The sequence below is a fragment of the Ceratotherium simum genome, chromosome 16 (assembly GCF_057802395.1).
Source record: "Ceratotherium simum simum isolate JZ-2026a chromosome 16, ASM5780239v1, whole genome shotgun sequence".
Taxonomy (NCBI): Eukaryota; Metazoa; Chordata; class Mammalia; order Perissodactyla; family Rhinocerotidae; genus Ceratotherium; species Ceratotherium simum.
The window spans coordinates 55120077-55188651 of NC_141915.1; the positions used below are offsets into that span (position 1 = coordinate 55120077).

The following is a 68575-nucleotide window of genomic DNA, read 5'->3' on the forward strand; positions in this document are numbered from 1 at the left end:
ACGCACGCAGCGCCCATGGAAACACAAGGCAGCCAGCCGCCGCCCTGGGGCGCTGGGGGTCAGACAGACGGACAGGCATCAGATGTGCGGGGCCTTAGGGGCAGGGAGCGCTTCGGTCCATCGAGTCGCGCGGCCGGCCGGGCGCCCCCTAGAGGGCAGCGGGAGAGGGGCCCAGGCCGCGAGCCGGGGGCGCGGGGAGGCGCCGAGAACCACCAAACGGACGCGGCGGCCCCGGGCGGACGCAGGGCCGCGCCGAGAGCCGGAGGTTTGCGCTAGCGGGCACTCGCCTGGAAAGCGGCGCAGGCTCGGGCGCCTTCTCGGCGGAGGCGGCCAACTGTTGGCCGCGGCGCGGGCGGGGCGGGGGCCCAGGAGGCGGGAGGCGCCGTCGGGGCCCTCCCCTGGCCCCGCCTCCCGGTCAGCGCCCTTGGCCGCCGGCGCGTTGTTGGTTTCGGGTTGTCAGGCAGCAGCGGCGCAGGAGAGGCTGCGGAGGACCCCGGCGGCGGTGGGGGTGCGGCTCGGCCGCCGGCTGTCGCGGCCTGAGCCCCTCCACCCGCCGCAAGCATGAAGGACAGCGGAGACTCCAAGGACCAGCAACTTATGGTGAGACCCCGTCAACCTCCTCGCCCCCATCCGTGGCCCCCGGAACCCAGACTCTCTGTCGGCTTCCCTCACCCGCCACAAAGTGGACACTCGGCGTCAGGGGCTGGGACTGTCCAAAGCGGCTTTCCCCAAGTCCTGGAAGGCAGGCATCACGAGGCCTTTAAAGTTAGCCTGGCTTCAACCCCACTCCCCCGGTACACCTTCCCGCCAGGGGACCCCCCATCCCCAAAGCCTGTGCAGATAGACGGTCTCTGGGGCAAGCCACTGCTCTCTGACCCGGAAAAGCCAGGGGCAGGGCCGGCTTGACCTACCTGCGGGGAGGAGGAAGGTGGGAGTTTCCTGCTGAACCAGAGGGTCCCGGGGCTGGTGGGGTCAGGAGTTTAAAGGGAGTGGGATCACAGGAGGGCAGACAGGAGCCCCCAGGTGTCAGAGGAGCTGGCATGGGTTGGGAGTGGCTGGTTATTGGGTTGCAATGCAGATGCTGTCCAAGTCAGAACTCTAAATTTTCGGGGAAGTGTCAGAAGCAATCAAGATGGCCCCCAGAACCCTGGGGTCTGGGGCAGATGAAGAGGTGTGAGTGGGGGCCGTGGGAGGCAGGTAGAGACTGAAGACACATTCCTGATTATCAGTGGTGCCGGGTCAGAGTGATGACGGGGAAGACTCAGTGACCCCAAGGCCACCACCCCCTCCCAGCCCCGTTCCCATCCCCTAACTTCCGAGATCTGGGAATGGGCCTTCATCACCAGCAGGTGGGTGGCGATGTAACTGGAGGATAATGCAAGCCCCAGACACAGCCGCCTCTGCAGGGCCAGCTCCCTCCAAAGATGAGCCTCAGGCCCAGCCCCCAAGCAAGCCCCTGACTCCGGAGCATCCTCTCAGGCAGTTTAGAATGTGTCTCTTTGAAAATGGCTTGCCTTGGCATGCGTGGTGTGCCCCCAGCCCCTCTCCCAGGCCAGGGACAGAGGGCCCTCCCCTTCCACCAGTGGAGTTTGGCTGAGGAGGCCGGTACAGATGGGAGTCCCTCTGAGAGTGAAGTGCTCCTACTCCGCTGAGGGCCCGTCACTTATACCCACACACCCAGCGGGTCTTTCCCTTTGATCAGCAGAAGAAACACTCCCCTCCTCGCCCCCTGTTCTTTCAGGGAGACCCATTCACAGGACAAAGAGCCAGCATCTCTCTGGCTGGAGAATAGAGTGAGGATGGAGCCCCAATGGCCTGTCCTCAGGCGGAATGTGGTCATAGGTTGTTAGGACGAGGAGGAGAGGCTCCCAGGGCCCCCAGCCCCGTCTGCCGCCCACTGTGCCTGCACCTTCAGGTGCAGAGCATCGTTCACAGACGCACAGACAGGCTGCTCGGGTGCCGAGGGATTCAAGTTCAGAGCCCACGGGAGCTGCCGTGCTTAATTTGGGTGTCACTGATGCAGCCTGGGAGAGCAGACAGCTCTCTCCCGTGGGGCTCAATCTGAGACACAGGCTCCTGGGAAATTCATAGGCTCAGACACAGTCGTTCTGTGGACCTGCTGCCCTCGAGCCAGGTGGGGGCCTTGAATCACTGAGTTTTCCTTAAAACAAAGGAGGGCTGGGATGGCTGGACAGAGAACCCATGGGGCTTGCCCAGGGGGAATCCTGGGGACCTCTCATCCTCTCTGTGGCCCAGCACAGCCCTCTCCATCTAATCGCTGGGTCCTGGCCTTCCCTCCCAGGTGGCGCTCCGGGTCCGGCCTATCAGTGTGGCCGAGCTGGAGGAAGGAGCCACTCTCATCGCCCATAAAGTGGATGAGCAGGTACGCGGGGCTGTGGCCGGGAGCTGCAGGGCAGGGCAGAAGTCTGCTCACACCTGGTGTGGCTTGCAGCACCATCCTTCCTCTACCCACGGAACTCTTGGCTCTGCCATTGGCGACATCGTCAAGGAAACTGGGGTCCTTCTTCCAAGAAGCCTTCCTAGATTGATCCAAGGATAGCTGAAAGCTTCCCTAGCCTGGATGGGCCCTGATCCCCTCTGTCTAGCCCTTCCATGTGCCCATGACATCACTTCCCCACCTTAATATGTCTGCCACCCATTGAGCGCAGATTTATGTGGTCTAGACCTAAAGCCCTCCTCCAGAGTATTCGTGTTTTGCAAAGTCTTTGGGTGTCTGTCTGCTCTCTTGGTCCTCACGTCACCATGATGAGGTGGGCAGGGCAACTCCCACCTCCATTGACACAGGAGGCAATAAATATTTATCAAATACCCACAACACACTGGGGACAGTGTTAGGAGCTGGGAAACTACGGTGCACAGAAGAGACCGTATCCTCCCTCAGTTACCTTACAGTCCAATGCGGACAGACAAGACATTAATCAAAGAACTGAATCACAAACAGATGTGCGTAGTGCTCTACGAGTAGGAGGGGACTTGACCTAGCCCCGGAAGTCAGGGCTCCCTTAGGAAATGGTGCTTGAGCTGAAACAGGAGGGATGAAGAAGAGGTAATTAGGAGTGTGCATGAAGGGAGAAATTTCAACCAGAGGGACTTGCATGTGCAACGGCCCTGTGGTGAGAGGGATTGTGATGCACTTGAGTAACTGAGAAAAAGCTAGTGTGGCTCAAGCAGGAGAGAGAAGGGGTGAGAGGTGTGAGAAGAGGCTGCAGATGTGGGCAGGGCCAGATCACACACTGTAGACCACAGCCAGGATGTCTGTCTGGGTGGGGACTTGAGGACTCAGGTGCTGGGGTGGGGATAGACACAGTGGCATGGCCTATGGGGAGCCCAAGGCGTCTTGCCTCAGCTCAGTGGCCACTGCTGCCACCTTCTCTGAGAGCCAGGGCTCATCACGGTGGCAGGATGTGTTGGTGAGTGAGAGAAGTTGGGATGACACTGAGCAATACAAAGACAGGCACAACTGGGCACCTGCTGGCCCTGGTCCTGGGCCTGGCAGGCTGGACTCAGGAAGCCCAAGAGCCAAGAGAAGCAAACCGGAGGTGGACAGCACAGCCTGTGATGCCTCCCTGCCCTGGGCTCCCCGGGGGCAGGTGCCCACTCGAGTCTCTTCCTCAGCCCTGAGCTGTGGGCACTGCAGAGCCGGGTGGTACCAGCCTCCTGATTTCTCTTCCTCTGTTCCCTCTCATTTCCAAGACCTCAGGGAAAGCAGGGCATGCCTGGGAGACCCCGTCTAAGCTGATTAGGCCAAGCAGGAGCAGGATGAATGCACATAACAGTTGTGTAGACGGTTCTGCCAGCGGAGTGGCCTCGGGCGGGTTCTTCCGGGAGCCTCAGCTGCCTCCTCTGTAAGTGGGGACAGTAACCACCATGCCTTCTCCAGAGGGTCTTTGTGGACTAACGTATGCACAGTGCTTCCCCAGTGCCTGGCATACAGTAGGAGTTTAATAGCTGTGAGTTATCATTGTCTGTTACCAACTGACAGTCCCAGGGCTGCCGGACTGGCTGATGAGAGGGGCCAGCCGTGAAGAGCCAGAGAACTCAGGAGGAGAGACCTTCTTACAGGCAAGGCCGCTCGCTATTTGTCCAACTTGTCCCCAAAGATATCAGGTCCTCAGGGTTGGGACAATGATGGCTCTCTCTTGGCTGCTCCTGGCTCACAGCCTGAGTGGGGGCTGATAGATATTAACTGATGCTGATGGAAACACTCTGGTCTGGGGTACAGCCTGTTGTGTGCCCACACATGGCAAACACTGGCTCCTTTCTGTCCCTGCCAGTGGTGGGGGAGGGTCCGGCCTGATTCAGCCGAGCTGCACCTCCGAGAAGGTCCCGGGCTGGGCAGTCCCAACAGGACTGTTCCTTTGTCAGCTTAGAGATGCAGAGGGTTGTCCGAGCAGCATGGGCTCCAGGCTGTCAACACAGACTCTGGGCCCTGCAGAGAGCACCAGTCTTCTGGCCCCGAGCTCCTTCTGTCCCCACTGGGTTCAAAGATGTGCTTGCCTGGCCACAGCAAGTGGCAGGCTGGGACACTCCGAAAAACCAGCCGTCCTTCAGTTGCTACCTCCCTCTAACACAGAAGGCCCTGGCAAGCAGGAGGTGAAGACACAGGAGTCCAAGAAGCAAAATGGATGGCCGACTTCTCTTACCTCCCACTCTGACCAGTCCCCGCCCCCAGACCTCCGGCCCTCTCCAGTGACCCCCCTGGCTTATCTGTGGCCCTGGCCCTCCAGGCTTGCCTCACTGGCCCTGAGGGAGGCTCGGAGGTACAGGCTTGGTCAGCTTCACGGACGGGCCAGCCGGTCGGTTGTAGCTCTGCTCCTTCCTCCTGAGGTCTGGAGCCCGGTGGGCCAGTAGGGTGAGTTTGGGAGTGTCCCCAGGACAACATGGCCATGGAGTCTCTTTCCAGCAAAGGTGCCACTAGGCCCAAGGGGCCTATGCAGCGCCCTGCCTCCTCTAAGGAAGATGTCTGGTTGGAGTGCGGAATTGCTCTGTACCTATCTGCTTTCCATTGCTCCCTTGGTTGTGGCTGTTATGGCCCACGTGGCCCAGCCCCACAGAGGGGCTCCCCAGCCCAGCTTCTTCTGCCCTGGGGTTCTGGGCTCTGCCTGTCCTCTGTGATTGATGGGTTCCTTCACCCCTGCTGGTGCTGTCTCGGGCCTGGCGGTGGGGAGCCGCTGAGCAGAGCAGTCCAGAAGTCACTATTGAGGGCCCAGCCCCTTGGTGGTCAGCAGGGAGGTGGATGCTGCCAAAGCCCACCAGTTGGTGGGTCCTGAGTGGGGAGAGGTGGACCGGGGACTCAGTCACTGGCTTCGGCCACTGTGTGGGCTCCTAGGACAGCCTTCCTTAGAGCTAGGCATTGTTCTCCTGGAGACGCGGGAGACGGCAGCAACAAGCTTTGCAGAGGTGGACCCTCCCATAGGCAAAGTGTGCTCCAGGGAGAAGAGGCCAGGGTGCCTGCATTCTGGGGAAGCTGGAGTTAGCGTCCGGATTTGTAAAGGGGATGCTTCGGGTGCCTTGGCAGGCTTGTGGTCTCAGGGCCTCCTTTCAATTCAGGACTGTAATCATGATGCCTTCTTTAGGGGGCTCCATGGGCTAATGTTTGCACAGTGCTTACCCCAGTGCCTGCACACGGGAGGGGTTTAATAGTTGTTAGTTTATCTCAAGTGCTGAAATATGGGATGGTTTCAGGCCCCAGAGGCAAGAGAAACCCGGCCCACTGCCTTCCCACTTCCTGGGTCAGAGCTCTGAGTCCCGTGGTCCCCAAATGGTCACCTCCACATGTATGTGTTCCTGGGAGAGCGTGGTAGGAGCTCAGTCTCCTAGTAGCATCTGGAGTGGGACTAGACCCTGACGTCACACCTCTCAGGGGTGCCATCGGGGACCACAAAGTTGGGGGGCCGCCTGAGAGGCTAGGGGAGCCCAGAAGTTCCAGGTGGGAGAAGAAGCTCCAGAACAGACAGCTGCCTTCTCCTTCCCGCTCACTCCCCCCTACAAAGACCACAGCCTGCCGACCCTCCTCCCAGCTTCCAGACCGTGTTTATCTACAGGACTTAAGTCACCGGACAATGTGTATAATCCCATAACCAGCCTTTATCTGCTCAAAGTCCAACTGTCACCCACTGTGCTCGTGGGGTCCTGTCTGAGAAGCCATGACAAGGCCTCCATGTCCGGGTTCCTCATCAGAAGACAGGACATTAGGAACGTGCTCCACCCAGCCCATGAGCTCTTGAGCGGATTACAGGAGATCCTGTGAGGGAGGGCTGCAGCCACACCAATGTGAGGCTGTTGTGAAAGATAAAGTCTAAGGTGGCAGATGCTGAGTGAGAGACAGTGAGTGCTGGGGGGGCAGCCGTCTTTAGCCCACTTGCCTACCCGGGTGAGGGGGGCAACCTACACACCCACCATCTCAGTGCTTCTTGGCCCTGTTGCCCCAAAGAGCCGAGCCTGGTGGAGAGTGACTGGGAGAGGATCCAAGCTTCCTTTACCTGGCACCCCTCAGCCAGCACCGCCCCCCACCCCGATCTCCCAGCCCCCTCCCAGCCCACCACTAATCTCCCTTCTGTCTGCATAGATTCACCTGTTCTGGACCTGTCATAGGTATGGAATCATACAATATTTGGTCCTTTGCATATTGCTTCTCTCACTGAGCCCGTTTTCCAGGTTCATCCACATGGTACCATGTGTCAGACCTTCCTTTTTGTGGCTGAGTAGTAGTCCACAGTGTGGATACCCCACATTTTGTTATCCATTCCTCAGTTGATGGGCGTTTGGGTTGTTTCCCACTTTTTGGCTCCCGTGAATAATGCTGTGAGGATGCAAGGATTCTTACACTTAGCATCCGGATGGGTATGAGGCAAGAGTGCTAGTTAAAAAGGCAGATTTAGGGCCCACTTCCCCAGGTTCTGACTCAGTGAATCTGGGTAGGACTGGGAATCTGCGTTTTACAGCTCCTTGGGGGACTCTGACGAATGCGTGTGTGTACCCGTGAGAGACGCAGCCCTGGACTCTCTTCTAGGTCACGCCTCCCGTCACTACAGGCCTCGGGGTCCTCAGAGTCCTGTAGGCAGGTGGGGACCTGGCCAGGCCATCAGCCAGGTGTAGCTCTTTCCTAAGCAGCCAGCTGGGCCTTGGTGGTTTTACAAGCTCAGCACGTTCCATTCTGGTCTTTTCTATCTAGTCTGAAGGGAGGCAGGACCCAGAGACACCCTTCTCAGGACCAAAGTCTCCTTTCTTGAGCGCTCACAGGATGGTACATTTACACCTAGAAATGTGACCAGCAACAAATTCTCCTTTTTTTTGCTCCAGAAAAGGCTGTGAGCTCACATCTGTTGCCAATCTCCCTCTTTTTGCTTAAGGAAGATTGTCCCTGAGCTGACATCTGTGCCCATCTTCCTCTGTTTTGTATTATGGGACGCCGCCACAGCATGGCTTGAAGAGTGGAGTAGGTCCTTGCCCAGGGTCCAAACTTGCAAACCCTGGGCCGCCAAATGGAGCACATGAACTTAACCACTGTGCCACCGGGCCGGCCCCCACATTCTCCTTCTTAAAGAAAAAACAAACAAAAATCCAGAAACAGCCTTATAGGGGTGACATCCACCTGGAATCAGGCTTTTGTTTTCTGTGTTTTGTTTGCACCCTGAGACTAAAGGGGCTATGGGCCTGGCTCCCTGGACTGCAGATGACATCTTGTAGGCAGGGGCCTTCCCAGATTCTGATTCTCTGCCGGGGCTTCCTGAGGAGGCTTGGGTGTTGGAATGATTTCTTCTCTCAAGGCTGTGGCCCTGTGGATCTTCCCTGACTTCCAACCAGGACAAACTTGAGGCCCAGAGAGGTGATGCAGTTTCCTCAAGGTCACACAGGAGTGCTGAACCTGAACCCTCTTTGTGGCACCCCTCCCTCGAGGATCTTCGCTGCCAGTCCTGGAGGCTTGAGGAGGAATAGTCTAAATCAGAGGTTTTCAACTGGGGGCGATTTTGCTTCCCAGGGAACGTTCGGCAATGTCACAGCTGGGAGGAGGTTGCGCTCCCGGCATCGAGTGGGTAAAAGCCAAGGATGCTGCCAAACATCCTACAATGCCCAGGACAATTCCCGAAAACAATGATCCAGCCCAAAGTGTCAGTGGTGCCAAGCCTGAGCAACCCTGGTCTCGGGTTAGCCGTCTGGAGGCCAGAGGGAAGCCGGTTAAGACTGCGAAGCTATCAGAGCACTGGCGGCTTAGAGGTCTGCGCAGGGAGCACTCCTGACGGGCCTTGTTCACACTGTTTCTCACCTGGGAGATGCCGGGGAGGAGTCTGGGCCCTGATGGGGACACAGTGTGCAGATTAGACACCCTCTCCCTGGCCTGAGGCCCCCCACCTCCCTAGCGGATCTTGGGTTTCTGGACTCAAAGTCTGAAACTGTGGAAAGGGCAAAATCTACACTGAATTAAGAACAGGTCTGGGGCCGGCCCCGTGGCTTAGCGGTTAAGTGCACGCGCTCCGCTGCTGGCGGCCCGGGTTTGGATCCCGGGCACGCACCGACGCACAGCTTCTCTGGCCATGCTGAGGCCGCGTCCCACATACAGCAACTAGAAGGATGTGCAGCCATGACATACAACTATCTACTGGGGCTTTGGGGGAAAAATAAATAAATAAAATTATAAAAAGAACAGGTCTGGGAGTGGAGGCAGTGGGGCCTCTGCCTGGAACTGTGGGGACAGCCCTGCAGTGAAGCTGCCCACCTTCCCCGCTCCTGGCCCTGCCTCCAGCCCTCTCACCAGAGGCCCCTGTGAGCCCTGTGTGAGCAGCGTCCCCACTGAACCCTCCAGAGGCAGGTGCTCAGCGGCCCACGGGCATAAACATTTATGACCTGGGGATTGTGAAAGAGACCCCGTGCTGAGCCCACCACCTTAGGGCTGAGGGAGGGGCCAGCCCAGGGCCCACCGTGGGCCATGGCAACCCACACCCGCCTCCCTGCAGCTGCCTCGGGTGGTGCAGCGGTGTGCAAGGCTGCTGTAATGAAGTACCATAGACTGGGCTTAAACAACAGAAACCTGTTCTTTCATGGTTCTGGAGGCCCCGCGTCCAAAGGGTTGGCTCCTTCTGAGGCTGTGAGGGAGAATCTGTCCCAGGCTCTCTCCTTTGTTTGCAGACGGCCGTCTTCTCCACGTGTCTCTTCACATCGTCTTCCTTCAATGTGTGTCTGTGTCCAAATTTCCCCTTTTTATATACACCAGTCATGTAGGCTTAGGGCCCACCCTACTCAGTATGACCTCACCTTAACTAATTACATCTGCAACGTCCCTATTTCCAAATAAGGTCGCACTCTGAGGTGCTGGGGGTTAGGACTTCAATGTATGAATTTTGGAGATTCAGCCCATAACAGGTGGGCACTCACCCAGCCGGGCAGCCGTTGGTCCATTCCTTCCCGTGAGTGGCAGGGGCAGGCAGCCTGGTGGTTAGGAGCCTGGATTCTGGAACCAAACAGCCCTGAATCAGACCAGCTCTGTCTTTGGCAGTGCAGCTTGGGGTGCGTTACCAATCTGACTCCTCATTAGGATCCAGCGATAATCAGAGGGCCTACACGTAAGTCGTCAGAGAAAAGGCGTGCATAGCGCTCTGTTAGCACTGCGCCTGGCACACTCGAAGCTCCCCCAAAGGCACCTTTATTCAGCGAACGCTCCTCGGTCATATGCCAGGTGCCAGCCAGGGTGACGTTGGGGGGAGCCCCAGAGGATGTATGGGAGCCTCGTAGAGCGGGGACAGCATGTGCTCACAGAGGGGGCCCGGACGTCTCGCCTCTGTGGCCGTCTTGGGTCTGTGCTCTGGAGATTCCTGGCAGTGAGGACAGGAGGGAAAATCCTGAGCTGTCTCCCCAACCCTGCATTTCTCACAAGACCCCCGTGATTCTGAACTGAGAACCGCTGCCCACGGCCTCCCTCTCACCTCATGGCCTTGCTCATGCTTTTCTCTAGAAGGCTCTCCTCACCTCACATCTCTCGGCCAGCTCCTGCTCATCCTTTAAGACCCGGTGCAGGCACCACCTCTTCCAGGAAGCCTTCCTTTAGTGGTAAGGCTGGATCAGGTGCCCCTCCTCTGTGCTCTGATTGCCTCCTGTAGCCCGGCACGTGTTACTAGAATGATCTGTTCCCCACTGGACCGTGAGTGTCAGAGGCAGGACGCCACACCTCTCTTTTTCTCTCCCCCTAGGGTCTCGCTTAATGCCTGGTACATCGCAGGTGCAGCAAATGTGTTCACCTGGCCTGAACTCCCTGTGCTGCTCTCCGGGGCAACCCAAAGAACCCCTCTCCAGCCCTCCGGGGCTCAGCTCCAGTTCGCCTGGCCGAGGGGCACAAGGCTCCATTGTATGCCAGAGTGGACAGGGATGGGGTGATGCTCTGGAGGGTGGGGCCCAGGCTGGGGCACAGACAGATGGAGACCCAGACAAAGCCCTCTTTAAGAGGGGAGCATGGCAGCCGTGCTCACAATGTACTGATTCAGGAGCCTGGATATCAAAAAAACTGAATGCCCAGGGTCCCATGAACTTGGCAGTGCCCGGAGGTCGTTTGAAGGTGATCAGTGGGTGATGGGCATCAGTGCATGCTGCTCACCCTCCCCTGCACCGAAGGCCCTTAGAGGGCACCCCTTAGGCCGCCGGCCCTGCCCACGTCCACAGGAGCACTGGCATCCGAGGGGTGACAGCTGGTACGGCTGGTCAGGTTCCTGTTGCCTCCCACTGGGACCCGTGCCAGGGGACTCTGAAGCGGGTTTATCTTCACTGGGGTCTGAAACCTGGTCAGGGCTCGTGCTGCTGGCTTTAGGGCCTGAGACGGGAACTGGGTCCTGGAAGAGGCACACAGGGCATTGGGGCTGACGCCCTGAGGACGTGGCTGGGCCCCCTGGTAACAGCACAGGCCCAGACACCCTGCACTCACCTCACTGCGGCCCCTGGCGTTTGGCAAGCTGTGAGGGGCCTGAGTCAGGGGCCTCGTTCTTTGCCGGCACAAAGCCCCAGCCCAGCCTGTCTGGACCTGTCCCCTCTAACTGGCTTCCCTGGAGTCCCATCTGATTGGATGAGACTTCTGGGTGAGGCTCCTGGGGTAAAGGGTTCCTGGGAGCTGCTTACCCCTTCCCTCCTCCCTCCTCCACTGAGAATCCCAGAAGGGGGCCCTGCTGGGACCCCGAGGGTCTTAGACCAGTTTAGATGCAGTGAGCACAGGTGTGGACCTGCTGCAGGAGTCCAGGTGGTGAAGGAGGGGGCGTTGATATCAGGGCGTGCGTAGAGTGCTGAGATGGATCTGGTGGGAGTCCCAAGGCTGTGGCCCTCCCCGCTCCTGGGACCAGGACTCCTAAATCCTGGTGCTCGATCTGGGTGTACCCAGAGGGACCCACTGTCGATGTCCTGAATCTGCGGAGCTGGGCCAGGCTCCCAGGTTGGCCTCCTGCTGTCTCCCCATCAGCCCCTTCTGCCCCTCAGAGCGGCTGCCCCCACGCCTTATCTGTTCTTAAGCCCTTTTCAGAGTTGTCACTGGCCCTAGCTCCCCTGCTGACCTAGGAAAGGAGCACAGCCACTGTCTCTGTGACTTTGGGTGGCCCTGGGACAGCCCCTCCTCCTCAGTGCCATGTCCTCTGTTAGGACTCAATTTACCTCCGTGGCCAGCATCTCATCCCCGGGTCACATTAGGTAGGGCTAATGTGCACAGTGGGTGCTGGGGCCTCCCTGGGATGGGGGTCACCACCAAGGGCCTCGGCAGGAAACCCTCCCACCACCCCCCTCCCCGTGAGGCCCCCATGGGAGCGGAGGGAGTAGAGGGGGAGTGTGAGAGCTGCTTCAGGATGGTGGGCAGGGCACCAGCCTGGGAGCCAGACTGCCAGGGCCCTGGTCCTGCCCTACCATTTCGTAGCTGTGCGACTTTGTGCCTCGATTTCCCCGTCTGAGAATAACAATCATGAATTCATGTGAAAGGGCTGAGTGAAGATGAGATATTGTTATCACATACCAGGAGGAGGGGGCGGGGAGTGAAGGCTGCCCACGCCCTCCCTCTTTACCACCTTCCCTGCCACTGGGAGAGGAGGGGGCCGGTGAGGCTCCCATGCTGCCTGAGACCACCGTCCAGCCCTGGAGCACAGCCCCGGCTCATCTCCCCTGGCTGTCTGGCGTAAGCCTAGGTGTTCAGGGAGCTGAGGCATGAGCCCAGGTGTTCAAGGAGCTCAGGTGCTCTCTGGCACAGAGCAGCACTTAAAGGTGCCAGCTGCTCCCAGGGGACACCTTGACGGGGCAGCCGGGGTGGACGACAGTGATCCAACCTGGAGGCTCCGCTCCTAAGGGGCCTTGGGCAGGCGCAGAGCCTATGGCACTGTGGTGGCCTTCTCCATGGTGAGGGTGGGGTCGCCGTCCTCGACTCGGTGGCAGAGTCATGGGTGCAGGTCCCGTCACCTGCCTCACCCAGCTCTCCCTCTTAACAGCCCCTTGAACGGAAACCCTTGAGCACTTAGTGTATGTGCTCAGGTGCCCTGTGCCCAGGCCTGGTGCGTGTAATCTCATGGGCTCCTCACAGCCCCGTGGGTAGACATATTCCTCTCCCACCTGACGGAGGAGGAGACCCAGGCTCAGGCAGGCTAAGGTGCTCGCATGAGGCCACTCTGCTAATAAGAGGTAGGACGGGCATGCAGACCTTGCCCCGACTTACCCCTCCTGCCCATTACCCTCATCCTAAATCCCCCGAACTCCAGCCCTCCCACGCACCTTTGAATGTCTTCTGGCACTTCTATGAGTCCGGGTGCTATCTCTCTCCCCATCCCTACCCTAGGCCAGGACCCCCAGTCAGGATCCGGCTCCTGCCTCTGCATCTCCCCACGGAGCCCAGGACCAGGCTTAGCACGCCCAGGACACCCGGGCCAAGAGAGGGGCAGAGTGGAGCTGGGTGCGGAGCAGGCTTGGAGATTGGTCTGGAAAATGGGTCCCTTGGTCACCCATGGAGCAGAGGAAGAGTCCAGTCAGGTCCCTTGTATATCTCACCATACACATACACACAGCACAGACACCCCTTCCCTGCAGGGAGGGGAACCCACGCTGGGACAGGCCCACCTGTACTACTGTCCTAGCTTCCAGCCCTGGGCGCCCTCCTTCTACCCCCAGCTCAGGCACAAGGCTGCAGAGGGCCATTGCTAGGTCACCCCCAAACCCCACCCCCAGTCCCACTTTCTTCCCTCCTGTCACCCAGCAGCCAGTGGCTCTTTGCCCCGCCCCTGGGTCTACCTGCTGGGTGAGGGCAGGGCGTGGAGCGGTGGAGAGGGGTGAGGCAGGACAGGCAGTGTAGGGTCCCAGGTGCTACAGGGCTGCAGTGAGGCGGTGAAGGGTCTGTGGGCCTTGGTCCTGGATTTTGAGTCCTGTTCCTCCATTCGCTAGTGTGTGAGGCTGGGCAAGTCACTTCTTTGGGCCTCGATTTCCTCATCTGTAAAGTGGGAATAATGATGGGGCCCACCATCTGGCCTTGTGGTGGGGATTAATATGTCTGTGTATGTAAAGTGCTTAAAGCAGGTCCTGACACAAAATAAATGCAGGTCCTGACACAAAATAAATGCTTAACAAATGCAGGCCGTTGTTACTGCGGCTCCTCCTTTGGTGGAGGCACATGGGTCGTGGTGTTGCAATTAGAGGAAGGGGACCCAGATCTGGGGCCCACATGGCCTGGGGCACCATGGTGCTCTTGGCTCCTTTGAGGCGTTGTCAGCTTCCCCTCTGGGCATCCAGGCAAGTGCCCAGACCGACACCAGAGAGCTGATGGGGGCAGGGCTGGGCCCGGGGCTCAGGGGCCTGGAGCTGCCCAGCAGGACCCCGTGTGGATGCCTGGCTTCCAGCCCCTCCCTCCTTGCCCAGTGTCCTGAGTGAGGAGGAGTGAGGTCAGTGTTGACATTGGTGTGGGCCTGGGGTTCCCAGATGACCACTGGCCCCATCGGGGACCTTTGCAGATGGTGGTTCTCATGGACCCAATGGAGGACCCTGATGACATCCTGCGGGCACACCGCTCCCGGGAGAAGTCCTACTTGTTCGATGTGGCCTTTGACTTCACTGCCACCCAGGTGAGGGAGGGCCTGGGCCTGGGGACACACAGGAGCCCCTCTCCACCCTTTGCCCCACTCAGGAGGGAGCCCTCAGGGGACCTGCCACTGACCCTCAGCCTCCTCTCCACCACGTCCCCATCCACACAAGTGTGTGTGTGCCTGCGTGGCGCGTACACAGCCTCCTGCACGGACACATCCGGGTCAGCGTGCACACACGGGTACCCACACGGAACATCCCACAGTTGGCCCCTATGGGAGCTGCAGGAAGCCACTTGAAGCCCATCTGGTGCTGGGAAGAGAGTCTCGGGGAAGCTGACACCCTCCCAGGGACCCCTATCTTGCCCATCTGCGGGATGCTCCCAGGAGCAGATGTAATGCGTCCTCAGGCCTGGGGGCCAAGAGCCAGCTGTGGGGGGAGGTGTCTCAGGTGTCCTGAGCTCTCTTTCAGGCTGGCATCCCCCCACGGGGTGAAAGCAGAGACATCCATCCCCCACTCCCCACCCCCATTTCTCTAGGGCCGAGGGCTCCAGGGACAGAAACCACTTCTGTTGGGAGCCAGGATGTGCCACTGGGCATGTGTGCTCTGCTCTGCCTCTGCCCCAGGCCCCTGATGGGTCTCCTCTTCACTGCAGGAGACGGTGTATCAGTCCACCACCAAGAGCCTCATTGAGGGCGTCATCTCAGGCTACAATGCCACTGTCTTTGCCTATGGGCCCACAGGTGAGGGGGACCCCAGCCCGTGGGAGAGGACTGTATGCCCTGGTTGTCCCCTTGAGGAACAAGCGCCCTGGCCCTCCATCACAGAACTGGTCTGGCCCCAGCTGAGGCAGGAATCAAGGATGTGGCTGAGCCAAACCCCCCACAGGGCCCTCCAACCCCAGAGCCCCATCCCCAGCTAAAGATGTCATCTTCCCCACCCCCTACCTCCCTGGCCATCTGGGAGGGCCCAGCCTTGAGGACAGACCCAGGTTTGCCAGGAGTCCCTGCCCAGCAAGGCTGAGCTCCTGGCCCCGCCCCTGCTCACCGGCCACCCTGTTCTGCGCCAGGCTGCGGGAAAACCTACACCATGCTGGGCACAGACCACGAGCCCGGCATCTACGTTCGGACCCTCAATGACCTCTTCCGTGCCATTGAGGAGACCAGCAACGATATGGAATATGAGGTGTCCATGTCCTACCTGGAGGTGAGCCTTCCCCCAACCCCAGCTTGGACAAGAGGCCCATAGGATGGGGCTGGCTTCCTTGGGGCCAGGTCACTGGGCAGTTTCCTGGGGTGCTCATCACTGCCGCTCTCCTATACGCATATTGTTGGCTTCACTTTACAAAAACCTGAGGCTCAGAGAGGTTAGGCAACTAGGTCAATGTCACACAGTAAGTGAGGGAGCAGGGATTCAAACTGAGGACCCTGGGGCTTTGAAGCCGAGCCCTGCCTACGGTGCTACACCCCAAGGTAGCCTTGTTACTGAGCACAGACCTCAGCCACCCTCCCGGCTGGCTCACCACCTCACTATGCTCATGGGCCCATTCCTTAAAGCCGACCCTGTCTGCCCTGCCAGCTACCTCCAGGCGCTCGGTGTACGTGGGCACAGGTGAGAACTGCATACACGGACAGGCTTGAACCTGCCGGCCTTCACTACCTAGCTACAGCCCCCAGCGCCCACCTTGTGGGAGTGCTACCACCAGGCAGCGATGGGCAGCGGGGGTGGGAGCACACAGAGGCCAGAAGAGGTAGGAGAGCCAGTGGGCTGGACTCCTTCTGGCTCCTGGCCACACCAGCTCCCTCCAGGAGCTGATAATCTCCTGGGTGACAGTTCAGGAAGGGCAGTGAGGCATTGCTGCCAGCAGCCGCTCCAGCCAGCACGGTGTTGACTCAGCCAGCAAGACACACTTTGGGGTGAGGGGGAGAAGTAGCGCAAGGGTTGCCTAGCAACAAGCATGGCTGGCCATCAGGTCCCCATCCTCTGCCCAGTGTCCAGCCCCCTGCAAAGGGAGTCCCACTTAGTTCTGATGGCTTCTCTACCCTTAGCTCTGGCAGCTCGATGTTTCCTTGTGGATGCTGAAGCCCCTTACTCCCACCCCACAGAAAGGAAGGGATCTTTCTCCTTAACCAGTGTTTCCCTGAGAGGAGGCTGGAGCTCCGGAGCTGGGGCTCAGAACGTCCCCTTCCTGCTCGGGAGGGATAAGGAACGTGGCCCTTGCCTGAACCTCCTCCCTTAGTCTCCCGTTAAGGCCTGTCCCCGACCCGTCCCATCAGATCTACAACGAGATGATCCGGGACCTGCTGAACCCTGCCCTGGGGTACCTGGAGCTGAGGGAGGACTCCAAAGGGGTGATCCAGGTGGCTGGAATCACCGAGGTCTCCACCATCAATGCCAAAGAGGCGAGTCTTGTGCAGCCAGCTGGGGTACAAATGGAGAGGGACACACCCCTGAGGGGCGGGGGGAGCAGGGAACTTCTGCTGCCCACTCAGCTGGGCTGGGGCTGGGGCCTGGGGCTGGGCAGACAGAGACTCCTGTATCGCCCCTGGCCGCGCTGACCCTGGAGGACAGACCAGGCAACCAGCCTCCCTGTTTACACACAGACCCTGACCTCCCCAGACCCCTCAGCACACCAGGGCCGGCCCACCCCCGTCTGGGCCTTTTCCTAACCTCTCAGAAAGGACATGGGAGCATCCCCACAGGTCCCCAAGAGCCGCCTCCCTCCCGCCCGCCCGCCCAGGTCATGCACCTGCTGGTGAAGGGGAACCGGCAGAGGACCCAGGAGCCCACGGCCGCCAACCAGACGTCCTCCCGCTCCCACGCCGTGCTCCAGGTGACCGTGCGCCAGCGCAGCCGGGTCAAGGACATCCTGCAGGAGGTGCGGCAGGGCCGCCTGTTCATGATTGACCTGGCTGGCTCTGAGCGCGCGTCTCAGGTGAGGCCGGCCCCCCGGGGCTGGGGGGACTGGCTGCCAGGGTGGGGTGGGGAGAGGGCCCTGCCGACCACATCGGGGAGAGAAGAAGGTCCGTCACCTGCTTCTCACAGCTCTTGTCCCCCACCACTAAGCCCTACTTGCCTGGCTCTAGCCTTGGCCCTGGCCCCCTCCTGCAGGCAAATTGGGAGGTTTCATGGTCACCTGAGCGATGAGGCTGGGTGATGTCACTGTTAGCACTGAAGCAAATGCACAGGACAGGACAGTGGCCAAGGGGATTAACAGAGTTTCCTGTTTGAACATGGGGGGCTGGGTTTGAACAGGGTGGCGGTCGAGAAACACACCCTGCTCTTCTAGTAAGGCCGGAGGGCTCCCTGGAGGGGCACCGGGGAGAGCTGGAGGGGGAGAGGGTGAGCAAGCGAGTCCCAGCTTTGGAAGGCCGGGCAGAGACGCCTCCCGTGGGCAGCTGTGGGCAGAGCCTCCTCGGCCTTGACACTCTCCTGCAGGCCTAAGGAAAGGGGAGGAACCACGCACACATACACACGCGCACACACATACGTACACATACTCTCACACTCACATACACACACTGACACCCCACACATGTATTCATTCTCCCCACTCTCTCACACACACTCGCATATACTCATTTTTTCACCTGTGCACATATAAACATTCCCTCACGCACACACTCACACTCATTTCCTCTCGCACACACACAGGCACATACAGACACTCATTTCCTCACACTCTGGCTCTCACACGCATACACACATTCTCTCATTCTCCCACACGCATACAAATACACTCATTTCTTTACGCACACATTCTCACACACGCATTTCCTCACATATTCTCTCCCTCACACACACTTCCCTCCTTCCTGCCTGAAGCCTGGGGCGCCCTCTAGAGCCGTGTGCTGGACACCCTCTCTCCATGCTCTCAGCCCTGCTCGGAAGCCTTCAGTCCTTCAGTCATCACTCTGTTCAGGGGCCTTCCCGTTCTCTCACCTTCTCGAATGCCCTGGTCACCCCTGGGAGGAGGGCGGGACAAGGCCCTCTCTAGTCACCTCTACATTTCAGAGCCCTGAAGGAGAGGGAAGGGTTATAACCCAGGATCACCCTGGGCGTTGGTGGTGAAACCCGTCCCCTGCCCCGTAAGGCCACAGTTCTGCCCACTGCTTGCCCCCAGACACAGAACCGTGGGCAGCGCATGAAAGAGGGGGCCCACATCAACCGCTCCCTGTTGGCCCTGGGCAACTGCATCAACGCGCTGAGCGACAAAAGCAGCAACAAGTACATCAACTATCGCGACAGCAAGCTCACCCGGCTCCTGAAGGTACCAGCTGCAGCCGGGCTGGGCGCTGGGCCCCCAGGGTGGGGCTGCCAGGTTTAGCAAATAAAAATACCTCCGAATTTCAGATAAACAACAAAATTTGTCTTAGTATAAGTATGTCCCATGCGGTATTTGGGCCATAGTTATACTAAAAAAATCACTTATTCTTTATCTGAAATTCAGATTTATCTGGGTGTCCTGTATTTCACCTGTGACCCTCACCAGAGAGTGGGCTGCAGGGAGGGAAAGGAGCTGTGGGTCTGAGGGAACCAAGAGCCGTCTGGGTTTGGGGGGTCAGGTGGACAGTCAGCCTCATGGCTCAGATTCCGCTGTTTGGGGGCCCACTCCTGGCTGGGGTCTGTGTTCACTGCTTCACACCACTAGCTCCTTTCAGCAACTCTGTGGATGAGGGGGATGACTATTTCCCTTTGCAGATGAGGAAACTGAGGCACCGAGAGGCTAAGTAACCTTCCTGGGGGCTCACACTAGTAACTGCTGGAAGTAGGGTTTAAACAGAGGTCTGTCTGGTCTAATATCATACAGTCCTAGTTTACTTAACGCCCGCTGTCAGCCTGCCGTCATTACTGCACCCACAAGCTGGGAGGGAGGGACAGTTGCACAGTCACTGCCATCTTAAAAAGCGAGGAAGCTGGGGATAGAGAAGTGCAGGAGCTTGCTGAAGGCCACTCAGCTGCACGGCGCTCCAGGGCACGGGCAGGCCCAGAGTGAGGGCAGGGGTGGCCACAGGCCAAATTCAGCCTTCATACAGAGGTCCCCATCCCCCCATCCCTCACTCCAGCCACAACAACAGTGCCACCAGCAGTCAGAGACGGGGTGGGACCTGGGAGGCCAGAGGTGATGGGAGGGAGGGGGAAGGGCACGGGGCCCCACAGGGGTCTTCCCTCTCTGGCCCCCAGCCAACCACAGCGCTGCATTTCCTGGTTCTCATGTATGAGGGGAGGGAAAGGGAAAGCAGGAGGCCCTGACCTGGGTGCTTGAAATTTCCAAATGCAAACTTTGGAGAAGAAACTGGAAGTGGGAAGGAGGGACAGGAGACGGGGAGGGGAAATCTGGACTCAGGGGTGTCCATGGGATGCTCAGCACCAGGACGTGTGAGTGTGTGTGTGTGTGTGTGTGTGTGTGTGTGTGTGTGTGTGTGTGAGAGAGAGACAGAGAGCAAGAGAGGGAACGCACATGTTGAGAGGGGCATCATGAACAGCCTGCCAGCCTCCCTCAGGAGCAGGGTCCGGGGAGGGGTCCCCAGCTGACACAGCCCGCCTCCTTCCCGGCAGGATTCCCTGGGGGGGAACAGCCGCACCGTGATGATCGCCCACATCAGTCCCGCGAGCAGCGCCTTTGAGGAGTCCCGGAATACCCTGACCTACGCCGGCCGGGCCAAGAACATCAAGACCAGGGTGAGGCCCCTGGTCTGTCCCCCAGGGCACGCCTTCCTCCGCCAAGATTGGAGCCCCTGGACTGATTCCAGGCCCTGCCACCCTCCCCGCTCTCTCTGGAACCAGCCACCATTGCACTGGCCTCATTCCCCAGTCCAATGTCACCCCTGTGCCCTTCCCTGCACCTTCAACACCTGCTTGCCTGCCAGGAAGCACACAGCTGCTGAGGGTCTCCTTCTTGTAGTTGAAGGTCTGTGCTCCCGGGCCCATCCCCTTCCATCTTCCTGTTTTCATCTTCAGATGCTCATTCAGACGTTTACATTCTCAAAGCAGCTAATCAGATAGTCAGAATAGAGGTAGCTGTTATTGGGCACCCACGCTGAGCCCTCTAACATATCATCTCATTTGATCCTCCAATGAGGCAGGAGTTACTGCCATCCCCGCTGCAGTTTAGGAAAACGAGGCTGAAGGAAGTTAAGTTACTTCCCAGCTGGGCCGTGATGGTGCTGAGCCTAGCACTGGGTCTGCCTGGATTCCAAGTGATTGTGCTAGAATCCCCGCTATCCAGGAGGAAGTCTGTTTCCACCTGTGTGTGTGGAGGGGTGGGAATGGATAAATGCGAGATGGAATTTAACGAACATTCTCCCAACGCTGCACTTTGCCAGCCACTGTTCCAGGTGCTTTATGTGTTACTCCAACCCTCAAGGAACTTAATGGGGGAGGAGACATAGCCTTGAAACAGTTACCTGATAGTTCAGAATATTATTAGTAGCAGGTAAATGATGCCAACAGTAGGTGGGCTGGTGGGATCCAAGGAGCTCTTTGGGGACTGTAAGCAGGATGCTGAAGGGTAGGGAGGACATTCCAGAATTGAGAGTGCAGTGAGGGCAGAGGTTCCAAAGGCAGGAAGGAGATGGTATCTGTGGTGAGGGTAGGGAGGGCAGGATGGTTCCTCAGCTGGAGCAGTGAGTCAAGAAAATCCAGAGACGGGGCCGGCCCTGTGGCCTGGTGGTTAAGGTCGGCGTGCTTTGCTTCCGGAGCCAGGGTTCGGATCCTGGGTGCAGATCTGCACCACTCATCAAGCCATGCACTGGTGGCGACCCACATACAAAATAGAGGAAGATTGGTACAGATGTTAGCTCAGGGCAAATCTTCCTCAACAAAAATAAATAAATAAATAAGAATAAAAACCCTACATTAAAAAAAAGAAAAAAGAAAATCCAGAGAGATAGAGGTCGGCCTTCAACACCAGGTGAAGGAATTAGGACATTCCTCCAAGCAATAGGGAGCCACTGGAGGTTGATGAGCAGGGGAAGCAGCATTTTAGGAGCATGGATCTGACAGAGGCATGTAGTATGATAGGTTGGGGTTGGAGGCAAGGAGGCCATTGCCGTCATCCAGAAAGACTGGGGGGAAGAAAGAGAAAGGAAGGCCCCGCAGGCAGGCCCCAGCGCCTGGGGTGACTGTACCTGCTCTGCCCCCATCCCGTGGACCCCGCAGGTGAAGCAGAACCTGCTCAACGTTTCCTACCACATCGCCCAGTACACCAGCATCATCGCTGACCTGAGGGGCGAGATCCAGCGGCTCAAGTGCAAGATCGATGAGCAGGGTGGGCGAGCCCAGGCCCAGGGCCGGCTGGAGCGGGGGGACATCCGTCACGTCCAAGGTGTGTGCATGGATCTGTGTGGTGGGGCCTGTCTCCCGCAGCCCTTCCAGGCTGTCTCAGATTGCTCTGGGCTGAGGCAGTGCTGGGTTCAAATCCGGACTCAGGCTCTTTCTGGCTGAGTAGCCTTGGGCTAGCCACTCAACTGCTCTGAGCCTTCTGTCCTTCAACTGTAAAACGGAATTGTAATCTGCTTCAGGGGTTTGACGTGAAGATTAGGTGGGATCACATGAGTGAGAGGCACGTGAGCATTTAGCCATGTAGGGCATCGCCATAAGGGCTGCGGGGCAGGCCTGTGGGGCCGTGCCTGGATCACCAGAAGGGGGCCAGCCTCTCATAGACTTGCGTATTTGCTATGATGGTTTTCCAATAGATGGCGGTAATGTATCTAAGGGGCGCCTTTTGATAGTTGACACAAAGATGCTGTAAGGGCGGGTGGAAGCCATTTCATACAGAGGAGCTGGGAATCACCTTTGGGCCACAGCTGGAAGACTCCAATGTGGAAGTAGGGTGTGGGAGGAGGTCGTAATCTGGGAGGTCTTTCTGGAGGAGGTGCTTGGACACGACACGGTTTGGGAAGAAAAAGAGGGGAAGGCCCCACACGAGTCCAGACCTCCCTGGCCTGACCCTTCTTCCTCCACTCACCTCCCTACTCCCCATCCTCCGGGCAGCCGAGGTCCAACTGTACAGCGGGCCGGGTGAGCAGGCTGAGATGGGACAGCTGCGTGAGCAGCTCGTCAGCGCTTTCCAGGAGCAGATGGACGTGCGGAGACGCCTGCTGGAGCTGGAGAACCACGCCATGGAGGTCCAGATTGACACCTCCCGCCACCTGCTCACCATCGCAGGGTAAGCACCCCCTGCCCAGGACCCTCCAGGTCCCACCCCTGGGCCTGAGACAGAGGGGCCGGAAGCTGTAACTGCACGCTGTGCCCTGTCCCCCATGGCCTGAATCCTGTGTCTCCCCGGGGGTGGGGCTGCGGCAGCTGGGAGCACGAGAAGTCCCGCCGGGCCCTCAAGTGGCGGGAGGAGCAGCGGAAGGAGTCCTACACCAAGGACGACAGTGAGAAGGACTCGGACACCGGCGATGACCAGCCAGACGTCCTGGAGCCGCCCGAGGTGGCCTCAGCCCGGGAGAGCATCGCCGCCCTGGTGGGCGAGCAGAAGAAGATGCGGAAGCAGAAGGTGCCCAGGGACCTGGGGGGCAGGGAGAGTGGGTTTGGGAGGCAGGAGCCAGAAGGGGCTGAAGGTGGGGTGGGGAGGCGTGAGACCTGCGAGCTCAGGCCACCAATCCTGGGTGACCCTGCTAAGTTCCTTAACCTCTTTGCACCTCACTTACTCATCTGTAAAATGGGAGTAGTGCAGGGGTGGGGGGGGGCTGTTGGGAAGATTAAACAAATGCCTTTCACATACCAAGAACTCAAAAAGTGGTAGCCAATATTACAATTAGGGCTTTCCAGATAACAGATCTTTGCCTTCTGTTTTGAAGCATACCCAAACCAGGGGGCTTCAGGGTACCATGAGCCGCGAGGGCATCAGATGGGCTGGGGTTGAGCAGATATCCACGGTGCTGGTTCCAGGGGTGGATTGTTGTCAGGGCGGTAAGACGGTGGGTACAGAGGGACCATGTAGGTGCAGCCCCTGGTTGCAATGCCCAAGATACAGCTTCGAGGGTTGGCCTCGGAATGGAGCTTCAGCCCGGAGTCCCAGAACCCGAGGCGGCGCGGACAGGCTGGGCCGGCGGCAGCGGCCCCTCGCCCGCTGCCTGGCGCTCACCCCGCGCCGCCCCCAGCTGGCGCTGGAGCAGCGCTGCCGTGAGCTGCGCGCACGGGGCCGACGCCTGGAGGAGACGCTGCCGCGGCGCATCGGGTCCGAGGAGCAGCGCGAGGTGCTCAGCCTGCTGTGCCGCGTGCACGAGCTGGAGGTGGAGAACACCGAGATGCAGTCGCACGCCCTGCTCCGGGACGGCGCGCTCCGCCACCGCCGCGAGGCCGTGCGCCGCCTGGAGCAGCACCGCAACCTCTGCGACGAGATCATCCAGGTCCAGCGGCAGATCATCGACGGTAGGGCCCTCGCCTCGCGCATCCGAGCCCCAGGGACCAGCGGAGGGTCCGAGGGCACGCGCTGAGCCCCGCCTCTCCCCCGGCAGACTACAACCTGGCCGTCCCCCAGCACCTGGAGGAGCTGTACGAAGTGTACCTGCGGGAGCTGGAGGAGGGCAGCCTGGAGCGGGCCACCATCATGGACCGGGTGGCCTCTAGGGCCCTGCAGGTGGGAACCTGAGCATGCCTGGACATGGGCATTCGCACATGTGCTGTGGGAGGGGCTGATGCCTAAGGCAATGCCTGCAGGTAGCCGGGATGGGGATGGGACCAGGCTGGCTGGCACCCCAGAGAGGTGACTCCCTTTCCTTCTTACCCCACCCAAAGCCTTGCCAAGCCTGAGTAGGGTTCCCTCCCAGGGCATTCTGCTCTGGCACTGGTCCCCACCCAGAGTCTGAGGATCAGGGTTGGCTATCTAAGATATCACAAATGGCCCCAGATGCCCTCCCAGGAGACAAGGCCATCAGGCAGGGCCACTGGAGATGCCTAGGAGAGCACAGTTTACCCCTTGCAACCTAGAACACAAACCTCCCAGCACACATTACAGCCCTGGTCACCTTGTGTACCTTTTGTCACCCTGTGCTGTTAGCTGGTCCAGAACCAAGTCTTCTGACTGACTTCCCCACCCCCTGCCTCCCCTCCCCAGGACAGCTCCTTGCCCAAAATTACCCCAGCAGGAACCACACTGACCCCGGAGTCTGACCCGGAGAGTGTGAAGATGCAGAGCTCCGAAGCCCCACGCCTGCAGAACAGCATCCTCCCTCCCCTCAGCATGGAGAGGTGAGACCAGGAATCCCTTCCAGCCAGTCCTGCTGCCTGAGTCCCCACACGCTGTGCCGTGACCCAGGGATGGCAACCCAGATTAGGGCTAACTGGGGAAGATGGAGCAGGAACGAAAGGGAGGAGGTGGCACAGGTCTGGAGCCAGGACTCCTGGGTTCTCTCTCCCTTCGTGCAAACAGCTGTCCCCTGGGGTGGGGGTGGGACCTCAGTGGGACCAACCCGGTCTACAACCTCCCATCCTCCTCTGCCTACCTCAGTGAAGCCAACCTCGTGTTCAAGGCCAGTCCCCGGGCCTGGCAGGTGAAGAGCTCCTCTGTGCCCACCCCTCCCCCCATCCAGATCGGCAGCCTGGTGACCCAGGAGGTGAGCTCTGAGCACCCACTGGCCCCACAGGCTCCACTGCTGGGGGTGGGAGCACAGGGGTAGACACCCAGTGGTTGGGATGGAGCCTTTCCAAAACAGCAACCACCCCTCAGGCCCCACTGTCTCTGCTGAGTGGGGCATGGGGTCCCTGCTGTGTTCAATGCCTTTCTCTTCCCAACCACCTCGTCCCACAGGCCCCCAACCAGGACGGCCGGGTCAGCCTGAGCAGCCGGATCGACTCTTCCCCCGACAGCAGCGAGAATCTGTCAGAGATCCCCTTGTCCCACAAAGGTATGCCCCCTGCCTGCGCTGTGAGCCTGAGCCTGGCATCGTCTAAACTGCTCAGATCACCCAGCCCAAAGCCCCTTCCTGCCCTCTGCACTGCTGAACACACCCATGCATGGGGTGCTACCCATTCTATAAAGGGAAGCACCAACGCCCAGAGAGAATTAACCACCTGCTCAACGACACACAGAGAGCTGGGGCACAATCAGAAATCAGAATGGGAGAAACATGGCACTTAGGATCATGTCACCCCTTCCACTCAGTAATAATTGTAATAGCAGATATGGACCAAATCCCAGTCCCCTGGCCATAGGCTAAGCCCATTATCTCAGTTAGCCTCACAGTAACCCTATGGGGTTAGTTTTACCACCCCCAGTTTACAGATGAAAGTGAGGCTCAGAAACTTGCCCCAGGTTTCTTAAACAGCAAGCAAGTGGGGGTGCTGGGATAGAAACCCAGGCATCTGGCTCCTACTCATTTCTGCCTTGGCAGAGGAGGGTATTGGGGGTGCAGGAAGGGGAGGGATCTGTGACCTTGACCCCGGGTTGGATGCTCCCACCGTCCCACTGCAGAGAGGAAGGAGATCCTGACAAGCACCAAGTGCATCTCCGTGAAGGCTGCCCGGCGGCGCTCACGGGCCCTGGGCGTCGAGGGACACCACCTGCTGGCTCCTGCGACAGAGCGCAGCAACCTGTCCCTGCACTCGCTGAGTGAGGCTGACGATTCTCGGCCCCCCGGCCAGCTGGCCTGCAAGCGGCCGCCCAGCCCCACGCTGCAGCACGCTGCCAGCGAGGACAACCTGTCCAGCAGCACAGGCGAGGCCTCATCACAGGCAGCCGGGCATCGTGGCAACGGCCCTGGGCCCTGGCTGCATGGCCAGAAGAAAAGCCTGGGCAAGAAACGGGAGGAGTCGCTGGAGGCGAAGAGGAGGAAGCGGAGGTCCCGGTCCTTTGAGGTCACAGGGCAAGGGGTGAGGCCAGGGGCAGGAGGCGGGGTGTCTGGGCCCCTTTGTTGTGGGTGGGGGCCTGAGGGCTGGGTTCCTCCAGAGGTCCCAGGGCACCTGCACCAGCCCTGCACCACCCTCCATGCCTCTATCCCCCGGGCTGGCATCATAGCTGGGGCAGATCCCTGCAGCAGATCCCCATGCTGCCGTCTCACCTCACTGTTTCCAACCAACACAGCTCTCCCGTCCCAAGACACACCTCCTGGGGCCCCGTCCCATGGAGAGCATCTCCAGTCACAGGATGCCAGTGTGTGAGCACCCAGCCCCTGGTATTCGGCATCTAGGAAAGGTCACACTGCCTTTGGCCAAAGTCAAACTCCCTCCAAGCCAGAACACAGGTCAGCACCAGCAAGGGAGGGAATGGAGATGGCCAACCCTTAGCCAGCCCAGGGAGGAGGCATGTTGAGCTCCCTGCTCCTATGGCTGCTCCTTGCTAGAAACAGGGCTCTCAAAGAATATTCGGGAGACTGGCATCTTAGGGTTGTGCCCTTAGGGAGTTCAAGGCCACTGGGTGATCAGAGAGGGGATGGGGAGGCATTCCTAAACCCCCGCTCCTGGCCCTTCCCCTGCTGCAGGCCCTGGGGACTCCTCACCTCTCGCTATTCCCTCCAACCCAGCTGGTGTCTCCCAGCGGGCTACCCGTGAGCCCCGCCTGCCCCATGGTACAAGTACCCGTGGCAAAGATGGACCCCTCCGGCATAACTGAGGGGCCTGCCTGGAACTGGCCCTCCTGCCTCAAGACTGAATGAGGTGTAGCAGGAAATGGGGGATGGAGGCTGGGCAGATGGGGGTGACCTGGGAGCAGGAGCTCAGGATCTCAGAAGGCCAGGGCTCCTGAGCCCCAGGAATTGTGAGGGTGCCTGCCCCACCCTTCCATGCTTGCAGTGCCATGGGGCAAGGGAGGTGAGCCCAGGAGGCACGGCCAGGATGCCAGGGCTCCCTGGCCTCCCAGCCCTGGACAGAACCCTGTTGCCAAAACCCTGCACAGACCTGTGGCCAGACTGGGCTTCGGAATGGGGGGAGTTGTCAGTGGGAGAGGGCTCCTGGGTCCACCCCTGGGGCAAGGGCATCTGGGATGGTTGGGAAGGGCCAACAGGGTTGGGATGGGGGAGGGAATCTAGTTTTGTTACTTAGTAGTGGCTTTTTCCCCCTCCTTTTTAACAATAAAATCCCATTTGGGTCTTGACAGTTGTGTTGGAAACTAGACCTTGTCTGGAATGTGGGGTCCCCCTGAAGATTCAACCCAACACCCTTCCCCCTTCCTCCCCCCACACCCCATCTCCCTCTGGCCAGTTGCACAGCACCACCCTACAAACACCTAGGGGAACGGTGGTTGTCTCTAGACCCTGAGGCCCCTCCCCAGGAAGGGTGGGGCTACCGAGGTCCATTCATGCCGCATCACACTGCCCAGGACCCCTCCAGGAGAGGTCAGAGACTTGGGGTGGCCCAGACGGCAGAAAGCCTCACAGCCCAAGTGAGGTGGTTACCCCTTGGAAGTCGGGGCTCAGAAACTGCCCAGCTAAGCCCCTCAGCTTCAAGGTGAGAAAACCCCTGGTACTGGGGTCCCCAGGCTTACTAGGCTGAGGGTAGCCCTGACCATTAGATGCTCTTACCTGCCCCGTTCCGTGTGGGGGTGGGGGTCCTTGGGGGAAAAGCTAATGAAAGACGGAGAGCCCCTAGACCTGTGGGACCCTCCTTGGGCTGATTTTTCCCCCCGGATTGGGTGGTTCAATCATCCCCTCGCCTCTCTGAGCATCGGTTTATTCAACCAAGAGCGTTGCCTTCAAGTCAACCGTGAAATCAGCTCCTGAAACCAGACATCTCCCCTCACCTGGACTCCACCCAGCTCCGACGTTGCCAGCGCATGGCTACCCCGGGGGCCACTGTAGGCACCTCCACGTGCCGCGCCCCTCCCAGTCCCTCTGGGCCATCTATGCCAGGCCTTTATTCCCCAATCCAGAGGCGTCCGGGACGCCGAGCTCCCCACCCCGGCCCCGCTTGGCTACTTGGGGGTCCGGATGAGGGTGTGGTAGACGGGCTTGACGATTAGGTGGAGGTGCAGGGCGTTCTCCACCAGGTACTCAGAGTTGCGCCGCTGCAGGTCTGCGTGCGCCAGGAAGTCGCCCGCCTCCTCGCTGCTCTGGTGGAAGCTGTAGGCGTGGCGGACCAGCAGGCGGCCGTGCTGGCGCGCCCCCACCAGCACCGTCTTCTGGAAGCTCACGCCCGCCGCGTCGCCGCCGCTGCTGGCCGGCGTGACCACGAGCCGCGGCCGGCCGTCCTCGGGGCGCGCGGCGGGCAGCGCGGTGCCGGCGGCGTCCGCGTAGACGGGCCGCAGGCTGACGGGCAGCCAGCGCGGCGAGAAGAGCACGTTCCAGGTGACCCGGCGACCCGAGTCGTGGCCGCTCGGGCCCAGCTGCGTCTGGAAGCTGGTGCTGCGGTCGTCGCGGGCCGGGTTGTTGATGACCCATGGGGCGCCCCAGGCGGGCGCGAGGTAGTTGCGGGGCAGGAACGCGCTGCCGTTGAGGTCGAAGAACTTGGCGTAGTGCAGCGGCGAGGCGGCGTGGAACTGGTAGGCCTGCAACAGGAGGTCGGCCACCGCCTCGCCGTGGCGCGCCAGGGCGGCCGAGCGCGCCTGCAGCTGGAACAGCTGCGCCGGCGGGATCATGGGGTAGCGGATGGCGCGCAGCGCCCGCTCGGCCACTGCGGCGGGTGGCCTCGCGCGCCCCAGCCACGCCTCCAGCGCGTGGAACAGCTCCAGCTCATCCTGCAGTACCAGGTCCGAGCGCGGCAGGAGCTGCGCCAGCAGCTCGGGGCTCACGGCGCCCCACTCGGCGCTCCCCGCCACGGCCGACAGGTTCCAGGCCAGGAACTGCAGGCAGCTCTCGCGCAGGGCCTCGTCGCCGGTGCTCACCGCGTAGTGGTACCAGCCCACGGCCGGGCCCGCGCCGCCGCCCGCCAGGAGCGCGCGCATGTAGTCGGCCACGCCCCGCTGCAGGGAGGCCACCCCGTACTTGGTGGCCAGCCTGTGCAGCGGGATGGCCTGGGCCAGCAGCACGGTCAGCTCGCCGCAGTAGAGGTACCTGCGGGAGGGGCGCAGAGGTGCGGCAGGGTCAGGCGGAGCTACGGCACCAGACACACCCACCGGCCCCCACCCAGAGCCGCTTTCCGCTTTCCGAGTCCAGAGGGGACCCAGCCTTGGGTGGAGAGCTTCGTGGTCAGGGGCACAGAGTGATGGGCCCTGAGGCTTCCTGGCTTTTCCTCTCTAGGACCCTCCTACGCCCGTGCTACTTCACAGCCTCTTTCCCGCTCTCGTGGGAACGGAAATAGCGTGTATTTATTCAGCATCCGCTGGGTGCCGAGCTCTGTGCTGGAACAAGACAGTTGTGGCTCCTGCCGTTGTGCCGTTTACGGTCTCACTTCGGGTCCATGTCCCACCACCTGCTTGCTATGAGAGTGGGCAAGTCGTTCAACTTCACTCAACCTTACTCTGATCATGCAGGAAAGGGGCAGTAACAGGGTTATTGTGACAACTGGAGGAGAATGAGCGGTCCTTGCCACAAAGTAGGCGGTCCACACAGGTTAACCCCGTTCTCCCCTCCCCTCTTCTTGCAGTCTCATCTTTCTCACTGTCATCCCCTCTCAGTATCCGTTATCACTCTGGCTCACTCGCTCCCTGTCTCCGTCTGCTGTTGTCCCTCTGCTCACCCTTCCTGCCAGTCCCTAAAGGTACATGCTCAATGGGGTTATGGCCACAACTGCCGGATACCTACCCCAAGACCCAGATCCCCCTTTCTCCTGGATTTCTGCCACATGTTTGCCTCTGGGAGTAAAAGATGTTTCCAAGGCTCCCTTATAGTGCGTGTGGCCATGGGACTACATCTAGCCAATGAGATGTCAGCAGAGGCAGGTATGGAATGGGGGAAGGATGGTTAAATAGGACTCACTGGGGTAGGGCGAACCCTTTTGCCCTTCTGTGTTATTCCTCTTTCTGTTGCTTGGAACTTGGAAGTGATGACTGGAAATTCTGCAACCATCTTGTCTAAGCCATTAAAACAGGGTTACTTTCTCAGACTACAGTTTGAATGGTGCCCCCTATGCAGCGATTGGCAAGAAGGAGGAGGTCAGGGTTGGGGGGAAGGCTGGCTAACTTTTTCTGCTCCTTAGCCCTGTGGTTCAAAACCTGGCCAGATACCAAAACCACATGGAGGCTTTAAAGTAAAAAACAACTGCTGGGCCCAGCCCCAGACCTGAAATTGACAATCCAGAGTGGGGCCCAGGAATCTAGTTTTTGAAAGCTCTCCTGGCCAGGTTTGGAATGGCGCTGAGAGCATCTGGTAACTGACATCAAACCATAAGGAGCTTACAGGCAAGGGCAGGGCAGTTGCACTGTATTTTGCAAGAGGGCAGTGGGAGAAGGGATGAGGGAGGTGGTGGCATCGTCATCCTAATGACGTCCAGGGAGTGGACAGAAGGCCCTCTAAGGGGCAGGGGCTTCCCTGAGCCTGAGTGGAGGAGCCAGGGGCTTGGGAAGAGATGAAGCTCCCCCCCAGTCCTTCCCCTCCCCACCTGATGAACTTGTCAAAGACAGCGGCGCAGTCCCTGGGCTCCTGCAGCACGACCTCACTCTGGTTACTCAGCAGCTCCCGGAGCAGCTCACTGTGCAGTCCCAGCAGCAGGCGGTGGGTGTGGAAGACTCGGACCTCGTCTGTGCCCGCCGCCTGCACCCGCAGCACCACGTCGCTGGCATTGCCCTGCCTCAGCAGCTCCTGCAGGCGTTGGAGCAGCATCTGGGAGTGGTTGATGGAGGTGCCCGCTGCCTCCCCGCCAACGTCAGCTTTCTGGGCTGCAGCAGGAACACAGCACAGCTTGAAAAGGCACCCAGGTTCAGGGCCGCGATCTAGGGGCACAGAGGGACCAGCTGGAGACGTGTGTGCCTGGGTGTGGGCAGAGGGCAGGTGGGCCTGGGGAGGCTGTGTGCGTACCTGTTTGTGCCCACAAAGTGCATGGATGTATGTGCTTGCACACAAGCACATCCCGATGGGGAAGGTCGTGAACCTGACTCTGAGCGGACCCTGAGAGGATGCTCTTGGAAGGGGGGTGGATTCCTGGCAGGGAGAGGTTATGAACCAGTGTGGGACCAAATGCCCAGAACTGGTCTCCATGGTGCCAGACACTCAGGCAAGGGTTAAGGAACCTCTTTGTCCCCACCCCTCACTTCCTGAAGCCCTCGGAGGAGTTGTCAGAAGCAGTGCATTCACTAACAGATGCTTATTGAGCACCTACTGCCTGCCAGACACTCTCCCAGGAGCTCGGAATATGGCAGTGAACAAAACAAGCCAGGTCTTTGTGCTCCTAAAAGTACACATTAAGTACACAAATAAGCACTCTCGTTTTAGATTGTGCTAAATCAGGGAGGTGAGAGTAATGGGGGTGGGGGCTACTCTAGGTGCAGGAGCCAGGGACAGGCTCCCAGAAGAAATGACAAGGAACCAGCCGGAGGACGAGTGTCCAGGTGGAGAACCAGCCCTGCAAAGGCTGAAGAGGATGGGCTTGGCGCGCTGGGAGCGGAGGGACGACTGGGGGCTGGAGCACTGAATGGCAGGAGAGAGGGGTGGAGCATAAGCCAAGGCTGCAGGCATGGAAGGGAAGCTGTTTCCAGGCCCAGCTGCCCTCTTGAGTCCCGATCTGTGGGACAGAAGTCCACTCTCATCGGGCGGCCTGTGGGGGACCAGAGAAAGTACAGAGGGCGAGCTGGTGCTGGAATGGGACTCCTGCGGTAACTGCGTGTTAAGGCGGGCATCCCCCTTCCAGACTGGCCATGCTGGGTCCTTCTCTCATGTTTCCAGGGACGCCATGAGGGTCAGATGGGGACATGCACTCAGTTACAGGAAACTCAGTGACAGATAATGCTGCCAGCAGCTTCCCCAAGCTGAGAACGGTGTAAGGAGCTTCACGGACGGAGGCAAGGCGGGCGTCCGACAGCGGCAGATGGGCACCCGCCCCAACACACGCACACACACACACACACACACACACACACAGGCCTGTGGCATGTGTGGACTTTTGGAGAGAAGACTCACACGAGAGCAGAGCATCTGCATGTAAGAGAGAGGGAGACAGAGGGAGAAAGGCAGGGCGAGAGAGGAGCAGGTGGTCACTTTCTCAGCTCCGCCTCCCCAAGCTGTCACTTTGAAGGACCTGAATGCTGATGGCGCCCCGTTCGGCCTCTGCCTGGGCCTAGCTGCCTAGGACAATGGACAGTGGAAGGATCTTCCTGTCGTTAAGACCCCTGCCTGCCGGCCCAGCCCCTCCTCCTCTCTGAGGCAGGCTGCCCTTCTCCTTTCCGGGAGAAGTGTCCACAGAGCCGTTGTGATCCAATCAACTCTGTCTTGGCCGGCTGGACACCGCGTCCTCCCAGCCAAGTGTAGCTAGGGCTGGAAAGTCCTGCCCCTCTTCCCTGCCCCCCACCCTGCCCACTGCCCACTCACCTGCACGAGTGGCCAGGCCCACCAAGGTCAGGATGGCCCAGAAGCTGCCCCAGGACCCAGGCTTGGCATAGCCCAGCCTAAGCATCTTTGTGCCCCACCTCCGAGTCTGCTGGAGGGACAGTGAAGCCCAGACCACTCCGCTCACATCCCTCCTCCTTATATAGGATCCAGCAAGGGGACAGCACCCCCCTTCCCAACCGGCCTCCCTCCCCCCACCAAGCCTCTGCCATGGATTGGTGGAAGCTGGCCCCAGCTGTTGCCCAGGCAACCACTTAAGCCAGAGAGTGGCAGCCCCAGGGGCTATTGTGCTGCCCGAGGGCCCCTGAGGGGGACAGATCCGGCACCCTCCCCCACATTGCCTACCACCCAGCAGTGCTAGTCATTCCTCTCCTGGGAAGTTTTAGGTTCTCCAAAGGGCAGGCAAGGGGCTCCAGGACCCCTGGCAGCAGCCGGCCCAGAGGATCTCCAGCCCCCTCCCCCAATCCCCAGGCGCAGCCTCTAGCCTGGCACAGAGCACACTTGGCAGCATCTTGGCTGGAGTGCCATGGTGAGCTGGCTGCAAAGGAAGGGCCTGGAAGAGGAGAGGGAAGAGGCGGCTCAGGCTCCCACCCCTCCTCCCTCCCATTTTGGGGTAGACTGGCTCTCCAGTGAGGACGGCAAGGGTCTCAGATAGGGGTCCACGGGGTAACTGGTATCATTTTCATGTTCTTTGTTGAAGAATGTTCTTGGCCTGCTCTGGGGAGGGTGACAGGCCTTTAGGGAGACTCCATGAGGACTGTCACCATTGCGCCCCTAGGGTCAAGGTGAGCCAAGATGGCAGGGCTGGGCATAGAGCAGATGCACTCTCCCTCGTGCTCAACTGCACGGGAGCACCCCTGCCCAGAGCAGGGCTGGCCACCGTGCAGGAGGCTGGCCCTCGACAGGCAGCCCACCCCCTGCCCAGCCAGCCCAAATCTGGGCATGGGACTGGAGATGCTGAGGTGGGCACCTGTCTGCCTCGTCACTTCCTTCCTTTAATTCACCTTCCCAAGTGGCCTCAGGTCTCTAGGTTCCTCCTTGGAAGGCTTCTTTTACTGCTTCTGTCCAAATTCCTACTGTAATTTTTCCCTTCCCAGAGTTCCAAGGAGACACACAACAGACCTAGAACCCGACCTTGACAGTAAGAGAAACTGAGGCAGAGAGCTAGGTCACAGTCTCGATGAGTAGTGCAGAGGAGTGCTCTTCTAAAAACAAGGGAGCAGAGGGGCCGGCCCGGTGGCGCAAGCGGTTAAGTGCGCGCGCTCCGCTGCAGCGGCCCGGGGTTCGCTGGTTCGGATCCCGGGCGCTCACCGATGCACTGCTTGGCAAGCCATGCTGTGGCGGCGTCCCGTATAAAGTGGAGGAAGATGGGCACAGATGTTGTCCCATATAAAGTGGAGGAAGATGGGCACAGATGTTAGCCCAGGGCCGTCTTCCTCAGCAAAAAAAAAAAAGAGGAGGATTGGCGGATGTTAGCACAGGGCTGATCTCCTCACAAAAAAAATAAAATAAAAAAATAAAAATAAAAAATAAAAACAAGGGAGCAGAGAGAGGAGCGTGGGGTCTAGGGCCCGGGAGGAGTAGGGGTGTGGGTGGGTGCGGTTGAGGCCTCACTTTTCTGGGGAGTGAATGGGGCCTGGCCCAGATCTTCATGGGAGGGACTTCTTTGAGGTTGATGAACTAATAGAGCCAGCTCAGAGTTTCTCCAGAGGCTAAGTCCTTGACGAGGATGGGTCAGATCCTGCCCTCCCTTGCTCTTTGGATCCCAAAGCCCAGCTCGATGCATTGATTTCTGCCCCCGGCTGGCACAGAGAGACCCAACAGCTCCACCCCCTCTCTGGAGCCACAGAGAAAGCAGGAATTGTGTCTGGCACCTGCCTCGTCCGGGCTGGCAAAGATAAAGCTGTCCAGCCCAGCGGAAACCCCTCCCGGCTGCCCTGCCCTTCACGCCTGGCTCCCCTTGTCCAGATCCACCATCTCTTGCCCACAGGCTGCCTGTCTGCCCTTTCCATGGGCTACACCACGGCCCCAGCCCAGCCCAGCAAGACAGAGCCTCAGTGTGAAGGTGGGGGTGGATCTGGGCCTCTGAGGGCATCGTGGCTTTCGTGCATAATGCTTTTCAATAAGAATATTATTGATGATAAAGAGATGATAATGAGAGACCCACTACTCAGAAAACAGTCTTTCAGTATACATTCTTCTTAACTCCAGCCTCCTTGAGGCTCTGCCTCAGTCTTGCCAGAAGTGTAGCCCACCTGCATTGGAATCTTCCATGCTCCACCTAGAAACCAGGGCACCTGTATTTTCTAAGCTTCCTGAACAATTGTTATGTCCGCCCCAAGCTAAGATCTACCCACTAGAGTTAGGTGGGTGGCATTTCAAGTGTGCAGGGATCGGGGAGGCCCCAGGTTACCAAGAAGACCCAGGAGGGTCACCTCTGACTCCCCATCTCTGAGAGGCCCCACCTCCTACTGTTTCCAATTTCTGTTATCCCTGAACCTCCTCTAATGATTTATTTATTTATTTATTTATTTGTGAGGAAGATCAGCCCTGAGCTAACATCTGTGCTAATCCTTCTCTTTTTGCTGAGGAAGACCCGCTCTGAGCTAACATCTATTGCCAATCCTCCTTTTTTTCCCCCAAAGCCCTGGTAGATAGTTGTATGTCATAGTTGCACATCCTTCTAGTTGCTGTATGTGGGACGCAGCCTCAGCATGGCTGGAGAAGTGGTGCATCGGTGCCTGCCCGGGATCCGAACCCGGGCCGCCAGTAGTAGAGTGCGCGTACTTAACCGATAAGCCATGGGGCCGGCCCTCCTCTAATGATTTAGAAACTGGCTTTCCAAAAATAGGCATTCTCGGTTCTCATTTTCTCAGTCTGAGGGTTGCTGAAGTATATGCGCGTGTGTGTGTGCACGGATGTGTATGCATGTGTGTGGTGTGTGTGTGTGCATGGATGTGTATGCATTGTGTGATGTGTGTGTTCATGGATGTGTGTGTGCGTGGACATGTATACATGTGTGTGCGTGCATGGACGTGTATGTGTGTGTGTGCGCATGGACATGTATGCATGTGTGTGTGGTGTGTGTGGGGTGCATGGACGCGTATGCATGTGTGTGTGGTGTGCATACGTGCACAGATGTGGATGCGTGTGTGTGAGAGTCTTGGAGCGGGAGAGAGGAAAGAGGGCATTCGCCCTGCACAGTCTTTGAGACAGAGGATCTGCTACACTCCGTTTTATTTGCCCCGTGGATCTGGAAGCTCCACAGTTCCTTGAGAGCAAGTCTGATGAGCTCACAGACAAGAGCAATTCCCCGAGAGGAGTGTTACTTCCTGCTGGAGATGAGAGTTTTTATAACCTGAGTGACTTGTCTGAGGGCTCACAACCACGATGGGCAGAGCCAGGATTCAAGTGGCGCTTTTCTGCTCCACTCTTCTTTCCACAACCCCATGCTGTCTTTTCTGGGAAGCTATTTCAGTGTCATAACTGATCCCTGGTAGGCAGTAGTAAAAGCAACTGAAAGCTCTCGCCAGCTTGGGGCAGCCTGAGGAGTTTCTGAACCTGCAGAGTGGGTGATCAGATGCTGGACCACCGTAATACTCACCTTGGAGGGCTGGCCCCCAGACCAGGCCCTGCCCCGACCACAGCCTGCCTTAACGTCTGTAACATCTGTCTTCCTGAGCTGGGGTGCCCTCCAACACTTAGATTGGGGAACAGGGGACCATAGTTTAGGTTCCCAGCCCCGTGTACTCAGGAAGGCACGCTAATAATAACCAAGAAGGAATCTTTCCCTGAAGTAACTCACACGCTTTTGAAACCTTCTCCTGCAGTCAGGCTGTCCCACCATGGCGGCACCTCCACTTTCCTGCCTCAGCACCCTCCATCATGCTGTTCCCCCAACTGGAATGCCCTTCCCCATCTGAGAGCTGATCCACATCTCCCTCCTTCGTAAAGCCTGAGCTCACAGTGGCCTCTCCCTGCCTGCGCTCCTGTTCTTCCAAAGAAGGTTGTGCGAAGGAGTGACAAGTGAACAGCTCTGGGGGAAGAACAAACCTGAGTTCAAATTCCAGCTACCACATACTAGCTCTGTGGCCTCCGCCTGAATGCTGAACTTCTCTGAGCCTCAGTCCCCTCTTGTGAGAAATGGAGGTAACCAGAGTTAGCTTGTGGGACTGCCATGAGGGTGACAAGTGTAGAGACAGACTCAGTGCACAGTAAATGTCGGTGGAGCCCTCACACGTGGCCTTTTCAGCTCCACTGTAAGCAGCTCCTTGCTCACCCACAGCCTCGAGGTGCAGGGAGATGGTGGCCTGGGGACTCACCTGTGCTACTTGCACTCTCTGGGGCTGGGGTCCCAGACACTCTGCCTGGGGACCTGAGCAAGTAGTGCCTGCTCTGGTCCCACTGTGCCACCCAGGGGATCTGGCCAAAGCCAGTGGACTCTCGGAGGCCTTCAGGGTCAGGGCTGGCCAGCAGGGAGCAGCAAGGCCGGGCTGTGAGTGCCTAGGGCCGGGGTTGGGGTGGGTGTTGAGGTCGCTGGGCCCCAGGGATGGGATCTAACATAGGGAGCTTGGAAGTGGCTCTGCTACATTCCCAGAGGGCAAGGGTAGAAAGCAATTCTAGGCTGGGCCTCAACTCTCCTCCGGAGTCATGTCACACGCCGTCTGGGGGCCCCCTGTGGGCTGCGCTGGTCACTCTTCCCCGCTGGGGGAGGGGGCCAGCCAGTCGGGCGCAGATTCCAGCCTCTCCAGACTGCTCGCCGCACCGGCTGGTGTTTATTTGCCAGTGACTGATATTTCTGGAGAGATGGTCCATTTCACCAGGGCCAGGAAAACAGCAGCTTGCGGGGAACCGCTGGGTCTTGGTTTCCCAGCGCTGCTGGCAGCTGGGTAAGCCTCTCCCGGTGGTCACCACCACCAGTGCGCACAGCTTTCTGCCCTCCTTCCAGGCCAGGAGCCCCTCAGGTAGCCTCCTCCTGGTCCCACTGTCCTCTGCTGCTGTAGGCCCGACTCCTTCCAACCTGGCCCAGGAGGCCTCTCTCCAGATCTGGGCCCTGTCCACTGCCGGCTCTCCTCTCCCTGCCTGGCACTCATTTCCCCCAGCCCTCCTTGCAGATGTGCCCTCCTGTCTTTGATGCCCGTAGAGTCAGCTCCCCGAATCCTTCCGCCTTTCCTCAAAGTCCTCGCCCCCAGGGTGTGATCGCCCCGGCTGAGCCCAGGCCAGTTCCCAGAGTACCCAGGACAGGAGGCAGCCTCTCCAGAGCCCCGATCCTGCCTCTTCACCTCACTGCCCCTCCCCAAGGCCCCTTCCCTGCCTGTGCACCTCGAGGATCCTGCTTTGCTCCAGGCCGCGTCTACCCTCTAGACTCATTCCCCTGAGCCTTGGCCCCACCCCTTCCTCCTCCTCCTCCCTCCTCCTCCTCCTCCCTCCTCCCCACCACCCCGCCTCCCTGCTCTGCCGGCTCAGTGCCTCTGGAAGAACCGTGGGGCAGACAACCGCGTGGAGAGCCGGGTAGGGGTGGAGGCAGCCGGCGATGCTGGGAAGGAGCTGCAGGGACCCCCAGAAAAGGCCACAAGGTGACCCAGGACTCAGGACTCAGGAACATGAGACTTGAGGGAGGAGAGACAGGTAAAGTATCCAGAACTGGTTGGGGGCGAGGGGGAGTACGGTGGCAGGACAGGTCAGGAATCTGGAGGCCGGGTGGAGAGCTGGGAGCCGAGGGTGAAGAAGCTGTGGGCTGGGGTTGGGGGTGGAGCTGCCACAGGAAACCCAAGGCTGGAAGGTAAAACCTGAAGACCTACAGTGTGGTCTGTGTGGGGCAGGCACAGAGCATGTGGCTGGCCCTCTTCCCAGACCATCCACCAGCCAGCTGTGTGACCACGGGCAGGTCACCTTACCCCTCTGGACTCAGTTTCCCCGTCTGAAAACAGGACCATTCAGCTCCAGTAGTGCTAACCTATAAATAGGGATGCTCTTCAGCTTAGAGACGTGGGGACCCTAGTAACGTCTCTGCTGACAGAGCTGTGTTAGTAACGCGGGGCACAGCTGACAGTCACCGTGGGTCAGGATCACCCGGACGCTTATTAAGAGCACAGCTGCTCAAGCCCCTCTCCAGACCCTCTGGAATGACCCTCTTGGGTCCGGCCCGGTGGCACAAGCAGTTAAGTGCGTGGTCTCCGCTGCCGCGGCCCGGGGTTCGCCGGTTCGGATCCCGGGCGCACACCGACGCGCTGCTTAACAAGCCATACCGTGGCGGCGTCCCATATAAAGTGGAGGAAGACGGGCACAGATGTTAGCCCAGAGCCAGTCTTCCTCAGCAAAAAAAGAGGAGGATTGGCTGATGTTAGCACAGGGCTGATCTCCTCACACACACACACACACACACACACACACACACAAACACATGGAATGACCCTCTGACTCAGACTGCCTGGAGGGAGGCTCAGGAGCCTGCATTTTCACAAGCGCCCACCCCCACTCCTCACCAACACCTGCTCGCGACCGTGCAGTGCAGCCTGTTTCGGAGCCCTGCTTTCCAGGCTGAAGATCCCCTGGGAGCAATGCAATTGCGAACTGGTCTCTATCAAGAAACGCTGCCACTGAGGACTTCTTCCCATCCATGGGGGAGCCAGCCACTGAGGGGGTGGGGTGGGGTGGGGCGGCGTGGGCTTGGCAATAGAGATTGCCATTTGGCTGGGTCTGAGCAGCGGGTCTGCACAGAGCGGGGATGAATAAGGACCTCGGGGTCAGGGGCCAAGGTGGAGCTGCTGCCGAGCCAGGCTGGAAAGAGACCTAACGCTCTAAGCCCGCCCCTCCACCCTTCCCAGATGGCCAGCCACGAGCGACCCTGCTACCCACACCCAATGGCAGTGGGCTGAGCCAGGAGCTTGAAAGCCATTGGCCAGGGATCCAAGAGATGTCCCCGTGCGTGGCTGGTGTCATCCCCGTCATCTACTACAGCATCCTGCTGGGCCTGGGGCTGCCTGGTGAGTGGAGAGCTGGGGGCTGGGGTCTTGGGCTGGGCCAGAAAGTGGGGTCCTCTTTCGATGGGTGCCAATCCTCTGTGCTGGCCCCTGAGACCCAGGATCATAGACCCCAGGGCTCCCCTTGCCTTTATGGGAGTGATCTGGGTCACTGGGGAGCAAAGCATAGTGAGGAGTAAAGTGAGGGGCTAGGATTTGGGGTGCTCAAGAGCTAAACCCAAGGTTTCACCAAAGCAGACAGCCCCTTCTACCCCCAGCAGTGGGCACTGTCCTAGGATGGCTACGTTTACGCAGGACTGCCCTCAGCTCAGCCCAAAGCTTCCTGGGCCGTCCACTGCCTCAGAGAGCAGAGCTGGGGGTGGGGGTGGGGGTGTGGACGCAGGAAAGGATAGGTGGTCTTGGCCTTGGGGAATTACCCACCCCTGCCGGTTGCCAGGGGAGCCTCCACCATGGAGGACATGGGACACTTGAAAAGGACCGAGAAGGGAATGCCACAGGGACAGGTGGCTGCTGAGGACACCTGCCGAATGAGCCTACCTGTGTGTCAGGCAGAGGCCTCGCCCCAGGGTGAAGTCAGTGACCTGCGTGTGTGGATCGACAGGGCAGGGCTGATCTAGCTAGCCTTCCTGACAAAGGGGGTTTTAAGAAGGGTCTGGAAAGAGGAATAGAGGAGCCAGCACGGCCTCCAGCACAAGCAGGTGGGGAGGGACTATGATGACACCTTGGAAAGCAAAGTCTGAGCAGCCCTTCTAATGCCTCTGACCTTTCCCCTCCGTGACCTCGGCGGCCATCAGTCAACCTCCTGACCACAGTGGCCCTGGCCCGCCTCGCCGCCCGGACCAGGAAGTCCTCCTACTACTACCTCCTGGCACTCACGGCCTCGGATGTCGTCACCCAGGTGGTCATCGTGTTCGTGGGCTTCCTCCTGCAGGGAGCTGTGCTGGCCCGAGAGGTGCCCCAGGCTGTGGTGCGCACGGCTAATATCCTACAGTTCGCCGCCAACCATGCCTCAGTCTGGATCGCCGTCCTGCTCACGGTCGACCGGTACAGTGCCGTGTGCCACCCCCTGCACCATCGGGCCGCCTCATCCCTAGGCCGGACCCGCCGGGCCATCGCCATTGTCCTCGGTGCTGCCCTGCTGACTGGCATCCCTTTTTACTGGTGGCTGGACGTGTGGAGGGATGCGGACCCCCCAAGCACGCTGGACGAGGTCCTCAAATGGGCTCACTGCCTCACCGTCTATTTCATCCCTTGTGGTGTTTTCCTGGTGGCCAACTCGGCCATCATCTGCCAACTGCGGAGGAGGGGCCAGAGTGGGCTGCGGCCCCGGGTGGGCAAGAGCACAGCCATCCTCCTGGGTGTCACCACGCTCTTTGCCCTCCTTTGGGCACCCCGGATCTTTGTCATGCTCTACCACCTGTACGTGGCCCCTGTCTACCGGGACTGGAGGGTCCACCTGGCCTTGGATGTGGCCAACATGGCGGCCATGCTCAACACAGCAGTCAACTTTGGCCTCTATTGCTTTGTCAGCAAGACTTTCCGGGCCACTGTCCGCGAGGTCATCCGCGATGCCCGTCTGCCCTGCACCCTGGGGTCCCGGCCAGAGGGCGTGGTGGTAGAGCCTGTGCTGAAGCCTCCAGGGCTCCCCAAAGGGTCAGAAATGTAGAGGAGGGGTCTAGCCGGGGAGTTTGGGGTGGCTCAGGCCCAGATGTGCTGGGGCATTTGTGGTTATGCCCGCAAAACTTTATCAACACCCTACTTTGCAATCTGGGGGTGGGGAGAGAGGCTCCTTCCTTTGGGGGTGGCTCCCCAGGTAGAGGGGAGGACAATTTATCCAACCCTTACCTTAGCTTCACTAGCAATTCCCATTTCCTGGGACAAGGAGAGGGCTCTGCCGGGTGCAGGCTAATAACGTCAGCTGCTATGAGCTTTCCTTTATGACGGACATTTCGTCTGGCACATTATTAAGGCTAAATTAATGCTGGATGAATGAATGAAAAGACTGATGGGGCCGGCCCCGTGGCTTAGCGGTTAAGTGCGCAGGCTCTGCTGCTGGTGGTCCAGGTTCGGATCCCGGGTGCGCACCGACGCACTGCTTCTCTGGCCATGCTGGGGCCGCGTCCCACATACAGCAACTAGAAGGATGTGCAGCTATGACATACAACTATCTACTGGGGCTTTAGGGGAAAAAAAGGAGGAGGATTGGCAATAGATGTTAGCTCAGAGCCTGTCTTCCTCAGCAAAAAGAGGAGGATTGGCATGGATGTTAGCTCAGGGCTGATCTCCCTCACAAAAAAAAAAAAAAAGAAAGAAAGAAAAGATGGATGGATAGATGGATGGAATGGATGAATGAATGTGAATTGTTTCCAGCCCACCCCCTTTCCTGGAGCCCACCTCTCATTCCCTGAGTTGATCACTTCTCTGGCTTCCAGTGGCAATGCCAGGGTGGAAAGGAAGATGTCTGTAGGATTCCAGGCCTTTCCTGGGCTGGGGGAACCAAAAGTGCCAGGCCGAGCAATGGGAGAGAGACTGCTTGGGAAAGGGGGTGGTCTTGAAGCAGATTTGATGCTGCAGCCCTGGAGCAACACACCCCCTTGGGTCTCAAGCATGCTGGGTTGATTCCCTTAGCTCCCTGCCCTGGAGCCAGAACAGGTTCAGGGGCCCAGAACAGCCCTGGGGCTGCAGTTTTCACTGTGGCGATGACTAGAAGAGAAAGGACACGCCCTCGCAGCCCAGGGGCCAGGAGGGTGGGAAGGGAGGACTGAGCCCCGCCGGCCAAGCCCACTCCTCTTGGAGAACGGCCTCTTTCTCCATCACGGGGAGGAAGGAGATGGCTCAACTGATCTGAGACCCCGAGGGGCTCTGCTCCGCCCCTCCCCAGCCTCTCCAGGGCCCCTTCTCTCCTTTCAGCAGTGATACCAGCCCAGGGGCAGCTGGGAGAGATTAGCAAATGGACCGCCCACCTGCTCCAGGCCTTGGGTAAACACATTAGCGGGGCTGTGGAGCTGGGGCTGCTTCCTGCTTCCCAGTCAGGCTGATCTGACCTTTCCCCTGAACAGGAGGTCCAGGCCCGCCAGCACCCACCCCCTTAATGGTACAACATGAGCGAAAGAGCCAGATGTGTGCCGCGCACACAGTCAGTGCAAAATAATTGCTCGGCTTTCCTCCTTTCCTCTCTACTTCTCCCCAGAGCAGGGATGTACAGGAAGGGACTTCCGGCCACGCCCAGAAGGAGGGAAAGGCAGCTCCCCAGTCCTTTATCCACGTTTCTAAACTCCAAAAAGCTCTGAAAATTTGTTCTGAGTTTGCCACAAACACATGTAGTGGCAAAACCTGACCTGAACTATTGCAAGAGGATTTCTGTCAACGTGGTCCTGCTACCTACATCCCGCTGCAGACTCTCAGCGGGGGTGGTTGCGCTGCAGCTGCACCCCCAGCTAGAATAGGGATCTAATACATAGTATAAGCCATACGTGACCTTCCTCTGCTCTGAAAAATTCTGAATTCTGAGACACATCTGGTCCCAAGGGTTCAGAGAAAAGATCGAGGACGTGTAAGTCCCACCACTTCTGCCACAGCGTGGTCTAGCCTGACCCTGAGTGGACCTGGGGCGTGGAGGATGTGTCTACAGATGTGTCTACAGGCAGGAGTTGATCTCCAGGGCTTCATTCCTTGCTTAAGGAGGGGGGCGGGGTGCAAGTGCGGGTACACCGGGGGAAGGGGGCATTGGAGGACGAGATGATGCCTCCCCCAGCCCATGGCCAAGTCCGCCCTACGGAAGGAGGCACTGGGAATAAGGGTGCCTTTTTGATGCAGAACCAAATGGAAGACTGTGGAGGAGGGGCCTTCTTCCCATTCTGTAAGAAACCCCTGGGGACCCTGCAGAAGAGCCACCAAGTATCAAGGAAGAACGTTGTCAGGGAAGGCAACTGAGGCTGGGGCCAGACCAATGACGGGAGTCCTCTTCAGCTGGCTGGTGGGCTGTCGTCGAGGAGACAGAAAGATTCACTCCCCTGTCCCTGAGCACCCGTGAAACCTGGATCTTCCAGAAACAGGTGGGGTTTCTATTGAGGCAGAAGAGTTTTTGCACAGGTGGGGGCTTTAAGCCACCAGAACTCGGGTGTTAATATTAACGTGACCTCACTTGTGCCCACAGGCTGGGGCGACATCAGTGTTTTCAAGCACCGTTGTATCCTGAGTATTGTAACCATTTCACAGACTGAGGAAATGGGGGCACAGAGAGGTTCAAGGATATGCACATGACCCTCAGCTGGTCATGGGCAACAGTGACATTGAAACCCAGATCTGCTGGTTCCCGGTCCAGTGCCTGCTCCACCCATCGCCTCTCAGGTGCTCGCAGGTGCAGAAGGTTAGTGGAAGGGCCGCTTCAGGGATGCTTTGCATGGCTTGTAACTTTGTGGTCCCGGGCTTCTCAGATTTGAGAATTAATATCATATTTTCCTAACAAAATGCATTAGGTAACAGTTTCTTTTTAACATTTTTGTAACCTTTAATAAAATGAAGACATCATCCCTTTGATAAGCATGTCACTGAAATGTAAATGAAAAGTACTATTAAAACTGCTCTTGTTTCCTTTATGTATTTTTTGTGTGTGAGTGTGAGGGAGATTAGCGCTGAGCTAACATCTGCCAATCCTCCTCTTTTTGCTGAGGGAGACTGGCCCTGGGCTAACATCCGTGCCCATCTTCCTCTACTTTATATGGGACGCCGCCACAGCATGGCTTGACAAGTGGTGCGTCGGTGCACGCCTGGGATCCAAACCTGCGAACCCTGGGCCGCCAAAGCAGAGTGCGCACACTTAACCGCTACGACGCTGGGCCGGCCCCTCCTTTACACATTTTTATCATTCAACTCTAAATGGCTTCTGGAGGAGAACAGGGCTGCAGTGTGTGGCGTACTCCTCTCTTCTCTGCCAGCCCGTCTGCTGACACATCTTGGCTAACGGAAATTGTTTTTGAAGTTCTCAGTTTCTTCCTTACAGTTCCCCCTACCTATTGTCCACTTTGTCCACAGATCTTGCATTCCATCGTTAACTCTTTGATAATATTGGAGGGCAGGTATTTTTCAAGCATCTTTCACTCCTTCTCAAGCCTACGTATGATTTTTGCTGGTTTGGGAGTTGGTTGACAAATTGTTTTCTGGTTTCTATCTGTGTGTGTTAGTTTTCTAAGGCTGCCATAACAAAATACCACAGGGGCCGGCCTGGTGGCACAAGTGGTTAAGCGCTCGTGCTCCACTTTGGCAGCCCCGGGTCCGCAGGTTCGGATCTCGGGCACGCACTGACACACCGCTTGTCAAGCCATGCTGTGGCGGCGTCCCATATAAAGTGGAGGAAGATGGGCACGGATGTTAGCCCAGGGCCAGTCTTCCTCAGCAGCAAAAAGAGGAGTACTGGCAACAGCTGTTAGCTCAGGGCTGATCTTCCTCACCAAAAAAAACTAAGTGAAAAACAAAGTACCCCAGACTGGGTGGCTTAAACAAGAGAAATTAAATTTCTTGCAGTTCTGGAGGCTGGAAGTTTGAGATCCGAGTATAGGCGGTTTGGTTTCTTCTGAGACCTCTCCCTTGGCTTGTAGGTGGCTGTCTTCTCTCTGTGTCCTCACATGGTCTTTCCTCTTTGCAGGCGCATTGCTGGTGTCTCTCTGTGTCTGATTTTCCTCTTCTTATACGGACACCAGTCAGATTGGATTAGTACCCCCCCCCCATGGCTTCATGTTAACTTAATCACCTCTTTAAATCCACATTCTGCAGTCCAGGGGGTTAGGGCTTCAACCTGTGAATTTGGAGGGGAAAACAATTCAGCCCATAACACTATGATTATTTTAAAGAGAAACGTTAGTTTGGCTGCATATCCAGTTTTTGATGAACGTAACTTTTCTCTCAGCTTGATCTGAGCTGTCCCTCCCCCTTTCTCCTCCTTCTGGTTGGTGTAGCAGGATTCTGCATCAGTCTTATATCTTTAAACACACCTCTCTTTTCTTCCTGGGTGCTTGGAAGATCTTGACGTTTTTGATTAAACTCTGATGAAGAGGTATCCGAGGACGAGTGTCTTTCTTTAAGAAGTTTCCAGAGTCGGCTATAGATCTTTTCAATTCCACACTGAAAGTACCTTTGAGTTCAGAAAAGTCGTCTTTATTTTTGTAATCGTGATTAGGCCGCTGGCCCCTTTTCCCTCCACTTAAATTGATTCTCAGGCGGGAAAGACGGTATGTGGTTTGCCAGGTTTCCTGGGTTCTCTTTCTTGCTTCCACCTCCGACAGCGTTTTTCCTTTCTCCGTTGGGCTCACGAGCTCGCACAGCTTTCCAGCGGTGCCAGAGGTTCCCCGTCAGCACCTCCTTCCTACGTCCTGTCTCCTGGATGTCGGTACTTGTGGGCAGGCGGGCGGCTTCCAGGGCAGGAGCTCACTGCCCGGCCCCCACCGCTGCCTCGCCTGCCCTTCACGTCCAGCTCCCCGGAGCTGTCCGCTGGAGGGGCTTTACTGTTCTTTTCCCTTTTTCCTTTTGTCCCAAAAAAGAGGCAGGCTGGTTGGGTAAAAGGGGTCCACGGCTGTCCACCTCCTCCCGGGGTGCAGGGCTCAAGGGAGCATGATGGGGTCAGGGAGACAGGCATCTGGAGGATCTGCTGTTTTCAGCAACCAGGCCCAGGGGAGGAGTCTCCCAGAGGGCCAGACCACGCTTTCTGAATTAAACATTGAACCCCTTGGTGGACCAGGTTATAGATGCACTGGCAGGGGCAACAGGACAGTCTTTGACATGGGGAGTCTTGGGAATTTTGGCTCCCCACACGGCCTGCTTCCTTTGTCAGTGGAGAAGTTTGAGCTCCTAAGAGGGTCTTAGGCCCAACTCTCCCTTTTGCCTGTCGCTATGGGATCAGACAGCAGGGGGCGCTGCAGGACTGGCAGGATGGACAGACTGGACTGGGAGCTGGAGGCCTGGGCTTTAAGCCAGATTCATAGGAAGATCCAAGTTATTGCAAAGACACTTTGCCCGCCCTGGGGCCCGCAGCCAGCAGGGACCGATTGGGAGGAGGGCTCAGCTGTTCCTCTCCTCACTGTCCTCCACCCCGCAGCCATGTCCCTCCGCCACCGTGGGGTCGGCCAGCCCAGGGGGCTGCAGGTCGCTGCAGTTTTCTCAGATCATTCTGGTGGTTGGAAAGGTTTCCTGTGTGTGGCACTGTGTGAAGGGCCCTTTCATCGCCCTCCTTCCTCCACCCTCCATCAGCAGGGTCCCGCCCGCCCTTCCCGCTGGCCTCAGATTCAGCTGAACTGCCTTCCCCATTATGGGGAGCTCGGCCTGCCTGGGGTCAGAGCCCCAGGGCCTCAGTCAGTGCCTCTGGGGTCCCAGTTCCACCAGGACCCAGCCCCTGGCTAGCTGTTCCTGGCCAGCTGTTCCTGGCCACGGCAGCCACTTGGGCATCCTGTCCTCCAAGGGGGCAGCGGCCGCACATGACAAGGGTGCAGGAAAAGGGGCAAGAAGGTGAGGAGGAAGGGAGACTGCCAAACCCCACAGAGTCATGAGCAGAGCTGGGACCCAGCGCGGGATTGCACCCATGCTTGCTGCTCCTGGAGATGTCCCCTGTCCCCGTCCCCCGTCCCCCCCACCCCCCAGAGCTGCTACTGAGTTCCTCCCTCTGGTCACAAAGCAGGAGCAAGAGTTTTTTCCTCAGTCCCCACCATGCAGCCCTGCCAACCTCAGCAGCCTGCAGCCCCTACCCCTGGCTAGGAGGCCTGGGGAGCCTCTGGGAGCACCTTTGGTGGGCGGGCAGGGAGGCAGGCCTAGGCTGGGGGTGCCATGCTGGGGCACTCACCCACCATTCCATGAGACTCCCACCTCCTCCCGTCTGAGGCCTGCTCCCAGGCCTTCACACCTCTATTCAAGAAGCCTGGAAAGGTGACCCACCCTGGGGAGAAGGTGGGCCACCTGCCCGGCACTTCCTCACCTTCTGGTTGAAACGAGAGCCCTTCAGCTCTTTCTGGAGAAAGTGGGTTAGGGCCTGACTTAGGCTCACAGCCTCCGTGAGGTTTAAACGACAGAGTCCCACTTGCCCTCCTTTGACTCAGTTTCCTCCTTTGGGCAGGATGGGGTGGGGGCAGTGAGGGCACAGTTGTTCTCTTTCCCACAGGTCACCCCACTCTCCCACCGCAGAACCCCATCCTCCGGGCCTGGTGTGAGGGGCTGGTCCTCCCACTTCCAGTCTGGCCTTGGGCGCCCCTCCCCCCAGATCTGCCGTCTCACGGCTGGCTGCCGGAGGGGAACGAGTTAAGGAGGTCTGTGGTGTTTCCTTTCCGGACTCCTCCTAGATGTATATTTAGCAGGCAGGGCCGGGTGGAGGAGAGGAGAGCCAAGACGCCTGGCACTGTCGCCCCTGATTTGCCACACCACTGGGTGGGGGGGTGGGGAGGGGTGCTGTGAGGAGATGGGATGGTGGAAGAGGATCTAGTGGAGGGAAGGGGCAGGGGATGTGTGAGTTGGCTTTAAATGGAAGGCTGTGGCCTCAGAGAGGACCTCGGGGCCCTGGTGTGGGGAGGGCATTGCTCTTTTTCCATGGGAGAAGAACCGAGTGACCCAGGCTCCCAGGGAAGATTGTGGAAAAGAGGGCTGGGGATGAGGGCTTACTGGTGAAGGGCGCGATGGGGCTGGGCCCACTATTAGAGCCCCTTCCACCATCTACTGGAAAGGCTGTACTGGGAGCCCCGATGTGGGCCCCGGGCCAGGGAACCAGGGAAAGTGGGAGCTGAGTGTCTGCGGCACGGTGTCCCTCTGGTCCAGGTGCCCACCGGCGGCTGGAGGCGGCAGGAGACGAGACAGCTGGTGAACATGGCGGCTGGGAGCTGTGTGTCCACTTTGGGACAGCAGACATCACCACCAGACATCACCTGGGGCTCGTGTGGCCACAAGGTGGGGACGGGGGGCTAGGGCGGGAGAGTTTTTGTAAGTTCTCCATCGAGAGTGCTTCCGAGGGCCCCACCCTGGGGAGAGCAATGTGGAGTAGTAACGGCTGGGTGGGCCGATTGCTGAGTGTTTTGACTTGAAGAGGGTGGAAACCTGTGAAGCAACGGAATCCAGTTCCTCCAAGTCTCCAGACCTCTGAGATGTTCAGTTTACAGGGATGATGTTTTGTTTGCTTGTTTGTTTTTTAATGGGAGTGTCTGCACCCTCCCTAGACCTGGATTCTGCAAATCTGGCCTCTCAGCCCCAGGGGTTGTCACCAAGGGCCAGGACAAAGGGCTGGGCCCCACTGGCTGATCCTCCCCGCTGGCTGATCCTCCCCACAGGCCCTCCCTTCTTCCCCAGGTGAATGGAGCATCCCAGCCAGATCCAAGAGAGCCTCCTGCTTGTCCTAGAACTCGGTTCCCTGACCAACTGACACCCACTGAGGCCTAGCGTACCAGCACCTCCGGCTAGGGGCTCCTCCAGCCAGTAGAGAGAGATGGGCTGTCGATTTGCCAGAGTGAGTGGCAGGCCCTTCTAGAAAAGACCCAGGGATGACCTGCCACTAAGACATGCCAGTCATTACTGGTTTTAGTCTGTTTTGAACTTTCTGTGTCACAAACCCCCATGAAGGCAACTAATCCAAACCCCTTCCCCAGAGTGCCGCCTCTACAAACCATGAGGATACTATTTGACCTGAGATTATTTCTGGGAGAAGACTTTAAAAGTAGGGAGATGAACGCACGTGAGCTGCTCTGCAGTTTGATGCAGAGTATGTAAGTGTTGCAGTGGGACGCGGTGGAAAGGATACTGGGATGGCACCAGGAGACCTGGGTTCCGGGCCCTCCTCTGACACCAACACACTGTGTGACCTTGGGAAAGTCATTTCCAACCTTGGAGTCTCAGTTGTCTTGTCTGTAAAATGTGGAAGATGGACTAGATGGGACCTGTGGTCACTTTCATTGCCAATTCCTCAGTCCCCAAGGAGGCACCTAAATCTTTTTTTTTCTTTTTTTGCTGAGGAAGATTGGCCCTGAGCTGACATCTGTGCCCATCTTCCTCTATTTTGTATGTGGGATGCTGCCACAGCACAGCTTGATAAACAGTGGGTAGCTCTGCACCCAGGCTCCAAACCTGCAAACCCCGGGCCACTGAAGCAGAGCCTGAGAACTTAACCACTACACTACCGGGCCAGCCCCAAGACACCTAAATCTTAGTTCACAGCAGAAGATGGAGAAACAGCTTGCTGCACAAGAAGCATCTCATAGAAGAGGCAGCATCTGCTGAGCATCTTCCATGTGCCAGGCCCTGGGCTCAGTATTCTATATGCACCATCTCATAGAATCCTCACAGTAACCCCAGGAGGCAGGCATTAGTATGTCCGTTTTATAGACGGACATACTGAGGGTCAAAAAGGTGAAGCAATTTGCCCAAAGAATCCACCAAGTTAGTGGGGAAGGCAGGACTTGGCCCTGGGCCTGTTTAACTCTGGATCCTGTACATCTGACCATCATGCAAGGTTAGGGAGATGCTTGAGTCAGCACAGTGCCCGGATCTAGAAGGCGGGTACGAGGTGAAGTCTACATGTCCAAGCACACAGCAGCACCACACCCCTTTATTCCAGCCCTGAAGTCAGCTAAAAACAGTGAGGAGTTCAGTGTGGCTGGAGCCTGACAGGTGGGAGACGGTGGCCGATGGTGGAAGACGAAGTTGGAAAAGTGGGCTGGTACCAGCACTGAAGGCCTCTCTGTATGGCATGCGGAGCTTGAAAGGTTCTTAGGTTTGTGTTCTACAAAGATCCCGCCGATGGCATTAGAGAGGATGGATTCACAAGTCAGGAGGCTGGAGACCCTTCAGGAGACCAATGGGATAGTCCAGGCAAGAGAGGGTGAGGCCAGGATGGAGGCACACAGATGCCCCTGCAGGGTGTGCTGTGTTGGAGGAGACCCAGGGACAGAGGGAGGGAATGCTCACACCCTCTGTGGCCCCTGGAGCACATCTGTGAAGAAGGAAGGTTGAGGAAGAGGCCATGTTATGACATAATGCCTTATCACCCCCTGGGCTTCCACCACTATGTGAATTGGGGGCTTCAGCTCTCCCTGCCCCGCTGATCATCCTGTGCCTGCGGGGGCTTAGCCCTGGGTCCAGCAATTCAGAGGCGTCTCTCTAGGCTCTGGACACGTACCCAGAGGTGGTCTGAAGGGAAGGGATGGTTGAGGATGGGTGCAGAGAGCCACCCACCCTGGTGGTCCCTGGTAGCCTCATCTTCTGCTTGCCCCCCTTTGCCACAGCTGACACTTCTGGCGCCGAGGGCCCTGGGGCCTGTCCTGACAGGGCTCGCGTGGCCATGCGTGAGGAGCACAAGCCTGGAGGAGGCTGCGGCAAACACCGCCCACATCAGAGCTCAGATCAGTGGCCTGGAGCAAGTTCAGATGGTGAGGTCAAGAGGCTAGAGCTGCTTCCCTTCTCTGAACGCCTCCTCTGATCCTGGCCGTGAACTTTTCTACCACAAGTCTTTCCAGCTCACCTTTCTAGAGGTCCGGGCTCTTAACCAGCTCTTCTACGTGCCCTAACTCCTTTGACCCCAATATAGGGATAAACGAAGGCCGTCCAAATGGGAACAAGCAAAGGCTATTGATTCCGAGCTTGCTATACAAGGAGTCAGCCACCATTGCCTGCACTTGGCAGGGATTCAAAGGTGGGCAGGGAGTGGGAAGGCTTTATAGCAGGACAAAGGGAGGCCCCAGGTGTGCCCTGATGGGAGGCTTGCAGCACGGGGAAGCTGTGGGGGGCAACTAGAAGCGGAGTGTCCCATGTGATTGTTAGGTACATATTCAGTTTTCTCTTATTGGTCCTAAGTTGGGAGCAGGGACGAGAATTAGGGAAACTGTCATTCATTAATCAAATCCTGGCCATTTGGGACTGATTGTCACAGGGGTTATTTACTGTTTGGCTTAGAGGACCAGTCGTTAGAGACAGTGGTCTGATTTCTGCAAGTCTAATTTATAGATAGCAGGCTGGCTTCCTGGACTGTTCCCGCAGAGAGTGGGTTGGTTTCCCGGGCTGGTTCCTGCAGACTGTGGGTCAGAGCTCTATTTTTGTTTTTTTGGTTTTTTTTCTGGTGAGGAAGATTAGCCCTGAGCTAACATCCATTGCTAATCCTCCTCTTTTTGCTAAGGAAGATTGGTCCTGAGCTAACATCTGTGCCCATCTTCCTCTATTTTATATGTGGGACGCCTGCCACAGCATGGCTTGATAAGCGGTGCGTAGGTCCACACCTGGGATCTGAACCCGCGAACCCTGGGCCACGGAAGCAGAGGGCACAAACTTAACCACTATGCCACCTGGCCAGCCCCCAGAGCTCTATTTTCATAGATGGTCTGGCCACTGCCCATCTGTATATTCAGTCTCTCACCAACAATCTGTGAGTATCACCCCAGTTTTTCAGGCAGGCAAACTAGGAATCAGAAAGACGAGCAGACTTAATGACGTCACAGAGCCAGGGCGTTTCAGAATGGGGACAGGAACCCAGTGATTCTGTGCACATACCTTTTCCTCCCAGTCCTCTGAAGGCAAGGTTCCTGCCCTCTGGCCTCCAACTCCTATGCCAGGTCTTTGAGCATGCTCCCAATAAATATTTATTAAATGAATGAGTACTAATTTTTATATCAGTGGGGGAACCAAGTAGAAATGCAAAAGCAAAGTGCGGGATTCTGGCTGATGAGGCACATGTAACTAAAACGGCTAAGCTCTTACTATCTCCCCTCTGGCGTCCTGCAAACATCTCTGTGCTCCTGGGCTGGAAGCTGAAACTACAATCTGAGACTTGTGGGTCTGGGCCAGTTGGGCTGGGAGGGAACGGGCTTCTGGAGGGCACGAGCAGCCTGCCTGTGGGGCTGTCCACCCCACTGTCCCCCTCACTGTTGCATCGATGTATTGGGGATTCTGAGTGAGGGATACAGCCGATGGCGGAGGAGGACACTTCCTCTCAGGGGCAGGCCTGGGGGTAAGGCCAGGTCGGGGGACAGGAGCTTCAAGCACTGGAAGGCAGAATTCTAAGGTGGTCCCGTGACGTCTGTCCCTGTCCTCAGGAGTTATTCCACGATTATATCACGTTACATAGTAAAGGGTATTTTCCGTGTGGGGAGAACCACACTGCAGCGGAAGGGTGGTGGCTTGAGAGGTCAGGTGACCCAGGGAGTCAGGTGACCTGGCTGACAGTGTGTGTCCTGTGCTGGCCCCAGGTCTCCACAAGCCCCCGTTTCTACCTCTGTGACGTGAGGGGCTGGCCGAGTGATGGGACCCTACCTGTCCGGATTCTTTTGAGCCCAAGAGAGGCCAAGGTTAAGGCCAGCTCCCTTGGGTTACGCTGGTCAGGTGGATGTAGGTGGCTCCTTGGTCTCCTGGAAAGAAAGAAGCAGAAGTCATTTCTGAATGTGGGTGCAGGGGCCACGGGCCGCCTGATTCCCGAGCGTCAAGGCGCCCCGCCCCAGCCTAATTTCCTCTCCAACCTCAGGGTGGAAGGGCCACACCCACGAGGGAAAAGGATTTCGGATGAGCGGCAGGTGTGGCTGATGACTTTTCCAAGGGCTTGGTTCTGCTTCCTGATGACTGAACACCTCCCCGGGCCATATAGGAGGGGTGTGGTCACAGCCCGATAAAGACTTCTCAATCCCAGAACCCGGGACCACGCGGTCCACTTGCTCATTTCACACAAGGCTGTGCATCAGGAGTCAGGCCGGCCAGGGGGGTGACTGGCCCCTCACTGCCCCAGTCATGGCCCTCGTGCGTGCGTGGCCGCAGCTCCTGCCCTCCACAAGGCCTTTAGACATTTCAGTGGCTTTGCAGCCTTCGGCTTCCCCTCTCCCTTCTTCAGACAGGCGTCCAGCAGAGGGCTTGGTCCCCGAAAAGCTAAGGAAAGAAGAAAGCCTAATGTGGGCTGGACAGACGGAGGAGTGAGGGAGAAAAAGCAGAGGTTTGAGGATGTGAAGAGGATGCAGTCCCAGGAGAAAAGGGAGCAGTAACCTGTTTAGAAGCCAGAGGGGCTAAGAGGAGACAGGATGAGAAAATGCAGAAAGAAACAGCACTTGGAAGGCAAAACTCTCCTTTGGCAGAGCTGCTTGGTGCCAAATCAGATTTGGCAAAGAGCATGCTTGGTTTTCATTATAGACACGACTGTGGATTATTGGTGCTTATGAGAGGAGGGAGCCTTGGTCCACAGGCCTATCACCTCTCCAGGATTCCCGCCGTGGGTCCTCCCATCCCACCTCTCTCCTCCAGGCTCCTCCCCTCCTCTCTCTGCAGCAAGAGTCCTCTTTCTCCATGCCGTCCTGACCCTGTCACTACATAGAGCCCTCTGGTGGCTTCCCATTGCCCCAGGAGGAAGTCATGACTCCTCAACACCGCCCAGCCCTTTGGGTCTTGGCTCCCAGCCTGTCAGCCCCACCTCTCCCTGTGACCCCCCTCAGCCGAGCTCCAGCCAAGCCATCCGGTTGACCATTGGATCCCCAGCACCTGCTCACTGCCGGACAAATGGACATTATTATCCACGCCCTCGATAAATGCATACTGAGTGTATGAATGATAACAATCTGGCCAATCGGATAGTGTCAGCTTTGAAATTCCAAGTAGGGCAGACCTCACATCCATGCACACCAGTCAGCGTCCTTGCTGTGCTCATCCTGCCAGTGGCTCTGCAGCATCCGGGACCCTGGAATTGGGAGGGCTGCCTCGGCCCTTCACCACCCAAGCTTGCACAGAACCCCGCCATGCCACTTGCTGCCCTCCACGGGGTCCCAGGGGAAAGGAAAGGCCACAAAGCCTGACAAATGGCTTCACATGGGAGCTTTGGATTAAGTTGTTTGACCAGGAGATGAACCCTCTTCAAGTCCTCCAGGCCCTGAAACACACCCACAGGAGGGGATACCAAGGTCAAATCTTAGGTGAGGTTGAGACTTCAGCTCCTGGGGGGAAGGAGAGGCAGCTGCACAAAGGGGCGTTCTGTGCCCTGGGCCCCAGGGGAGAGGACTGCAGCTAAGAAAACATTTTTGGTGGTTTTTGCTGCAGGCATCTACATTCCTGAATAGCTGAAGGGGAGAAGGCCCCAGGTGCGGGGAGAGGAGGCTGTCCACCTGGCCGTGCTACAGGAACGGGCATTGAAAGGAGCTAGAAACATGTTACGGAAAGTGCTGGGAGCATGTTAAGGGCAGACCCTCAATGGAGCTGGGAGCCAGCAGACAGGCCAGAGGCAGGATGAGGAGGTGAGGCGGCCAGATTAGGCTGAGGGGCGGCTGCAGGAGGCCCAGTAGGCAGGCCTCCCACTCCTCTCTCCCCTGCCCTCCCCAATGGCAGGCCATCTGTGGGGGACAAACCAGGAGCTGCCTCTCCAGGCTGGTCACCATCTGGGTGGCCAGGAGGTGGGCCAGGGAATGCCAGAGGAGCTGCCAAGTCCTGAAGTCACTGTGCCCAGGCCTGTCCCTCCCTAACGGGGGTGTGAGGGAGGGTGAGGCAGACAGTGGGGAGGCTGGAAACTCCGGGGCTCTCTTCAGGGCTTGAGACCTGAGTGCAAGGGTTGGGGGTGTCAGGAGGCAAGTCGGGCCATTAGCAGGTGAGTTCCCAGCTGGCAGGGCCCAGCTTTGTTTCTCTGGGTGCAGTGTGCTCTGTGCACCCAGAGAGTGTTGAGCTTCTCATTAGGAGGGTCCAGTCTCCATGAGGCTTTGAAAGAAAGGAACTTGCAGGGGTAGGGGGTGCATTTTCTCTCTGTTCCTAGATCTTCTGTGTATATGGTAAGAGCGGGGACCAGGACGGTCAGTCACTCCACCATGATGGGGTGGAACCAAGTGGGACAGCTCTTTAGCCAGAAGACAAAGTCTCTTTAGCTCCAAAGGATGCCACCCTGGGCCCCAGGCACAAAGCCTCAGGCCCTGTGGAAGGCAGAATTCTAAGACGCCCCCATGATCTCCATCCCTGGGTGTTGCTCCTGTGATTCTATTACATTATAAGGCAAAGGGATTTGCAGTTAAGGTTACTAATCAGTTGCCCTTCAAATAGAGCAGTTATCTGGGTGGGCTCGACCTCATCACAAGAGCCCTTCAGAAGCAGAGAGTTTCTCCAGTGGCAGAAGGAAAGTCAGAGATTCCAAGCATGAGAAGGATTTGATGCTCCATCACTGGCTTTGAAGACAGGAAGTAAGGACTTGAGAGTAGTCTCCAGGAACTGAGACAGACCCCCAGCCAACAGCCAGCAAGAAACAGGGACCCCAGTCCTACAACCACAGGGAGCTGGTTCTGCAGACAACCTGAATGACTTAGGAGCAGATTCTTCCCCAGAACCTCCAGTAAGAGCTCAGCCTGGCCAACACCTTGATTTTGGCCTTGAGACTCTAACCGGAGACCCAGTCAAGTCCACCCCAGACTTCTGACCAACAAAACTGAGCTAATCTGGGTGTTGTTAAGCCTCTAGGTTTGTGGTGACTTATTACTCAGCAATGGAGAACTGATAGAGTTGCCCGCACAATGGAGGCTCCAGGTCCTATACGTTAACCCTGGTGAGAAGGAAAAGGCAGCATTTCAGTTTCACCCACAACTTCAGAGTTGCACCTCATCCTGCCCTCTGGCTGTGCCCCTCCTCCACACACAGGCATCCAAATCTTTGTCCACGTAGACTCTGCCAGAGGCCCCGGCTCCATTCCTTGTGCTGGGAAGCTTGGGCACAAATTGTTTATTGATAGACCAATTGTAGGTGTACAGCACAGCGTTTTAGGCCTAATTATCCAGGTTTCTTATACATTTGCTTCTCTGCTAACTTTCCCCTATATTTTTGCCCATTTCTGATGCTGTTTGATCTTCTAGTCCTTAACAAAAGCAAAATCCCTTGTAGCATGTTATCTAAGCCAGACTCCCTAGATTAAGACCCAGACTATTCTTCCAGACAGTCCCTTAAAAGTTGGAAATTGCTCTCTCTTGGTGCCATGACCTAAATGCCTTAATTTCATCCTGCGGCAGAGATGGTTAGCTGTCAACCAAAATCCCTGCTCCCCTTTCACAGTCTAGAGTTGTCACTAAGGAGCAGAGACTACATTTCCCAGATGCCCTTGCAACTAGGTGTGGTCATGTGACTAGTTTCCACCAATAGAATATGAGCAGAAGAGATGTGTGCCACTTCTGAGCCAAAGCTGTAAGAGGTGAGTGTGCCTCTCCCATACTCTTCTGCTGGCTGGATGTAGATGACAGTGAGACCCCGGGGAAAGGCAGAGCCCTGAGATGGAAAGAGCCTGGGTCCCTGCATCACCAAGTGGAGGAAAGCCACTGGCCAGTCAAGAACTCCTGCCTTGGTATGTTATATGAGTAAGAAATAAATTTCTTTCTTTTTTTTTGTGAGGAAGATCAGCCCTGAGCTAACATCCAATGCCAATCCTCCTCTTTTTGCTGAGGAAGACTGGCCCTGGGCTAACATCTGTGCCCATCTTCCTCTACTTTATATGGGGCGCCGCCACAGCATGGCCTGACAAGCGGTGTGTCGGTGCGCACCCGGGATCCGAACCTGGGCCGCCAACAGCGGAGTGCGTGCACTTAACCGCTGTGCCACGGGGCCGGCCCCAGAAATAAATTTCTAAGGTAGTTAAACCATTATACATTTTGGAGTCTATTTGTTACTGCTTTTTAGCCTACCTGTTATAATACACATCCCTCCAGTTGGCTCTCAACCTGAATCAAGTTGCACAAGGTGTTGACTAGACTCCTGGGATGGAGGCCTCCAAGTAGCCCTGTATTTCACTTTCCTTGGCTGGCTCCCTGTCTTGGTTCACAGTGTCTGCTTGCTCCAAAGTCTGGCTGACTCAGCTGGCCTGGGCCACCATCCATCTGCTATCAATGAGTGTCTAGCTCACAGAAAAGTGCACATTTATTCCCCCAAAACATAGAGTTCTTTTTTTCAGCAAAGGTGGTACAGCAATATATTTAGAGAAGTGAGCTGCTATTCAGCACACAGGCTCCTGGTTACTTTGGGACGCAGCCAGGGAGCACACGTCTCCAGCCCCAAGTCTCTTAGCAAGAGCCTCCAGTGGTTGCAGAAGAGGTGGAGTGGGGGAATGGAGGAAACCAGAAGGAGGTGACAATTCTCTCAGAAAGCAATTAAGCATTTCTTGGTGGCCTCAGGGACAACCTCAACTTTTCATACTTTTTCCCCTAGGGAGGCTGAGTGTGGGGGAGGAGAGCTTCTGTAGCTGCAGTTCTTGAAAACTCTCTGATGTGGTGTTGAGAAGATTCTGAGAAGATGCTGCAGAAAGGCAGCCCCACCCTGCCCGCTGTCCGGGGATGCTCCCTCCTGTACCAGCAGCGGTCTCTACACTTGGCTGATGTGAAGTCTGAAGCAGCAGCACGGAGACCCTGGAATGGGCCATGGTGGGGCCCAAGATACAGGGGAGCCCTTCCCACTGTCCATTGCTGCAGTACAGCTCTGGATCACCAGCTCCAGCAGAGAGGACAGGCTGGACTGTGGACGGTGGCAGAGCCTAGAACAGGCCTGGGGCTCTGCTGTAGCTCACAGATGCCAAGGCCCACCTCCCATACGGGGTCAGCCCCAGAGGTCATAAAATGACAGAGCAGCCCTGTGCTCTGAAGGGCTCCAGGGTGACTCTGCCTCAGCAACTTCCAACGCAAATTTGCTTTTTGTTTGAGTCGAGAAATAACAGTGGCAGACTGACTGCCCAGGGCCCAAGAATCCACCCACTGGCTCCTCCTGGTTTCTCTTGTCTATGAGCAAGATGCAGCAAGGTGCATAGGGCAGCACTGAGGTTAAGTGAAAACGACCTGACTTGGCTACCCCACAGATGCCAAGACCCCACTCAGAAAGGGTCAGCAAGGATCACTGGGCCTCTCCACACCTCTAGCTGGTCGCACCAGTGGCCTGAATCCTCCATGCACAGCCAAGGGGGCATCTCTACTTCCAGCTCCAGGCAGCTCTTAGCACTAGCCCTGAAGTGGCAATGAGCTGAGCAGCCGAGGCTGGGTGCACTTCGTGTTTAGAGATTTCTAGTGAGAATCTTTTCCCAACTTCCCTGATCCCTTGGCTGTGGCTCACCACCCTCCCAGCCCAAAGTCCTTTCCAATAACTCCAGTCCTTCCTCCTCTACACCCGGCCTGCTTCCTCTCATTCTGTCACATATGGCTTAGGACTTTGCTCATTAGTTCCTTCCAAATGTTCCCTTTCCGAATCTAGCTGGGTCCTTTCCATGTCTAGTTTGCAAACATGTCTGACCTGATCCCTACCTGCAAGCCCCTATCTCTCCCAGGGCAACCAGGGAGCTAGGGTTTGACAGGTGCAACAATCAATGTGTGCCGGGTGCCCACAGGGAATGCCAGAGGTCAAGGTCTTCCCAGGCCTGGCAGCTCCGGATGGCTCCCGGGGCAGAAATAACCTGAGCCTGCTGCCCTTTCCTTCTTGAGAGTGACTCAGCAAGAAGCTGGCAGACAGAAACACAAATCTAGTCCTGGATCTTGCAGAGGGGGCAGCAGGCAAGGCCATGGCCTTAGGCCATGTATGGAGAGAAACAGGCTAGCCGTAGAGCTGGGCGCTGAAAAGATGCTCCACCTCACTTAGAATAAGAGTAGGCAAATGAAAACTACACCTAGACCCCATTTTCCACTGAGCAGATTGGCCAAGATCAAAGGTTTGACAATGCACTGAGCTGGCAAGCGTGGGAAAGGCAGTCTCGTGCTTTGTTGGCAGGACTGTAAACCCATGCAACCACCATGGAGGGCAACTGGCAGCCCACTAAATGCACAAATTCTGTGACCCAGCAATTCCACTTCTAGAATGTAACGTCCAGCTGGGCATGCACGTATGTGAAATGACCTAGGTGGCACTGTTTACAAGAATGACAAGAGATTGGAGGTGCCCTCCATAGGGGACTGATTCCACATTTAACGGTATGCCCAGGTGATGGAGTACAGTGGCCAGAAAAAAGCACTAGAACCACTGACATACGGATATGGAAACGTGTCCCAGATATAAAGTAAAGTGCAAAACAAAAGCACAGCAAGGCAGGAGAGGAGCAGGCTGCGGTGCCAGCTGGTTTCAATTCTCAGTGAAGGAATGAACTGGCGTGCACCATCTGGGTAAAAAAGGTAACAGAGAAACAGTCCATATGCTCATCTGGTTGTGTGTGCTAAAGACTGTCTCTGGATGGAGACCCCGAAACTGGTTTCACTCGTTATACAGGAGCCAGCATTTTCATTATATACCTTTCTGTAACTTTAAATTTTTGAACTGTGTGAATATATTACCTATTGAAAAAGAAAAACAGTTTAAAATGTGTGGGCCCCACCTCCGTAATGAATGGAATGACCCCAGAACTTGAGGAACTGGCAAGTTCCGGGACAGAATGAGATGGTGGAAGGGAGAGATTGTTCTGTCTTACACTCACATGGCATGTTCCATTTTACAAAGCGCTACACTTGCGTTGCCACATCCAATCCTCAGTATAGCCCCTTTTTTTCAGTTGAAGAAATGGAGGCTCAGAGAGGTGAAGTGATTTCTCAGAAGTCACACAGCAAGTGGTTGAGTCAGGACTTGCATCTAGGTTTTCTGGCTCTCCCTCACATGCCTTTTTCTACCTCACCCTGTGGCTGGAGAGGCCTGGGGGCTCAGGTCACTGCTGTCCCCTTTTCCACCTAGAACATGATCCAGGCACCAGCTGTGATGTCAGTGTTGGGGAAGAGGGAGAATCCCCCTCCACCCTTTCCCTTAAGAGTCTTAAGACTAGCCAAATAATTAAAAGACAGGTTAGCAGGACAAAATAGTACGAAGTTTAATAACATGTATACATGGGAGAAACCAGGGAAACTGAGTTTCTCAACACAATGGCGGCGATTCTCATCTTAAATACCATCTTCAGCTAAAGACAAAGGAGCATGTTGGGGGTGGGGGGAGTCAGTTATGAGAGATTACCAGGAAAGCACAGTAAACAAGAGTAAGATGGGGGCCAGCCCGATGGCGTAAGCGGTTAAGTGTGCACGCTCTCTTCAGTGGCCCGGGGTTCACAGATTCGCATCCCGGGCACACATCGAAGCACCGCTTGTTAAGCCATGCTGTGGCGGCGTCCTATATAAAGTAGAGGAAGGTGGGCATGGATGTTAGCTCAGGGGCAATCTTCCTCAAGAAAAAAGGGGAGAATTGGCACCAGATGTTGGCTAAGGGCTAGTCCTCCTCACAAAAAAAAAAAAAAAAGAGTAAGATGCATAAGAGTATTATGCAGATTTAAGGCCTCACCTTCCACAGTAATAAGTTTCTAGAGAGGAGGTCACCCCCCCTCATCCCAGTACAGAGAGGGAGATACCTTTACAAATGGGGATTTATCTTATAAATGTAAATGCTTGTCTGGCAACTCTTTTCAGGGCCACCTAGAGAATGTGGCTGGGGAGAGACAGAATTTTTGATAAGAGGGGCTTGGTGCCTTTCCTATTGTAACATCTATTTTACATTATATTACAGCCATCATGTGGTAGTGGCTCCTTCCTGAAACAGGTCTTCTATGTTAAATTATTTAGGCAGTTTGGGGGCGGACAAATGTCCACCAGAGAAAATAATCAAGGTAAAGAGACATATTTCAGGGTGGCCAATTTTTGATCTCCCACATCAGGATGGTGGCAAATTCTGGATCAGCCGCATCCTACCCGGGAGACTTCAGGGACGTTGCTTATTGGGCCAGCTCTCAGTTGCTTCATCTGTAAAGCACGAACAATAATAATGTTATCCACTTCAGAGCATTGTTGTGAGGATGACATGAGCTAAGGACCAAGAGAACAGTAGCCTAGAAGCACAAACAGGTCAGGCTTCCGGCAGCCCAGAGTTGCCCTCTGAGAGGGCCCTGCTGTGGGCTGCCTAGTCTTAGGAATCTTGCACAAATCAAAAGGAAAGTGTTTTGCACTGACTCCAGCGTTAGTTCTGCACCATCAGCCTGCCACCCTTCTTCCTAACATGCTTTCTCCTTCCCTCCTCTTACTCCTGCTCCATCTTGTCCTTCCTGTTCCTGCTCTGGCTCTCAGAAGCCTGGAGGGAACAGACCTGAGGTTCTGCACAGAGATCCAGGCCAGCCCCACCATCAGATAGAGGAGGACACACATGGCTCTCCCCCGCAGGACCCAGTACTGCCCCTTCTCACTCCTACCCCTACCACCCCTTTAATAGCCAAGATTTGTTTCCTTTGGAAATTACAGTCAACCAGAAAAAAGGCAAATAGGAGGGAAGAAGGCAAATAAATGACAGTTTTTCCTCTCTCTTACCCCACTAAATAGGTTTGAACACCAAGTCTTTAGCTAGATATCATTCTTCCTGTTTTTTAAATAAGCTAACAGTTTATTTCTCTCTTATGTGGTGGTCTGGAGGCGGGAGGTCTTGTCTGTCAGGGCTGCTCTGCTCCACAGTCTTCCAGAGAACCAGGTACGGTCCATGTTGCTGCTCGGCCATTCACCAGGAGATCCTCATCCGCAGGAGGAAGCTGGTTTCCTGCCGGCCGGCTCTGTGCCTCTATGCACATTTTACAGTTTTACAGCCTAAAATGCCTTTTTGCAAATGTTAAAGGCGTCTCCTTCAGGCAAGTGCATGTCTTGGTCAAACTGAAGGTAGCTTTGCATAAAAAAAGGGGTACCCCCTCTAGACAGACAAATGAGAAAAAGACACTCTATTATGGAGGAGGCAGCTGGGTGGGAGAGTGGTGAGGGAAATGTGTTTTTTGTGTGAAGAAAAAGGTGCCCTTCCTTCCGCGTGGTTAGAGCTCATGGCTTGGTGAGTGGAGTGAGGAATTCAGCACAGTGTCCGGATTCCAGCAGTTCTGGAGGCTGGGAAGTCCAAGATGGAGGCGCCAGCAGGGTGGCATTCTGGTGAGAGCCCTCTCCCTGGTCCACAGCAGGTGCCTTCTGGTTGTGTCCTCACACGGTGAAAGGGGGATATCATCCCTTAAAGACAGAAAATATTGACAGAAGAACCCATTTTCTTCTTAATTCAATCTCCCCTTCCTTGATCTTATTATTAATATTGTTTATCTTTTGAATTAACATATAGTAAAACTGACTTGTTTGTCTTTCTTTGGCTTTTTGGCATTTAGATTTGTGTAACCACCACCGCATTCAGGATACAGAACAGGCCCACTGCCCCAAAACCCTCCCTCAAGCTTCCCTTTGGGGAGCTACACCGTCCCCCCGCCCTGGCCCCTGCCTGGCAACCACCCATGTGTTTGTTCTCCATCACTGCAGGTTGTCTTGTTGAGAACGTCACAGAAATGGAATTGTACAGTGGACAACCTTGTGACAGGATTTTTTCCCTCAGGATGCCTGTGAGTTTCATCTCAATTGTTGCATGTATCAATATCACATTCCTCTTTATTACTGAGTAGTATTCCATTGTATGGGTGTACCATAGTTTGTTTATCCATTCATTTGTTGAAGGACATTTGGTTTGTTTTCATTTTTTGGTGATTGTGAATGGAGCTGCTATAAATAGTTGTGCACAGGTTTTTGTGTGAACAAAAGTTTTCATTTCTCTAGGGCAGTGGTTCTAAACTGGAGGCAATTTTGCCCCCCAGGGGACATTTGGCAACTTCTGGAGACATTTTTGATTGTTACAAGCAGGGAGTGCTGTCAGCATCCAGTGGGTAGAGGTCAGGGATGCTGCTAAACATCCTACAATGCACACGACAGCCCCACGATAAAGAATGACCTGGCCCTGAATGTCCAGAGTGCTGTGGTTGCAAAACTCTGCCCTGGGGTAAATACACAGGAATGAGATTGTTGGGTCATATGGGTACACGGATGTTTGACTTCATAAGAAATTGCCAAACTGTTTTCCAGAGTGACTTTACCATTTTCCATTCCCACCAACAATGTATGAGAGTTCTAGGTGCTTCACCTCTTAGCCAGAGCTCGAGGTCATCAGTCTTTTTAATTTTAGCCATTATAATAGGTGTGTAGTGGTATCTCATTACGCTTTTAATTTGTGTTTCCCTAGTGGCTAACGATGTGGAACATCTTTTCACGTGCTTATTTGCCATCTGTATATCCTCTTTGGTGAAGTGTCTGTTCAAATCTTGTGCCAATTTTTTAATTGGGTTGTTTGTTTTCTTACCGTTGAGTTTTGAGAGTTCTTTGTATATTGTGGATAAACCTATCTTTTGCCAAATATGTGATTTGTATCTTCTCTCAACCTATAGCTTGTCTTTCCATTCTCCTAACAATGTCCTTGCAGAGCAAAAGTTTTAATTTTGATGAAGTCTGACTTGTCATTTTTTTCTTTTGTGCTTTTGGTGTCATGTCTAAGAACTCTTTGCCTAACTCCAGGTCATGAAGATTTTCTCCTGTTTTCTTCTAAAAGTTTCATAGTTTTACATTTAGACCTACGATCCATTTTGAGTTAACTGTGAAGTTTAGGTTGAGGTCCCTTTTTTTTTAGTGTATGAATGTCCAATTATTCCAGCACCAAGTGCTGAAAAGACCATCCTCCACCATTAAATTACCTTTGCCCCTTTGTCAAAAATCAGTTGGGCCTATTTGTGTTTGGTCTATTTCTGGGTACCATTCTGTCCTATTGACCGATGATGTCTACCAATTTTCCAATATCATATTGTCTCAATTACTGTAGTTGTAGCTTTATTTATTTATTTAAATTTTATTTATTTATTTTTCCCCCCAAAGCCCCAGTAGATAGTTGTATGTCATAGTTGCACATCCTTCTAGTTGCTGTACGTGGGACGTGGCCTCAGCATGGCCAGAGAAGCGGTGCGTTGGTGCGCGCCCGGGATCCAAACCCGGGCCACCAGCAGCGGAGCGCACGCACTTAACCGCTAAGCCACGGGGCCGGCCCTGTAGTTGTAGCTTTATAGTAAGTCTTAAAGTTGGGTAGTGTGATTTTTTTCTTTTTTGTTTTTTTGGTGAGGAAGTTTAGCCCTGAGCTAATATCTGTTGCCAATCCCCCTCTTTTTGCCGAGGACAATTGGCCCTGGGCTAACTTCGGTGCCTATCTTCCTCTACTTTATATGTGGGACACAGCATGGCTTGATAAGTGGTGCGTATGTCTGTGCCTGGGATCTGAACCCACAAACCTCGGGCTGCTGAAGCTGAGCACAAAGACTTAACCACTATACCACTGGGATGGCCCTGGGTTGTGTGATTTTTAAGTTGTACCACTTTGTTCTTTTCCAAAATTGTTTTGGCTATTCCTATTCCTTTGCCTGTCCATATAAATTTTAGAATCATCTTGTCTGTTGTAAGCTTTTCTTGTTTTTTACAAGTCCAGAGTGTTTTCTAACACCACCATGCAGTTCTCCAGTTCTCAGAGGACACCAACCAGGTGTCCTACAAATTTAACTCAATTCTGACACTATCTACCTGCAAATAGCATCAGATCTCACAGGTTAAGGGTTCAGTCCCATAAAACTGCCCCGCACCACTTGAGAGGCCAATCGCACATCCAGGATGTTACCTGTGCTTCTGACAGACTGGCTGTAAATCAGAGGCTCCCACGACCTTCTCCTGGAGTTTAATTAATTTGCTAGAGTGGCTCACAGAACTCAGGAAAACAGTTTACTTACTAGATTTCTGGTTTATCATAAAGGATATGGTAAAGGATACAAATGAAGAGTTAGAGGGAGAGGGGCATGGGGGAGGTCTGGAAGGGTCCCAAACTCAGGGGCTTCTGTCCCTGTGGAACTGGGGTGCGCCATCCACCTGGCACACAGAGGCACCAACCTGGAAGCTCATTAAATCTTGTTGTTCAAGAGTTTTTATAGAACTTGCTCTCCAGTGCTGCCCCCTATTGGTGGATGGGGCCAAGAAAGCTGCAAACTTGTAATCACTTGGTCTTCCTGGTGACCAGCCCCATCCTGAGGCTGGTACCCCAACTTAAGTCACCTCATTAGCATAAGCTCAGGTGTGATCCAGAGGGCTCTTTATGAATAACAAAGGACCTTCCTATCCCTTAGGAAATTACAAAGGTTTTAGGAGTTCTATGCCTGGAACAGGGGACAAAGACCAAATATATCTCTTATACCATAACAAGGTATAGACTTAGGATGCCCCCAACTGTTTTTCTTTGTTCTAGGAGGACTTTGACACTCAGATCAGACTTTGGGTAGGTTCTAGGGGAGGGAGAAATGCTGATTTTATAGAAAACTCAAAAATAGCCATTCACCTGGGCCGGCCCCGTGGCTTAGCGGTTAGGTGCGCGCACTCTACTGCTGGCGGCCTGGGTTCGGATCCGGGCGCACACTGAAGCACTGCTTCTCCGGCCATGCTGAGGCCGCGTCCCACATACAGCAACTAGAAGGATGTGGAACCATGACATACAACTATCTACTGGGGCTTTGGGGGAAAAAATAAATAAATAAAATTATAAAAAAAAAAAAAATAGCCATTCACCTGCTTCCTGGGAGAACAGATTATATTTTGCCTGAGAAATATGAAGAATGCAAATTTGCTTTCTTTTACTGACTATTGAGTTGGTAAGTGTTTATAAAAAGATTCACAGATTAATGAATACTCTCCACTAGGTCGCAAGGCCAAGTTGTATTCACTCCTTCACAGCAAAATGGTCACAATACTTCTGGCTTATCTTGCAAGATATTACTTATGTGTTTGAAAAATGTTTTTCAAGTCAAATAACTTGCCAGAAACTGCACATATAATTTCTTCTGAAGATAGAGTGGGCATTCATCTTGTCTTGTTCCATGGTTGTGAGGTCTGAAGTCATGGCCCTCTGACTCTCTGGTTTCTAAAAGAGACGAGGCTGTGGCTCAACCCCAAAGCTAAGAGCAGAGTTGAAGTGGGAGTGGGTCCACGGGTCCCGCCAGCGCCGGGAGTCAGAGCGCCCTCTCCCGCTGGCCTCCTTCCTGGGACTGGAGACCTCACTGTCCTTCCACCTCTCCACTCCCAGGTCCTCTATTCTTGCTGCTAGAACAGGTGCAAAGAATTTGAATTCTTCGGGCCCCACTTTGCTCGCCTGTAAACTGGTAACTTCGCTATCTGACCCGCCCATCTCATGGAATTGTTCTAAGACTCCAATGATCAAGCACAGAAAATGTCTGGACTGCAGTGGCCCAAACCGGCTTCTCTAGGGAATGGGACTGGGGAGTGAGCGGACAAGGGGGGTCATGGGGACATTTTTAATCTTCAAACAACTCCAATCTTGTTTCAAAATTTTTAACGAGTATGAATTCCTTTTGTGATTAAAAAAAAAGTTTGGGGGCCGGCCCCATGGCGCAGCGGTTAAGTTCGCGCGTTCCGCTTCAGCGGCCCGGGGTTTGCCAGTTCGGGTCCTGGGCACAGACCTACTCACTGCTTATCAAACCACGCAGAGGCGGCTTCCCACATAGAAGAGCTACAACTCTACAACTATGATACACAACTATGTACTGGGGCTTTGGGGAGAAAAAAGAAAAAGAAGAAGATGGCAACAGATGTTAGCATAGGGCCAATCTACCTCAAAAAAAAAATAAAGTTTGTAAATATTCACAGTGACTAAATATGTTAATGTAATCATGTATTTTGTGGTCTTCCAAAAGTTTTCTGCCTTGCTAAGCTGCAGGCTACTCTTCTACAGCTGGGTGTGGTTCGCTTGGCCTAGCAGAGGCACTTTCAGCCTGAGCGTGCCAATGAGATCAGCTGGGTTGAGAGACCTGGGTTCCAGGGGAGGTGGGCGAAAGAGAAGGCATGGCTCCACGTTGGCCGTGAATATGGCTCCCCCCTCCCCTCCCAGCCCAGAAACATATGTTTCTCCCTGGCTATCTGGCCAGATCAGCCTGCAGGCAGGAACTCTGGTGCCAGAGCGAGGGACGCTGCAGAACAGAATGGAGTCAGCACTGAACACATTTTAAAAAATCAATCGCTGGGGCAGCAGCCCACTAGTGCGAGGGGGTGGGCGCCAAGGCCATCCTCCAGAGGAGCCAGCTTGCTGCCAGGGGTTCTGCACGTGCTGATGGCTCTGCAGGCGCTGGGGCCAGCCTGGGCCAACTGTGCTCAGTGCCCAAGGACACAGCCGGGGGCTGGCACACCTTCACCAGGCAGTGAGGAGAATGGGGCCGTGTGCATCTGTACTTGTTTATTTGCTGTTTTGAAGCTCCTCGAACGTGGGTGTGGGGGCTGATTTCCCTGTGTGGCTGGAGGCCGCTCCGGGCAAGCCCTCTCTTGTCACAGCCCCTCCCAAGACTGGGAAAGTGGCTGGGGGCGCAGTCCATGGAGAACCCAGGATACCCCAAGAGCAAGAAAAGGGACTACATAAGGAGACCACTATTGTTCCTTTTAGGGGTAGTCACCACCGACTGTCTGTCGCTTTGCCTGTGACAGGAGGGCAGGCCCCCCCAGGACATCTCCGTGGAAGGGGGAGAGAGACAGGGGTGGCAGGGAGCCCAGGCCCCTCCAGCTAGCCACATAAACCAAGTCACTTTAACAGCTGAGCTCAAGTTACAGTGGCTCTCAGCCCCTCTGGAATTCACCTCCTGCCCCCAGGCTCTGAAGCCATTTTTGGACAAGGGCGGTGGGGGCGGGGGGCGGGGGATTCCTAGTGTGCTGGAAACAAGTTCTGTCCTGTCCTCGTGGGCTGCCCAGGACCTAGGGGACGTAGGGGACAGAGGGAGCCAGTGGTTCTCTGCTGGGCACTGCAGCTGCTCAGTGGCCAATGGTAGACTCAGGGCCTGCCCTGAGTCAGCACCACTTCAGAACCCAACCCGCTCTCATCCTGAACAAGTCTAGCCTGTCAGGTGGGAGAGACACGAACACATTCCCTCCAACAGACTGTCTCTTACTCAAAACACACATCTCTTCCCTCCTTTGTCAGCCCAGACAGGAATCATCCCGTGCGTGCAGAGAGCAGCCTGAGGAATTCCCTAATTCAGAGGTCGGCAGATTTCCCTAAAGGGCCAGATAGCAAAGATTTTCGACTTTGTGGCCATGTGGTCCCGATCACAACTACTCACGTCCACCATTGTGGCATGAAAGCAGACGGACAGTGTGTCGACAATTGGGCATGGCTGTGTTCCAATAAAACCTCACTTACAAACACAAGCGGAGCGCCAGATTTGGCCTGTGCAGTGTAGTTTGCTGACCCTAACTCTAATTCACCAGACCCCTACTAGGGCAGGTCTGAGCATCCTTTAGGATCCGCCATCCTCTCTGAACCCTGGACCTGCAGTAGCTATCCCAGGTTTCCCAAGAGCCCGGCTGTCCACTGCTACAGAGAAGCAGAGGGTTTGTATGG

At 56.3% G+C, this 68575-nt stretch overlaps 3 protein-coding genes across 4 annotated transcripts; 2 read left to right on the top strand and 1 right to left on the bottom strand.

Annotated features, from left to right (window-relative positions):
• Positions 1-472: 472 nt before the first annotated feature.
• KIF19 (kinesin family member 19) lies at positions 473-27028 on the top strand. Its single transcript, XM_004432714.3, has 20 exons — positions 473-600; positions 2303-2383; positions 13968-14078; positions 14693-14780; positions 15107-15243; positions 16314-16439; positions 16778-16972; positions 18161-18307; positions 19597-19719; positions 21199-21364; positions 22033-22207; positions 22345-22543; positions 23151-23421; positions 23508-23629; positions 24107-24240; positions 24500-24605; positions 24800-24896; positions 25463-25860; positions 26072-26231; positions 26469-27028. The coding sequence occupies exons 1-20, from the start codon at positions 562-564 to the stop codon at positions 26597-26599; spliced, it is 3006 nt and encodes a 1001-aa protein (XP_004432771.1). The 5' UTR covers positions 473-561; the 3' UTR covers positions 26600-27028.
• A 439-nt stretch (positions 27029-27467) lies between these two features.
• Positions 27468-32525, bottom strand: BTBD17 (BTB domain containing 17). Of its 2 annotated transcripts, none has more exons than XM_004432715.3 (3): positions 32382-32525; positions 30460-30736; positions 27468-28973 (listed from the first exon to the last, which is right to left on the bottom strand). In XM_004432715.3, exons 1-3 carry the CDS (start codon positions 32464-32466, stop codon positions 27896-27898), a joined length of 1440 nt encoding a protein of 479 aa, XP_004432772.1. In that variant the 5' UTR covers positions 32467-32525; the 3' UTR covers positions 27468-27895. The 2 variants fall into 2 exon arrangements, with proteins under 2 accessions (XP_004432772.1, XP_087297635.1); XM_087441509.1 differs by having other exon boundaries at positions 30460-30790; positions 32382-32523.
• Positions 32526-37890: 5365 nt separating this feature from the next.
• Positions 37891-43060, top strand: GPR142 (G protein-coupled receptor 142). The gene is made up of 3 exons (XM_014789214.2): positions 37891-38027; positions 39227-39385; positions 40177-43060. The coding sequence occupies exons 1-3, from the start codon at positions 38003-38005 to the stop codon at positions 41046-41048; spliced, it is 1056 nt and encodes a 351-aa protein (XP_014644700.1). The 5' UTR covers positions 37891-38002; the 3' UTR covers positions 41049-43060.
• The last annotated feature ends 25515 nt before the right edge of the window (positions 43061-68575 follow it).

Bases quoted from the DNA above. Each gene is read 5' to 3' on its own strand.
- KIF19 (XM_004432714.3), top strand. From the start codon at position 562: ATGAAGGACAGCGGAGACTCCAAGGACCAGCAACTTATG. The intron at 24,241-24,499 runs GTGAGACCAGGA...TGCCTACCTCAG, and splicing joins CCTCCCCTCAGCATGGAGAG to TGAAGCCAACCTCGTGTTCA. The intron at 25,861-26,071 runs GTGAGGCCAGGG...CAACCAACACAG, and splicing joins TTGAGGTCACAGGGCAAGGG to CTCTCCCGTCCCAAGACACA.
- BTBD17 (XM_087441509.1), bottom strand. From the start codon at position 32,466: ATGCTTAGGCTGGGCTATGCCAAGCCTGGGTCCTGGGGCAGCTTCTGG. The intron at 30,791-32,381 runs GTGAGTGGGCAG...CTGTGCCCCTAG, and splicing joins GGGCCTGGCCACTCGTGCAG to ATCGCGGCCCTGAACCTGGG. The intron at 28,974-30,459 runs GTGGGGAGGGGA...CCCCTCCCGCAG, and splicing joins GTCTTTGACAAGTTCATCAG to GTACCTCTACTGCGGCGAGC.
- GPR142 (XM_014789214.2), top strand. From the start codon at position 38,003: ATGAGACTTGAGGGAGGAGAGACAG. The intron at 38,028-39,226 runs GTAAAGTATCCA...CACCCTTCCCAG, and splicing joins ACTTGAGGGAGGAGAGACAG to ATGGCCAGCCACGAGCGACC. The intron at 39,386-40,176 runs GTGAGTGGAGAG...GGCGGCCATCAG, and splicing joins GCTGGGCCTGGGGCTGCCTG to TCAACCTCCTGACCACAGTG.